Source organism: Hemibagrus wyckioides, linkage group LG06, assembly GCF_019097595.1.
Source record: "Hemibagrus wyckioides isolate EC202008001 linkage group LG06, SWU_Hwy_1.0, whole genome shotgun sequence".
Classification (NCBI taxonomy): domain Eukaryota; kingdom Metazoa; phylum Chordata; class Actinopteri; order Siluriformes; family Bagridae; genus Hemibagrus; species Hemibagrus wyckioides.
In genome coordinates this window covers 22,765,213-22,833,637 of record NC_080715.1, presented here as the reverse complement: position 1 = coordinate 22,833,637, position 68,425 = coordinate 22,765,213, and the positions used below count along the sequence as shown (strand labels likewise).

Here is a 68,425-nt window from a genome sequence, read left to right as displayed (position 1 = left end):
AATACACACCAACATCAGCTGGTCATGACTTCTCTCTTTCTTTCAGAGTAACCTGTGTCATTCCATTTTCTCTCCTAATTTAATTTCTTTACATTTACTATTCCCAAACAAGATCATACACATCTTTTTGAAATTGAAACTGCCAGAATGTCTCAGTATGTTAGATGCTACAACAATGATGCTTCAGTACTGTAATATGTTCAAAAAAGCCTACAAAAATGAGTTTGATTGAAACAGAATGGATTATGAATTTGTATGGTAGTTATAATAATAATAATAATAATAATAATAATAATAATAATAATAATAATTATTATTATTATTATTATTATTAGTAGTAGTAGTAGTAGTAGTAGTAGTAGTAGTAGTAAGTCATTTGTAGGGGTCTCTGTGGCTTAGTGGTTACCTGCAGGGGTTTGATACACGCTTTTGCCCCGTGTGCAGAGTTTGCATTTTTTTTCCCCCCGGGGTATTCAGGGGTTTCCTCCAGGTATTATGGTTTGACTTGTGTTTTAATCTGATTAGCATCGGCTGAATGTGTGTGTGTGTGTGAGATTATGCCTTGCAATAGACTGTCACCATATCCAGACTGTCCCCCACTTTGTTTCCTTGGGTAGGGTACAGAAATGGATGGATAAATGGATGTTAATTATCTTTTTTTTTAAATTGTAGATAATAGTAGTAGTTAGTATTAATTTTTAATTTTTAATTAATTTTATAGTTAATTAGCTCAGCTGATGCTTTGTGTGCTGTTAAAATCAGTAATATCTTATCTATCGCTGCAGCTTGTTCATCAGAGCTGTGGAGCTGCTCCTATTATTTAATCATTTGATTGTGTGACTTTATTTATGATTTCTCCTTCATATCATTTACCTTCGGACAGGTTACTATATGTCTTGTTTAACAGAATCCATGTAAGGCTATTGTGACTGCTCTCTTCATTCAGCTGTTGACTGTAAAAAAAATGTGATTGTTTGATTACTGTTGCTACTGTAGTGTGCATAAGCGAAGCAGTAAATAAATCATAGTTAGTGTGTGCAGCATGTGTATTGTATTTCAAGTGGAAATCCATCCTTAAAAATGAAAGCTGACAGGTTCATTGATGTCTTCTTGACACCACATGTACTATATGTACAAAAAGGAAAGTGGGCACATAGATGTACACACATGGATTAATCACTGATTGGTTTTGATAATAATAGTTGTGATCAATCGGTATGTTTTTGTACATTTTGTGCACAAACAGAAAATTGGCTGAAACGTGTCACTTCATTAAAGGCCAGAGTCAGTAGAACTAATCCCTTTTCTCACCCTCTCTACTTTCACAGTGCACACAGACACATGATACACATCTGCTCTGCTTCATTAAAAAGCGACGTTGAATAAAAACAGTGCCTTTGCTCCACTCTATTCTTTGCACAAAACATATAAAGAAAAAGACATCTGAGTGATCGAGGTCCTAAAAAATGCCATTCCTGTCTCTTTATGTGCAGCTGTAATAAATCAAGAGTCTGATTTTGATCAGTGGTGCTGTCTGAGCTCTGCACTGCATTATGAGCGCATATCATTCACACATTGGAGAAGGATGCAAAGAAACCACTAGTCATTTAAAATCCCTGCTGGAAAAAAAAGAAAAAGAATCAAACAAACATTTGCAAACAGGAGCTGGAAAAAGGCGAGTGGGAAATCCTCACAAAGTCACACCAAAGCCCTAATGTGTGTGTAAAAAATAAATGACTCTTATGGATTTGCCGTATGGTTTGAATGTGACACGGTAAGCTGAAAAGCTGAGATGAATTTGGATCAGCAAGAAAATGGGAAATATAGCACTAAAGCACTTAAATATGCAAACATGCCAAACTCAGCTGGGGCTCTCTGTCTCCTTTTCTCTGTAACACACACAGCTAGGCCTGTGGTTAGCTCTTGACACGGTAGGACACAAAAGATTTCTCTCTTTCAAGCTCCGAGCACAAACAAACGCACACATCTTTTTTCCTGGACCTGCTCTCTGTCAGGTTGTATAAGTGTAACAGAATGCTTGTGGTTCATTTGCTATGGACATTGTAGTCTGTACTGAATGATTTCCTCTACAGTCTCCCAAATTACTCAGGGCAAAAATAGGAACATGGAAGGATATACACACACACACACACGCACACACACACACACACACACATACACACACACACACACACACACACAAACACACACACACAGATGAGCTCATTCTCATGTTCACTTCATCAATTTCACTGAATAAAACATGAATGATCCGAAGCATCCTTTCCCAATTATTCTGTATGTAGTAAGATTTTTTTAATCAATGAGAAATTTAAAAAAAAAAAAAGTTTTTTTATCATATGATCAGAAAACAAAATGATTAGTTCACTTTTTAAGCATCAGCTTCAATCATACAGAAAATAAACTCCTGGCATTTTGGATGAATGAATTTGAATTGGACTCTTGCCATTGTTATAAAGCGAAAAAAAAAAAAACATGAACCATATGTGAGTAGAAATTTCCGTGCTGAAGTCTGATGGACGTGAGAGATTTCCTAATTTGATGGGAAAATAATCTAAACTGCCTACTTAACATGCTGATTATTTTAACCTTTGCTAAGCACAATTTTAGACTGCTCCAAATCACCATTATGACTCAGTGCATTGTACAGGTTGTTCTCCAAGGAAAACACAATCAAACATACAGAAAGCAGACAGAAAAAGAAGCAATTGCGCTCCAACACACACATGTCCAGTTACGCCTGCTGGGATAGAAAGACTGTGTAAGATCAGTGTAACTGAAATGCCAGTTTCACTATCTCTCTGTTTGTGTTTTAACACTATTTTTACATCTAAAAAAATAAAAGCTAAAAACTAGAGTTTTTTTTAATACTACATCAATATATTTTTGTCCTATTCCACAATAATTTTGCCTCTACAATATTTCCTTAGTCTTTAGTCTTTCCATAGTCTTTAGGTCTAGTTTTAGTCTCATCAAATATAATAGTAATCACACACACACAATATATATATATATATATATATATATATATATATATATATATATATATATATATATATATATATATATATATATATATATATATCTCCACACTTAAATGTACTCAACACAGTAAACAAAAAAAAAATAAAAGTAAAAAAAATTTCAGCATGGTCTCACACTAATTTATAGCAATTCTATGACAAAATGTATGAATAATTATTGAAATGATTTAATAGTTATTAATTATTATGAAAGTAGAGCTTAAGTGAATGAAATCAAAGTCACTTGAATAAATAATTTTTCTGAGAACTTCCTTTTTATTCCAGTAATTTTAATGGACAAGTAACATGTGAAACTAAAAGGCAGGCTTGCTTAGACTTTAGGATTAATACAAATTAAATTTTTGTAAGTCTAGATAAAAATATAAAGAGCATTAATTATGTTATTTCTATGAAACTACTATTACATGTAATTTATACTGCATTAAAGTACAAAACCACAAAGTACAATCACTTAAGTACTCTAGATATTACACCATATAATGACCTACATAAGGGCATGTAACACTTAAGACCTAAACCTGCTGTTATTTCCAACCTGCTGCCTTTTTAATTAACAATAATTCAAATATATATTTTTCTATTACATTGTTTTAATGTAATAGAAAAATATATATTTGAATTATTGTTAATTAGAAACAGAAAACTGTAATATAGTAGACTAACACTTTAGAAGAGCTGTCCAGAGTGCTGAACCATCACCAATGACATGAAATGTATTTTAAAATATCATTACTGTGACTAGGTTAAAATATTTGCAGACATAAATACAGCACAGTAACACAAATTCCAGTGTTCCCTATATAGACGCCACAGAACCTGTACTAGAACCTGATCTCATCTCGGATTTAGCACAAATTCACACTGGTGAGGGGGACGTGTCTGGAGTTTGATTTTATACAAGCTGTACCTTTTATATAAGCTGTAAGAAAAGAATACTAGCTCTGCCAATATCCCTAAATTGTTGTGAGACATGAGCCAATGCTGCTAATGCAATTTAATTTTCACTACAGAGGTTCAACTGAATCAACACTAACAGAGTTCACATTTAGTGCTACATGTAATTCTCTATATTATTAGCAATTCCTTTAGAATATAGGCCTAGCATGTGACTAAGCAGCTGAACATTTTGTGTTTTACTCTAGATCAAATAATGGCACTCTGGCAGTACTTGGATTTAGATTCAGGGACACCTTTCAGAGCCATAATGATACAATGTGATTAAGACAAAGCTCTTAATTCAATATGTATATGTGTAGCAAACAATCAGTCTGTATAATAAAGTTGTCTATTTATCTAAAATGCTACTTATTTTACATGTGGTTTAATAAACCGAAACAAATTCCCTTCTCTGAAAAGGTAGCTTCCTCTTCTAAAATCAGGGGAAGTTACAGGGATTTTAACAAAAACACTTATCTTTTCCAGCTTTTCCAACAGCAAATATGCTACAGCATATTAGCCTACAGTCAGCAGCAAGCAAATAAAAACTGGAAGATTTCACCAAATATTTAAGGTCTGGTTTCATTCTCTGGTTTCTTTTGCTTTCTGCTAAATTACAACACTGATGAGCAGTGAGTGGTGGACCAAAACATTACAGTGTGCTGAATCCACCAAATATGTGTACAGTACATCAGTGCTAATACACTAGAATATGGCTATACAACATGGGCATGCACATACATGCATACCAGGCAAACTTATTACAATCTTTGGAAAATTCCTATAAAACTAGAAAGAGGCTTAAATTAAAGTTTAGTATTAAAGTTCATAATAGACACTCAGTAATTAATTAATGCTGTGTGAACTATTCTGACTTCTAGCACCACTAAAAGCTATTTTATTGTAATGCACTTTAGTTTTAAAGTTGTTTAGAGTCAGTATTTTCAAAATGCTTTTCAGTTGAAAATGAAATTCTTTGGCATATATTCAGGCAGTGCTTATTTCTGCTCTGTTCAATTGTATTATTGAAGCTAACGTACTCCACTGCTACATCAAGTCTTTGCAGACTACTAGATAGGGCATTTTTTGGTTTCTCAGCATGTGCTGTAGTCCTGGGCCAGATATTGAGACTTGAAGCAAAGAAACCAGGATTATCCAGTAGACTAGCTTATTTAAATGTCAATGTACATCCGGTTATTTCTATTTTCAGCTCTGTGACAAACCACAAGTGGTTAACAGATGGGCGTGCTGAGCTGATGTTGCTGATAGACAGCAATGTAAGATGTGTGTGTGAGATTAATTAAGGAGAGAACACTTGTGTAGGCTGTGATGAGTGAATCTCTTCATACATCAAAGAACCATCAGTCTGTTTCAGCCCAAGATTTATGATTAGAGATAGTATCCTAACAGGATGTTAGGAGGGTTTGTTAGTGAGCTTTGTATGACAGTCTCAAACCCGTGTGAAAGTGAATGTTAATATTCCAGTGTTGTACCAAGACAAGTTTTTAAAATGTTGGTTGAGCATGTGACTGCTCTTTCAAAGAGCTGATGAAAGTTCTACCTCTATACCAAATAGTAACTATAAAAAAAATTAGTGTTTAATAATATAGTCAGGAAAGTCTAACAGCTCGAAATAGACCTATGACCAAGGTTTTTCACAACCACACATTAACCACACAGTGGTTTGGCATATGGGAATCCCATTAGTGAGAAGAGGCTAGTGTTCTTGATCAAGCACATGTAATACCGAGCAGCAGCCAATGTTATTTTGGCTCACAGTGATGTGAAACGAAAAGCCTAAAGTGAAAAACATTCACCCGTACAAAGTGAACCAAATCTAGTTTCAGTACTGTTATTATTTGTATGTGGGGGGTTTAGGGTTGAGGGAAAGACAGAGGAATTGTGACCAGGTCAGTAGAAATCTATATCACATATCCCAATCCAATACACATGTTGTGGTGTGATGGTGTTGTAGCCTGAGGGCAAAGGCAGCAACGGCAGCTTGAGGGGAAAAAAAGTCTTTCCAACAAAAATAAAAAAAGGCTCAGAATTGAGAGGCAATGTGAACCAAGTAGGTGTGATCAAAGATGAGAAATGCTTTGTGTGTGTGTGTGTGTGTGTGTATGTGTGTGTGTGTGTGTGTGTGTAAAAAGGGTTGGAGAAGCAGACAGAGACAGAGAGAAGGGAAGATATGATCAGCATTAGAACCAGCTGTGGATTAACCCAATTTCCACCTCAGTAGAAGCAGGTCCGTCAACACTTCCATGTGTTCCTCGGAGAAGGCCATCAAAGAGTTTCCGCTGAACCTGAACACAGTGCTCACACCCTTTCTCAAACCAACTGCAAACCAAAATAACACCATTCTGGAATCCTGTGGGTCACTGGGCTGATTAAATGTAAACTGATTACGCCGAATAAATAGGATAAAAAGTATAATGAAATAGAAAAGGGTTAAATCTAATTTAGCTTTGGCATTACCACTGTGCTCAAGGTTTAGTTACAACAATGTTTACATTCAGTGATATCCTCACATGTGAAAAAAGCCAATGATCAAAGTTTTTCATTTTCATACCAACCCACACCAAATCAGAGCCAAGATCCACAAGTGAATGAGTTATGTCTTATGTATCAACCGACAACCAAAGAGATTACTCGAATTTATTTCCTAACCCTGAATAATGGTCTTGCTGATACTCTTAGCCTGTTATTAATATACTGTGTGGTCTTGACATGATCTTCTTAGAGAATTAAAGTATTCTGTATTTTTCTTATTCTGAAACAAAAGTGACTGTTCTGAGGCAACAGACCAGCTCAACATCGACTGGCGCGGTATAGGATTACACAGCATTCTTAAAGAATTGCACATTATTGAAAACATCTGAAACTAAAAAATGTGGCAAAAAATATAGATATACCAAAAAACACTTGGGTGTCATGCCAGGGATTTAAACACAATTGAAACAAAACAGTCCCATTGACCCCTTTTCAGCCATATACAATGTGACGACTGGGCCCACAATGCTGACAGTGGAGCTTAGTTCTGTGTGTGTGTGTGTGTGTGTGTGTGTGTGTGCATGTGTATGTGTGTGTTTGTGTGTGTGGGATGGACTACTGTGTTATAACCCTAACTAAACACGTGTAGCAGGAAAAGGGCAAAGCAAGAGCTTAAATCATAAGGTAGGACCGTCTTACTTTATATATAAGTCTGCCAGTGATATTCATTCTCTCTAACACTGCGAGTTAACAGGGAGTACTTAAACATATGCCGTATTTAATGTTGGAGATTTCAGAAAGATTGTAACACTGTTCGATTTCAGTTAATACTGAGTGATAGTTAAGTTTTTGTTTTGTTTCATTGCACTGTTGTACATGTATTTATTCTTGATTTGGTCTAAATTTGGTAAATACCTTGTTAACATAAAAAAAGTCTTGTTTCTAGAAATGCACTTTAACAATGTGCCTTTAAAAGTGTGTGAATGCAGCTAAATGTGTGTGTGTGTGTGTGTGTGTGTGTGGTGCACTGTAGTTGGATGCCCTCACCATTCACACTCTGTTGACTGCTCATGAAGTCACATTTAGTAAAGTACACCAAAATATTTTTATTCTGTATAACACTCAATCGAATCTGCTGTAACTGCAGGTGTTTTATTGTATATTTATATTATATATTATTTTAAGAAATTGACTTGCATTTAAAATGAACAAACTATTAAAGCTATTTCATATTTGATCATTTTTGTTTCAGTCCCAAACCTTTGGCAGTCTAAGTAGGCCCTTATTTGTGTATGTGTGTGTGTGGGTTAAAATGGTAATTTATGATTCACACTCTTTTGACTAGTAGTTTTGATATGCAGATTGATAATCACAGTGTTACAGTAGAATTCTTGATGCGGATGTGTCAGAAGGTGTTGTTTAATTTGTTATAAGATGGATCACAGGTTTATATTAATGTGTTCTAATGCAGGGATTTGACAGTGGATGCTCCACATAAAGCGATTTAAAGGCCTATGTGATTTTTAATATAGTGAAGCTTTCTGGAAGGAGTTTTGACATTTCTGGAAGAAGTCTCCAGTGTCAATTCTTTTTAGCAGTCTGCAGATAAAAATTAAAATACATATTTTAGTTTGTTCTTTGGTAGAAGAAGAATAAACCACTTTGGGGCATGCTGTTATTGGAAAAAACTTGCAATGAAATCACACCATTTATTTTCCTATAAGAGCGTGCCACATTGTGTGTTTTATTTCTTACAAAAATACATACATACAATAAATATAAGTCCACACATCCATGTTAAAATGGCAGTCATTTGTTGTAACCTTTTTTATTCTCCGTGTGTTTGCCTTTAATTTTGATATGATTTATATATTATAAATCTATCTATTTATATAGATATTCATGCATGTGTGTATGTGTGTGTGTGCGTGTGTTAGAGAGAGAGAGACAGAGATGAGAAAATTGCTTCAAAATCATCACAGTTGTTCATCCCACCAGCACAATTTGTAAGCTGATCTCGTGGCTTGTGGTGACCCAACAATACTCGTATAATTTATGTTGTTTTTTTCCTTTAAACTTGTCTGTATATAAACTCCCTAGTATTGCCATGCAGGGTCTTTAGTGTATTTTAATATTAAACTACCATTCAAAAATCTCCTGGAGGAATTAAAAAAAAAAAAATGCTACTGTCCAGTGTTGCTTTCAGACCTGGACATGAGGAGATCACCCTAAGCATCTTATGAAATAGTTAAATCACTTAAAACACAATATAACATGACCTTGTGTATCTATGGCAACACTACTTAGTAAAGCTGATAGATAAACGAGTACAAAAACATTTTATCTTTTATTCTTAAAGCAAAACTGAGTTATAGAGACAAATGTGAGAAGACAAATCCAAACACATCCAAAAACAATCCTCAAAATGACTGAGAATGGCCAGCACTATATGCCCTTTAATAACTTTTACATTTTCACTTTTAAATCTTTAAGTGAGTGTATACGCTCCGGATACACTTCACAGGCACTGACAGAAATGTCCAATTTATGATAGCTCTTTAGTTAAAAAGGGTAAAAGCTATTTTTAACTTTAAGCTGAAATACAACTCACTGAAACCGTGAAATAAACATTTCTGTTTCTAAACATGTACTTGACGATAATGATGATGATGGTGACATATTTAAAGAACAACTTCATTAACATACATACAGTGTACAGTCTGATTCATACAGTGCTTCCTAAAAGTACTTACACCCCACCCCTTCACAACCTCTTTCTTTTAGCTCATTTCCTATTATTCCCTTCATTTTACAGTAAATATGTTAAATACGGTACATCTGTGCTCACACCTGTGTTCAAATACAGCCCAAAACAGTACTCATGTGATCCAGTACACTAGTGCTAGCATCGTTCTCTAGGGTAGCATTTCAGCAGGAGGAACTGGAAAGCTTTTTACCGTCACATGCAACATGAATGGAGCTAAATAAAAACAAACTGTTGAGAAGAAACTGTTACTGTCAGCTAGACATCTGCATATATGTACCGGCAGGACAATAAGCATCAGCACAGGACAAAAAAACTACAAAAGAAAAGAAGGTTTGTGTTTAGGAATGGCCCAGATTATATCCAACTGAAAATCTGTAGCATGACCTGAAAACCCGTTGCTGTCTACCAATATTCTTCCTCTAATTTAAAGAGTTGGAGAAAAATTTTGTATTGAGGAATAGAAGAAAATGCCAAAACAAAATTTAAATGTGCAAAACTCATAGAAAAAACTCAAGTCTCCAACTTCTGCAAAAGGAGAATTCACATTGAAAATACTTCATTAATTATTAATTTATTTTCAAATAATTCTAAGGACATCTAAATATTTAATTTAAATTAACTTTATTTAATTGTATTTTCAGAATGAACAATTTACTAAATAGACTATTTCTGAAAATTCCAATTCTAGTATACTTAAATGTGATGTAATAGAGTAAAAGAGAAATAATCATGGGCGTAATTACCTTTGGGGGCACTGTATATGATGGATTGTGTGGACTACATACTATGTTACGTGCTACACTAACATACTGACTCAGTTAGTAAAACACAAACATACTGAATAGGCCTATACACCCTATAGGCTACACTTCACAGAATGGAAACAAACTCTGTTAGAAAGAGAAAGAGTATCCAGTCAATAGGCTACACTGTTGCTATTCACCACCCTCAACCCCATCCATTAATGGAAAGGACCATCACCGCCTCACAGTAGTTATGCTGAAAAATGGACTAAGGAGGTAGGCAGGTCTTAAAAATAAAAAAAAATAAATAAAAAATAAAAATTGGCCAATCAGTGTAAGAAATAAAATAAAAAAAAGCTACTGTGTCTGAGATGTTCCGTGTGAATTCAGACATGTTTTCTGTCTTAGCTCTGTTTGTGTGCTAGCTTAGTGGTTAAGGCCCTGACCTATTAATTGGAAGGTTGTGAGTTTGAATCCTGTTGCCACTGCTGGGCCCCTGTGCAAGGCCCTTAACCCTCACTTATATAAAATGTAAGCCGCTCTGGATAAGGGTGCCAAATGTTTATTCTGGGTTTCATCTAGAATGACTTCATTTGTTGTTAAAAAGGAAAAGCCTACACAAAGATCAGAGAGCTGTCTTTGGGAGAAAAAGCAAGTCATTTTAAAGCTGAGAAAAGAGAAAAAAGATAGATATTACACAGGCATTAGGCATAACCAATACAATATTTTAGAATGTCATGAAAAAAGAAAGAAACCACTGGTGTACTAACAACCAAACATCAAACAGGTCATCCAAGGAAAACAACAGATGATGACAGAAATATTGTGAGTGCTGTGATGAAAACCCCAAAAACAAAGTTTATAAAAGACTTCCAGAGATGACATATAGAAGCAGTACCAGAAGGTGCAAACCACTCATCAGCAATAATAATCAGATGTTTAGACTGGAATTTGCAAAGAAGTATAGATATGAGCCAAAAAAGTAATGGATTAATGGTATGGATTACTGGTAGATTAAATTCAACAGACCTTAACTCAGTTGAGCAGCATTTCACCTCATGAAGAGGAGACTGAAGGGAGAAAACCCTTAAAACAAACAACTGAAAGACGCTGCAGCACATCCAGGATCACAAAACAAAGCATCACAAAAGAAGAATGCACTAGTTGGGTGATGTCACCAGCTTGATTCAATTATTGCAAGCAAGGGATAGGCAAGCAAAGTTTTATTCAGTGTTACTGATTTTACTTAATAACTGTTTGTTCTAAATTGTTTTTGTTTGCTTAAGTATTGGGTGGTCTGCCACCAAAGGTGCCAAGTTGTTCACGTCTAGATAATAACAAGCAATGAATGCTGAAATTCTGATATATTGTCTCATATTCATCTTCTGATCTCTAAACCAAATGTCTTATGTTAGGTTGTTAGCACTTTTCACAAATTCTGCTGGCATGTGCCATGTGACATTTTTAGGACTATCACAGATTGTTTGCAAGGAAATCCTTAAGTACCTAACAGATGTTCTTGGATGCAGGTCACTTGAAGGAAATAGCTAGTCTACTTGGGTGCATAAATTTGATCTTAACATTTTCCTACTTCTCCAATGTGTAGCCAATGCAACCAGTAGAAATCATACACACAGGCTATGTATTTTCTGATCATTCTTCCAGTATGGTGTTCTGGACTGAATGGTAAATTATGGTGCTGCTGATAAATAGCTATAGTACTAGGTGGCAAAGAAGCTGTGATTCATAATTTGTACTCGATTCAGCATAGAGGCTTTTTTCCCCCAACAAACACTGTAACATGTTTCTGTGTTTCTGTTCATGGAGCATTGCAGTACATCACATCAAAACCTATACCCCTAGTGCTTGCTTTGACTTTCAATTACATTTCCTTCCAGTCAAGATATTTTTTAACTTTGTCTTTTGATTAAAGTTTGTGGTGTTTGGCTTACAATATTCTAAATAATTTAGTTTGTGGTGTTTGGCTTACAATATTCTATAATCTGGGATCCAGTCAAACACGTGACCTTATACACTCACAGAATACTTTATGAGAAACACTATAATAATACTGGGTAGCTTTCTGTCCCTAGCTGACAGAAGTGGGAGTCTGGTCTTCTGCTGTTTAAGCTCATCCATCTCGACACGTTGTGCATTCTGAGATGCTTTTCTGCTCACCACAACTGTGGTTATCTCAGTTAATGTAGCCTTTTTGTCAACTCAAACCAGTCAGTCTGTTAATCTCTCTCTTCCAAGTGTTTCTGTCTATAGATGAGCTGCTCACTGGATGTTTTTTTCTTTATTACACCATTCTAAATAAACTCTAGAGACTGTTGTGCATAAAATCCCAGGAAATCAACAGTTACAGAAATACTCAAGCCAGCCCATCTGGCAGCAACAAAAAACGGTTTCACGGTCAAAATCACTGAGATCACATTTTTTCTCCATTCTGATGGTTGATGTGAACATTACCCAAAACTGCTGGCCCGTATCTACATGATTTTCTGCACTGCACTGCTGCCACATGATTGGCTTATTAGAGAATTGCATGAATGAGTCCATGTACAGGTGTTCCCAATAAAGTTCAGGGAGGATATACGGTTGAATGGGTAAAAATATGGTTCATATCTTGAGCACTCTAAATATATGCAGACAACATGGAAGGACCTTGCAACTTGGAACACAACAATAAAATATTTTACACATTTTTTATGGTTCTACTAAGCTACTAAAAGTTTTTCATGAGTCAGCATAGGACAAAACAATGCAAATATTAAATCTTTAGCGTAATTTTGTCAATATCTTGAATAGGTTTGGTTGTTCCGAACTCGGATTTCGACAAGTCAATGAAACATTGTAGTGACACAGAAACTGTGACTTTTACTATCTGTTTCCATTAAAATGGGGTCTATAAGCCCACTCATGTTTGCACTTTTTTCCATTTCGAGAACCCTGTATGGAAAAAATTGGCCTTCTGTGACGACTTCTGAGCATTTACATAGATAGAAAACATGTTTGTGTACATGCTTGCCAAATTTAATTTCATGAGGCTGAGATTAATATGTCTGGTGATTAAATTGTAAACAGCTTTTCCCAGATAAGACATTTTTTAAATGTGAAAATAATAATAAACTAATTGATTAATTGGTTGATTGATTACAAATGTCATTAACTAATAATTAATGGATTATTTAATTAGAAATAATTTTAGAATGAAGACACTTTGCAATCACTGGTTTAAGGTCACAACAAAAAAAATTAATGAAGAAAATCTGACACATTTTTGATGCTGAATGACCTTCCTACCAGTTCAGCATCAGATAATGGCCTCAGCATGTCAGTGTCACTGCTGTGATTCTATGTTCTATCATATAACATCTGGTCAGTGATGGTCATACTGTGGTTGCTGTTGACTGAGTGATAGTGTAGAGACTCTTACAGTGTGCATAGCATCTGATGGGATAAACTCGGGGAATATTTAGCAACGAAATGAAGTAAACAGGGAGTGCTGCTTCAACCTAGGTGTGGAGAATATTTTCTTTTTCTTTTGTATTAAATAGCAAACTTTATGCAGTATGTTTTGTGGAAGACTAGATGATATATTAAAGCAATATGGCACAAGCAATAGTGCGGTGATACTGGATGAATTGATATGGTGGAATTCTACACTGGCGGAGTGATACATTGAGTGAAGCGTCAAAGTTTAGTTTATTCTACACTCTCGCTACGCCGCTCGACCAATCAAAATTGGTGGACCGGAACTAACTGTTGTATAATAAAGATTTCTTCCTGTTAGAGTTCATAGTGCAGAGTAATGTTTAGCGTCCGGTCAGTGGTCACTACTGCTGTTGTTCTGCTTGGTGTTTGAGCTGGACTGAGCTTTTTTTTCTCCATAAGTACTTGCCTCTTTCAGAATGCCTGTTTTTCATCAGCGTAGGTGTTCAGAAGTTATACCATTACTTATAGGTAACATTTAATCAGTTTAACGTGTCTCCTTTTACTGAAGTGACCGTTATTGCCTACTTTAATGCGCGTGGAGACTTGTTCAGTAGTCTTTTCTGATTAATAGTCAATTAGCCGTAAAACCTGCGTGTTTTAGTCATGCATAATGCTACAGAGGATAGTTAATTTTTTTCATTCGTAGAAAACAGAAAAAGCCAGTGCTTCGATTAGTCAATATGTAATATGCTCTGTGTGCGCCATCTAGTGGTCAATAGTAGGAACAGCATCTGTGTGACCGTCTAATGAATATGTTCCTCTGTTTACTACAGTCCACAAATCTTATAGGTTCTAGCACTCCTAAATATATTTAAAAGCAATTCCATAGGCATGCTGAAATGTATACCATGTTTTAGTGTTATTTTCAGCCACTTTCTCACTGCTATGTGCAAAGTAATGTATGTAGGTTACAAACAGGTAAAAGGGCACAATGGCTTAGTGGTTAACACGTTTAACTTACACCTCAGAGACTAGTGTTTGAGACAGCTTGAGTCTGATTTATGAAGTGTCCTGTAGTGTGTGTAAGTGTGTTTAATCTGTGATGGTTTGTCACCCTGTCCGGTGTCCCCCCTGCCTTGTGCCCCGAGTTCCCTGGTTCAGGCCCCAGGCTCTGTATAGACCCTGTATAGGAAAAGCAGTTCAGAAAATTAATGGATGGACAAACTGGCAGTATTGTGAAATATTAAACAATTGCTTTATCACTGACCGTTAAAAATTCATTCCACAAACAATCTACATTTAACATTTCCATGTTTGATTTAAGTGAATAAATCTATTTTATTAAATATTGCCACAACCAACCTAGACAATGTGTCAACACTTGTGTGCTCTATTTTCTATCAGAATGAACACTACAGCTAAAGTGTGTCTTACTGATTTTGAGGAGTATGCCAGACAGCATCTCTCCAAATCTACCTGGGATTATTATGCAGCCGGAGCAGATGAGTGCTGCACCAGGGATGACAATCTACAGGCTTACAAAAGGTATTTTATCCCTTTCTCTGGACATTAATCCCTCACAATGATGAACGTGCGTACATAAATGCACATCCTACTATTAATACACTATATTGTCAAATCATTGAATTCAGGGGTTGGGCTTGGCCCCTTAGTTCCAGTGAAAGGAACTCTTAATTCTTCAGCATACCAAAATATTTTGGTCAATTTTATGCTCCCAAATTTGTGGGAACAGTTTGGGGATGACCCCTTCCTGTTCCAACATCACTGGAACAGGAAAGGGTCATCCCCAAACTGTTCCCACAAAGTTGGGAGCATTAAATTGACCAAAATATTTTGGTGTTTGGAGGGGTGTCCCAAAACTTTTGGCAATATAGTGTATGTCTTGATGATTACTAAATTTGTATACAAATGAATAAAATCAGTCTGAATATTTCTGAAGTAATAATATAATATTAATTTTAATATTAATAATATTAAAATTCCTGAATCCTAGTCTAAAATTCCAAGTCTTATTTTCTTGGATTAAATCACCACCAGGATCCGTTTAAGGCCTCGGATCTTGCGAGATGTGTCAATGAGTGACACGCGAACTACCATTTTGGGCACCGAGATCAGCTTTCCTGTAGGTATTGCACCTACTGCTTTCCACTGTCTGGCATGGTATGAGGGAGAGCTAGCCACTGCCAGAGGTAAGTGCTATAATACAGACATTCTTGGATAAATTCACGAACATTGAGTACTATAAAATGTATTGCAATCTTTACAGTGTAGCTTGATACAGTACATACTGATTAATCTGAGTTGATATAACAGGGTTTGGTTTACTTAGTACTTTTTCCTGTTACATAAGAACAGCCAAGACTACACTGGCAGAGTGTGCCTTTTTAGTTGATGCAATATTTTGCTATCCATACTTTGTTTTTTGCTTTCTCAGCCACGGAAGCTGTGAACACCTGTTACATTACCAGCACTTACTCCACATGCTCTGTGGAGGAGATTTGTGCAGCAGCTCCAAATGGCTACCGCTGGTTCCAGCTCTATGTGTACCGTGACCGCAAACTATCAGAGCAGCTCGTGCACAGAGTGGAGGCACTCGGCTACAAGGCCCTGGTTCTCACAGTCGATGTGCCATACACTGGTAAACGTCGTGATGACATCCGCAACCAGTTTAAGCTCCCCCCTCATCTGAAAGTAAAAAACTTTGATGGCATGTTTCAGGTACGGCTGTATATACATCCGAGCTACTTTTCTCATACACGCTATTTTATATTTGAGCTATGTTCAAATTTTTCAAAGTATTTTCATTTTTGTTCATTTATGTTGTTTTGATGTTTTTGTGTGGGTGTTATGTTTATTGTTAAGCCTGAATGCTTCCTCATACAGGATGCTGCAGGTCTTGAAGAGTATGGCGTTCCATCCAACTCATTGGACCCATCCATAAGCTGGAAAGACATACACTGGCTGCAGTCTCTCACCCGCCTGCCCATTATCATTAAAGGTATCCTGACTAAAGAGGATGCCGAGCTGGCTGTGGAGCATGGTGTCCAAGGCATCATTGTTTCCAACCATGGAGGACGACAGCTGGACGGGGGACCAGCCACAGTGAGAAACAGCACTGGTTTTAGTGGTTTCATAGCTTGTATATTTTCTACTTTCCAATATATGTATATATATTTTAAAGACTTTTTTTTATTTCCAGTTCTAACAAGATCACTTTCCCTTTCCTCCATCTGTCCTTGTCCCCTGCTCCTACAAACAGATAGACTGTTTGTCTGAGATAGTGGACACAGTGCAAGGCCGGATCGAGGTGTACATGGATGGAGGGATTCGCACAGGCAGTGATGTCCTGAAGGCCTTGGCTCTAGGAGCTAAGTGTGTGTTTATTGGAAGACCTGCAATCTGGGGCCTTGCTTACAAGGTAACTGTGTGTGTGTGTGTGTGTGTGTGTGTGTGTGTGTGTGTGTGTGTGTGCTTAACGCTATGAATATTATCTGTTTTGGACAGGGAGAAGAGGGTGTGAAGGAAGTTCTGCAAATTCTAAATGAAGAGTTTCGTCTATCCATGGCCTTATCTGGTACTTCTAGTACTCATAGGGTACCCTGTATCTCAGTGCATTCTCAGTTAAAAGATGAATGACTCCTCATATCTCTCTTGTCTTTTCTTCACAGGTTGCAGAAATGTGGCTGAAATCAACAGGAACCTTATTCAGATTTCTAAACTGTAATCAAATAAAAGAAAATAAGGGCAAGATCAAGATAAGCTTCAACACAGTGTTAACACTAAAATAATTGAAAATGATTTAAGAGGCATTTGATGTGTTTGTACATTAATGGAGGCATGTTAGCTAGGCCACAATACACCTACTTGCTCTTTATCCATGACATATGAAAATATATATGGTTTGGTAACAAGAGATCATAAAGATTTGCTAAGTGAAGGGGGGATTTACGGCATGTTTGTGGCACAGACTGATAATACATCTAGTGTATCATGAGCAGACAGACAGGTCTGGTGACGAAAATGGGTTTGGAAAGTCATTACAAAGAAGGATAAAATAATTTGATGCAGTATTCACAATAAGTTGCTATAAATGAATACCTGAAGCATATAACACTAAATGAATAATAAACTTTATTGCAGAGCCTGGCCTGTTTGGTGATTTAATGCCTTATCTTGAGGACATCTTTTTTTAAGAATTAAATATAATTCAAATTCAAATTTTATTCATCACATATGAAATCATACACAGTACAACATGTAGCGAAATGCTTTTTACTACTGTCCTACATTTGAAGAAGGAAAAAGATTAAATTTAAAAAAAAAATCTGTAACACCAGCACAACAGTGGCTGATGCATAGCGCTCTCCTTGACGTCTCCAACATGGTTGGCGGCCATCATTTCTGCTCAACATGAATCAACTTTCATCAGAGAACAGCACTGAGGCCCACTGGTCCCTCGTCCAGCATAAATGCTCCCTGGCCCATGCAAGACGATGATGTGTGGTCAGGTACCCTTGTAGGTCATCTAGCACGCAGACCACGCTGATGTAAATGGTTTCGAATGGTCTGACGTGACACTTGGGTGCCTCTCACCTCCCTTAAATGTGCCTGGAGTTGAGTGGCATTCATCATCCGGTTCCGAAGGGCACTGTTCACAATGAATCAAAGTGGTCATCAAAGTGGGATGTGGCCAAAGGACGTCCACTTCTATGCCTTTCTGTGACTCTTCCAGTCTCTCTGTATCTCTGTCGCAACCTGCTGATGACACTCTGTGACACTCTAAGCTCAGTGGCCACTTCCCTCTGAGAACATCCTGTTTGAAGCCTCGCAATCGCGAGGTCCTGTTGATCAATAGTTAGGTGTTGTCTTGGTCTCATGATGTCAAAATGTGAACAGCATGATGAAGAGGACTGTTTAAATACCAATTCTAATAGAACCAGAAAATTTATTGGTCGATTCATGGATCAAACACCAGTTGTGAATTTTGCCGTTGAGCACCTTGTTAGAGAACAGCAAGTTATGCAAAAAGTACTGAAACACTGAACAGTTGGACATGTGTATTCAAAAGTGTAGAGAAGGTCAAATTAAGTTCACCTGTAAAGGTTATAGTGCATTTTAGGTACATCCTGAAATTTCACCCGAAAGCCCAATATCCTTAACTTTTTTTGAGTAGTAAAATGAGTAATAAATATGTATAAACATCTATAATATATAGAAAAATACAACATATACATATATGTAGATATGAAAAGACAAATATAAATGTTATGACAATAAATAAATACAGTATGTACAGTGTGCATACACAAGATAAATATACATATAAAAGGCAAATGTAAATGTCCAGTTGTACAGGAATATCAGGGAGTAAAGTGACGGTGCAGTGTGCACACAAAGATGCACACAAATATGTACAGTGAGTGTGGTTATTGTGTGTGCAGAGTAGTGCAGAGTATGCAAGTAGTGCAATTATTGCATGTGCGACAATCAGCTGAGGTAGAATGTCATCTCGTGTGGGCGAAGTCCAGAAAGTCCAGGTTCTAGGTGTTCTGGTTGAGGGCCCAAATGGCTTGCGGGAAGAAGCTCCTCCTCATTCTCTCTGTGTTTGCCTTCAAGGAATGGAAATGCTTCCCTGACCGCAACAGAGAGAAGAGTCCATTGTTGGGATGGCTGAGGTCCTTCTTTATCTTCCTGGCCTTGGTCCAGCACCGCTTGCTGTATATAGTCTCCAGGTCAGGAAGCTCGATGCGGATGGTATGCTCGGCTGATCGCACCACCCTCTGGAGAGCTTGCCTGTCCTGCTTGGTGCTGTTTCGAAACCAGGCTGTGATACTTCCTGTCAGGATGCTCTCAGTGGTGCAGGTGTAGAATGACTTTTGCACCTTTGAGGGCAGTTTAAAGTCCTTTAGGCATCTAAGATGATAGAGACGCTGTAGGGCCTTCTTCACCAGGATGTTGACATGACAGGACCAAGTCAGGTCCTGCGTGATGTAAACACCAAGGTACCGGAAACTGTCCACTCTCTCCACTGGGGTCCCATTGATAGTCAGGGGCTGATAATTCCTCTCCTGCTTTGTGCTAAGGTCCACTATCAGCTCCTTAGTCTTGTTGACGTTCAGGAGGCGATTGTTGACCTGGCATCATAACTCCAGGTTTCTAATCTCCTCTAGGTCTCGTCGTTGTTGGAGATCAGGCCCACCACCACAGTATCGTCTGCAAACTTAATGATATACATATTCAGGATAAAAGAGATTATTTAACAAAGCATAACACAAAACCAATACATAGACTCTGTGTACTTTTAACCTGTCAAATCCATGATGGTACTATGAGTATAAGGTAAAGCTCATATAAATGTGGTGCTCGACACCATTCTTCTTACACAGCTATTTAAAGTACGCTGTAAACTTTGGTGTGGTCTCAAACTCTGTTAAAAAAGATTCACTTCAGCACTAAAGGCAACGATCAAAGAATGAGGAAACACTGCTAAACACTGTTAAGAGACATAGGGATTAGACAAGAGTGGTGGTATAAACATACACAAACCCCTAATATATACATGCTCACTCTTCCTGCTACATCTCTGTGTATGGATTTACCTTTTAATGCTTGCATAAAGAATTGCCAAATGTGACCTCTTGATTGAGAAATGTGACATGTAAAAAGAGGAAGAACATATGGGTCTGTGTGAGCAAAAAACAAGCAGACAAAAACTAAGAAAAGAGAAGTGACACAGGAAGTCAAGTGGCTTGTGGTAAACAGCTCATAGCAGTAGCATTGAGATGCTTAGTTCTGTGATGTGCAGAAGACCTTGAACCTTCACAGAATGTATCAGTGTTCGGTAAGTTACTGTGTAGGAAACCCTTTTCTGGCATTCTTTGAGGAAATGCTCCAATATAATGAACTTTTTAAATCATTTTGCTATTCAAACGACACTATTTGCTACATGATGTGCATCAATTATGAGCTGCGCAAAGGACAATGTCCGTTTAAGTGTATTCAATGTGTGTTTATGTAGTCACGTAAATGACACTAATGTGAAAAGTTTGGACATCTACTTGATGCGTGTCTTGTCATGTTACACCTGTTCTGGTGGTTTCATCATGTAGGGTGCACACAAGGTCTTACTAACCTCCTTTCACTTCCTTTTCAGACACTCAGCTCTGTGAACTTGTTTTCAGTGTGATCCCAGAACGACATTTAAACGTCCCTTCGCCTGGCACGGATAGTGTACAAACAACTGAATTGTTTTAACTTCACAAACATGGGGTAAGATTTGTTTCTGTTTCAGTTTGTTTACCATAAAACATAACGTGAGATATTTTGACAGGAAAACTATGAAAGAATTGGAAAAATTAATGGAATATTATTGAACACTGAGTTCAAATACAATGCCTTCATCCTGATCAGCATCTGTGTACAAATGGTAAAGCTGTTGTATAGATTTATATAGACTGTGTAAGATACGACTGCTTAGAGAAAAACAAAGCAAATTAATTTGACACTGTTGAATGTAGCTGTTTGTACACTTTGCTAAAATAACGTTGAGTATGCATAAGCGGAGACAATGCAGAGGTTTAGTGCGGTGCCTAATTGACCCTTGCTAGACTCACTTCTGAGCATGCAGATATATCGATTTGACATTTTGGTTAATGAGTCAGATTAGATATAGACTGGGAAATGTTTTCAAACACTATATGCTATTCTGCATTTACTCATTTTGCATTTTAGCCAATGCACATACAGTTGAGCAGGCAGATTTATTATTTTTACATAAATTTACAGGATTTGTTTTAGGTCTTTTTTGTTAAAAGGAACACAATCTTCGGTTGAACCATTGCCTGCTGTCTTTTCGACCTTCTGAGAACCCAGTTTTACCCTCGAAGCAGCTAAAGTTTCATTTTAATGTCCTAAAATATAACAAGCCCTCTGACGCTGTCTCATATCCAACCCCAAACCACACCACACAGTGGGCATTTGCATTGCCTCCATTTTGCATACAGGATTTGTGGTAAACTGTCTTCTTTTTTGTAATCAAAATATTCTATATATTTGGTCTTATTTAACAAGAAAACCCTCTATTATCTCTCATCTAATAACTCCAGAAGATTACATTTATGGATTGAAATTTTTTTCTCATAGATCATTGTTTTGGTAATCCATGTTGCAAGCAACATCTGCTTTTTGTGATCCTTGGTGAAAATGTACTTCAACAATATATGTTGTTCGAGGTCAAAATAAACATGAGACAAATTGAAAGTGAGGATAAAATTATAAATGTGTACTATATTCTTCTTTTCTTTATAGTAAAATATTTTTTGAGAGATTTCCGTAGAAATATTCGAAATATAACATTAACACAGCTCCTGGTGAGTATTAGGTACATGCATATCATTTGTTTATTATACAATATATTGCCAAAAGTATTCGCTCACCCATCCAAATAATCAGAATCAGGTGTTCCAATCACTTCCATGGCCACAGGTGTATAAAATCAAGCACCTAGGCATGCAGACTGTTTTTACAAACATTTATGAAAGAATGGGTCGCTCTCAGGAGCTCAGTGAATTCCAGCGTGGAACTGTGATAGGATGCTGCCTGTGCAACAAATCCAGTCGTGAAATTTCCTTGCTCCTAAATATTCCACAGTCAACTGTCAGCTGTATTATAAGAACGTGGAAGTGTTTGGGAATGACAGCAACTCAGCCACGAAGTGGTAGGCCACGTAAACTGACGGAGCGGGGTCAGCGGATGCTGAGGCGCATAGTGCGAAGAGGTCGCCAACTTTCTGCAGAGTCAATCGCTACAGACCTCCAAACTTCATGTGGCCTTCAGATTAGCTCAAGAACAGTGCGCAGAGAGCTTCATGGAATGGGTTTCCATGGCCGAGCAGCTGCATCCAAGCCATACATCACCAAGTGCAATGCAAAGCGTCGGATGCAGTGGTGTAAAGCACGCTGCCACTGGACTCTAGAGCAGTGGAGACGCGTTCTCTGGAGTGACGAATCGCACTTCTCCATCTGGCAATCTGATGGACGAGTCTGGGTTTGGCGGTTGCCAGGAGAACGGTACTTGTCTGACTGCATTGTGCCAAGTGTAAAGTTTGGTGGAGGGGGGATTATGGTGTGGGGTTGTTTTTCAGGAGCTGGGCTTGGCCCCTTAGTTCCAGTGAAAGGAACTCTGAATGCTTCAGCATACCAAGACATTTTGGACAATTCCATGCTCCCAACTTTGTGGGAACAGTTTGGAGCTGGCCCCTTCCTCTTCCAACATGACTGTGCACCAGTGCACAAAGCAAGGTCCATAAAGACATGGATGACAGAGTCTGGTGTGGATGAACTTGACTGGCCTGCACAGAGTCCTGACCTCAACCCGATAGAACACCTTTGGGATGAATTAGAGCGGAGACTGAGAGCCAGGCCTTCTCGTCCAACATCAGTGTGTGACCTCACAAATGCGCTTCTGGAAGAATGGTCAAAAATTCCCATAAACACACTCCTAAACCTTGTGGACAGCCTTCCCAGAAGAGTTGAAGCTGTTATAGCTGCAAAGGGTGGACCGACGTCATATTGAACCCTATGGATTAGGAATGGGATGTCACTTAAGTTCATATGTGAGTCAAGGCAGGTGAGCGAATAATTTTGGCAATATAGTGTAGGTCTGAAAATAAAAACACTCTTAAGCACAATCAAACGTATCAACGATGTCAAAGTGCATAGCATTGTGTCTTTGTGTTTTCAATACCACACATAAGTGCTTAGTCAGCACATGAAACCCTTCACAATTACTTATTGTGTCATACCTCTCACGTAAGACTCATGTAAGACTGTTCAGCGACAGAAACTGAGTGCGTAAATAGTTTCCAGTACAGGAATTAAGGAACTCAAAAGGGATTCACCTTCCAATGGCCCAATCTGCTTTCTTTCAGAAACAGCGGAGAAGAGGGAAAACTGCACCGAAAACTGTCTCGCATAGGGAGCAGGAGTCAGAGAGAATCTGCAAGATCTCCACCTCAAGCAGAAAGGCCTCCACCTGCCGCCCCTCCCAGACAACCTGAACCTGCTCCAAGACCTCCAGAGGTGGCTGCAAAACCTTTAGAGCCTGCTCCCAAACAGCAAGTGGTCTCCCCAAAGCCCCCTGATGCCAGCTTAAAGCCTAACATTCGTCCCAAACCTCACATACAGGTGTTCAGTAGCATTGAGCACGGAAATGTCATACTTAAGGTAAAGAATACTATAAAAGCATTAAACAAAGGAGGGTTAGATAGTTGTTGCTGTATTTTATTAGTGTAGAATAGAACAATATGCCCATAAGCTTTTTCTCACCACAAGTACAATGTTTTGTCAGGGTCTGGATCATTTTCGCTGTGACAAAACCTTATGTGATGTCACGCTGGTGCCTGGGGATAGTACTGAAACCTTTCCAGTTCACAGAGTGATCATGGCTTCAGCCAGTGACTACTTCAAGGCTATGTTCACAGGTGAATACTGAACAAAAAAAGATGTTATTAGCTTTTTTATATATGGCTCAGATTTGTAATAATCAACCACAAACACTATCTTGTAGGTGGAATGAAAGAACAGGAGCTGCCTGAAATTAAACTTCATGGAGTGAGCACCACAGGCCTGAAGAAGATTATTGAGTTTATTTATACATCACAGCTAAGTCTGAACTTAGGCACCCTTCAGGACACTCTGGAGGCTGCCAGTTTCCTCCAAGTGATTCCAGTTCTCAACTTCTGCAATCAGTTACTTAGCAGTGAGGTATGTGGCCATTACATAGTTTTCATAATTCTTAAATTGCTGGATCAAAATCACTTGTATATATTGTATTGTTTTTTTTACTTCATATGGCAGGTCACCATCGAAAACTGCACAGAAGTCGAACGCATTGCTAACGATCTGCTTCTGGAAGATGTCCAGACCCACTTACACAACTTTGTCTGTGAGAACTTCTCAGCTCTAGTGCAAAGTGATCGTTTTCTGGAGCTTTCTGAGGCCAGCATAGCACATGCCTTATCAAGTGATTCACTGAAAGGATTCTCAGAGATGGAGCTCTATCGCACTGCCCGTACTTGGCTAGCTCATAAGCCCAGTGAACGCCGGCCTGCAGCCTACTCCTTGATGCGCCACATTCGCTTCCCCCTGATGACCCCTGCTGAACTCCTGCAGATATCACAGGAAGACCAGATTGATGAGGATAATGATGAGGAAAAGGAAGGCAAGGCGCCATTCATGCGTTCTGACACAGCTTGTGTGAACCTACTCTTGGAGGCTAGCAACTACCAGATGCTGCCGTTCCTTCAGCCATTACTCCAGACAGAGAGGACTCGCATTCGTTCAGACACAACATACCTTCTGGCTCTGGGTGGAGTGATGAGGCAACAGCTGGTGGTGAGCAGAGAGCTTAGGCTGTATGATGAGGAAGAAGGAGGCATCTGGAGAGCCCTCCAGCCAATGGAAATGCCTCGCTATCAGCATGGAGTGGCTCTTTTAGGCGGCTTCCTTTACATTGTAGGAGGGCAGAGCACTTATGACACAAAGGGAAAGACAGCAGTGGACAGTGCATACAGGTATGACCCTCGATTCGACCGCTGGCTGCAGGTGGCATCCCTGAATGAGAAGCGGACTTTCTTCCATTTGAGTGCTCTGAAGGGGAAGCTCTACGCTGCTGGGGGGAGAAACGCCACTGGAGAGATTGGTACGTTTCAAATATTTTGATAAAATAGATCCATAGAACTAACTCACTGGCTGTATTGCTAGTGGCTTGTGTAGTGGATTTAAAATGCTTCCAAACATGAATAGACTATGACTCAATATTATGTAATATAGATGAAATACATAAACCGCTCATTAGACCCTTAAATTCCCAAGATCATTTGGCAGGTCTAGACTCATTCTCATAAATATATATACTTTTCTGTTATTTTAAACATAGTTACTGAATAATACATAGTAGTTCATAAATAATACACTACATAGCAAAAAGTTTGTGGTCATATGAACATCACACCCATATATGGTTCTTCCCCAAAACTTTGCCAAGTTGTAAGCAAACTATTGTCTAGAATGTACATGCATGCATATTCCATCTTGACAGTGCCCTTGTGCACAATTCAAAGAACAGAAAAAACAAGGATGTTGTAGAAGAACTTGAGTGGGCTGAGCCCTGACCTCAACCCTACTGAACACCTTGACCAAGGATGAACTGGAGAACAGACTGCACACCAGACCTGTCATGTTATCAGGGTCTGACCTGAATGAACACAAATCCCCACAACGGTGTTCCAAGATCCAATGCAAAGCCTTCCCAGAAGAAGCTGTTATAGCAATGATGAGGCTGTGTCTGCTATAGCAACTCTATATTAATGGCCATGGTTTTGGAGTGGGCACATATGTGTGTGATGGTCTGGTGTCCACATACTTATATATACATATAATTTGAGTAAATCAATGATAAGTTGAGACTTTAGGAACTTAAAAATTCTCACATTTGTTACACACTGTAATGATAAAGACTATATCATTGTCTACTTATACAAATTCAAATTCCTGCTTAAATCTTTCCCACAGGCACAGTGGAGTGTTATAATCTAAGCAAGAATGAGTGGACCTTTGTTGCACCCATGAGTGAGCCTCATTATGGCCATGCTGGTACAGTACATGGAGGGCTAATGTATGTGTCAGGTAAGCAAGAAAATTTTATCAAAGATAAGTAAGTAGTTAACATTGTCTGATTAATTTAGGTCAATGAAGTGTATTTTTCTTGCTTTACTTACCATGACCATGATCTTTAATGTTTAAAATGTTTTACAGAGGATCCCATAGAACTTTCTTTTCACAATCTTTGGGCTCATGAAATCATTTTTCTAGAATGAGAATGTTATAAAACTTTCATTTCACATGAAGATGTTTGTTGCTGGTTTCTTGTTTAAAATACTGACCTTTACTCAAATGTGGGCGAGTTCTCACTAGCCTGTTAGCCTGAGTGGGTGGGGGGTTTTGGTAACTAGATGAGGTCACTTGGCACTCCAAACCACATCCTTCCTGCAAACAACAGTTACAAACTTGCAGAGGCTCAACAAACCAGTGAATAAGTATAACATCAATACACCAGGGCAACGTCGAAATAAAGAAATTAAATATGTCAGTATTTATTTTCCTTCTTTAGGGGGAATAACGAGAGATGCTTTCCAGAAAGAGTTGTCTTGTTATGACCCCAACACAGACACATGGAGTCGTCGTGCTGACATGATGGAGCTCCGTGGACTGCACTGCATGTGCACTGTAGAAGACCGACTCTATGTTATGGGTGGAAACCACTTCCGTGGAACAAATGACTATGATGATGTCCTCAGTTGTGAATATTACACTCCGGCAAATGACCAATGGACTGTGGTGGCTCCGATGCCCAGAGGTCAGAGCGACGTTGGTGTGACCGTGTTTAAAGGCAGAATTTATGTGGTAGGAGGCTATTCTTGGAACAGCCGTTGCATGGTCGACATTGTGCAGTGTTATGATCCTGAAAAGGATGAGTGGGAGAGGGTCTTTAATGTGTTAGAGCCTTTAGGAGGTATACGAGCTTGCACTATGACTGTACATCGTCCAAGTGGGTCTGTAGATGAAGTACAGTTACAGGAATGTCCCCTTCAGACTACTAAGAACTGAGTAACAGACGATTTAACATGTCTGAATCATAGCAAAAAAGAGAGTGTGTGTGTGTGTGTGTGTGTATGTGTATATATATATATATTGTTTTGGGGTTTTTTTTCCATTTTTGAATGAACAGTGTTACAGAGGATTAGACTAGACTACTCTGTATAAACTACAGGAATGTCCCCTTCAAACTACTCAGAACTGAGGAATGGATGATCTTACATGTCTGAATCATACCAACATGAGTGTATATATTATTTTTCTTATTATTGTTATTATAATTATTATTATTATTTTCATCATCATTATTATGGAGGATTGGAGAAAAGCTGTGAATACAGTTTCTGTGCATTATGTATATTATATTGCTCTCTTTACTCTTAATAAAACTAACAAAACAATTTGTGCTTTTAATGCAGTCTCTTTCTGAATTATATTTGAGTACATTTTAATGAAATAAATAACTTCATTCATCCATCTATCCATTTTCTGTATTGCTTATCCTACACAGGGTTGTAAGGGAACCTGGAGTCTATCCTCGTGAACTAGGGGTACAAGGTTAGGGACACTGGACAAGGTGCCACCCCATCACAGGGCCCAAACACACACACATTCACACACCCATTCACACACTACAAACAATTTACATCCTACACCACATGCTTTTGGACTGAGGAGGAAATGGGAGTACCTGGAGAAAACCCCAGAAACAGAGGGAGAATATGCAAACACCTCACAGCAGAGGCAGTAGGTGTGAGACTAAACTAGATATACTGTTCTGATAAAAGCATTGCTCTCACACCAACTGTGTCTCATTCTGTTAACCACAGGTTCCACGGTAGTTTTCAAGGTGTTACTTCACTTTACAACACTTCACGAATCATTTATCAATAAAATCAGAAAATACATATTAGAAAAGATACAACATACAACTTTACATACTGTAACCTACTTTGTCCAGATGCAGAGGAAGAGTATTATGCATTATATTTTATATTTATAGTTAGCTCAGGTTCAATTACCCATGCTATATCTTGGCCAAACCAGAATTCAGTCAGATGTGGCTCACATGTGCATTTTAAGCGAGGTGTTATTGCAAATAATGTTATGGGTGCAATGAGCTGCAGAATTGGCTGAAACCATGATGTTCCATCCATATATTTTCCGTACCACTTATCCTTCACAGGGTTGTGGAGAGCCCAGGTAAGTCTCACCTGCGCACAAGACAGGGGACACCCTGGATAGCATTACACAATCATTCACACACTACGGATAAGTTTGACATGCCAATAAGCCTACAACATACTCTTTTGAATTGGGTGGAGGTACAAATCTCCCCAGCCCCGGCAAAATGTGTCTAATTCTTCTTTTTCATCTTCTTTTGGCTTTTCCCTTCAGGGGTCACCACAGCGAATAATCTCTCGCCACCTATCCCTATCTTCTGCATCCTCAACACTTGCACTCACTAGCTTCACATCCTCATTTATTACATCCGGCCAAATGTGTCTAATTGCTTTCCTCTTACTAAAGCAACAGCAACAGCTGTTTCTGGGAATACTGGGTGTGAGGTGGGAATACACAGAGTGTGAATGAAATGCCAGTCCATTGCAGTGCACCATGCACACACTGTCATGAATACATCAGTTGAGGGAATAACCTTTGGTAAGAATGGTGTTCATCACTCCAGTAGATGTGTGCAATCTATGCCAAGATGCTTTGAAGCTAGTTCTAGTGTCTTCTGGTGGCCCAACACCTCTCTCTCATTGTCATACTGTATTTTAAATAAGGCACAATCATAGATCCTTTAAACTGACTTTGAAAGAAAATTGCAGGCCTCTGACCATTATAACCTTGACAGTTTAGTCCTCGCAGACTGCTTTTCTCCCAGGAATCTAATCTCTAAAGTGGCATTGGGTTTGTCCTTGGCAGAAAGTTTAAAACATGCCTCCCTTCTCATCACTCTGTTTGACTTCAGACATCAGCATTTTCCTTCAAATTCCTGAGTATCTCAGCTGTCCTTTCCTTTTCGCCTCGTCTTTTGAAACAATCTAGGCAGCAGAAGCAGTAACCATGTCCTTTACCGGAGATGTGTGTGTGGTAACAGGAGCGTGTGGCTTTCTTGGGGGAAAGCTAGTTAAGCTACTACTGGAGGAAGAGAATTTTGCTGAGATTCGACTGTTAGACAGATGCATTCAATCTGAGCTCATTGAGTCACTAGAAGGTAAATGACTTTTTAGCCTTTCTCTCTAATTCAGAGACAACCTCATTTTGCATTGTATTTTGTATGCAATTTTGTATTTTTTACACTCTCCACTGTCATGTAGTTCTGACAGCTGCAAAGTATTGTTTAATACAATTACCTTCACAAGATAAATCACATGTACTTGCATTTTTCTTTTTAGCTTGGAACAAACAGCAGAATATTTATCAGTATTTTGTAATATGTAATTGTTGTGGTTATTAGCTTGCCAGGGAGAGACAAAGCTGAGTACGTTCGAAGGCGACATCAGGGACAGTGAGCTACTGAGGAAAGTGTGTAAAGGAGCAACCATCATTTTCCACACTGCCTCTCTCATCGATGTCACTGGAGCTATTAACTACAGCGAACTGTATGGGGTGAATGTGAAAGGTGAGGAGTTATTTGTTGAGCTGCCATGTGTTATCTTTAGCCTATATATATTCATGTTTAATATGAATAGAAATCTAAGGGCATAAGATTATGGTCTTTTTATATCATCAACAAATCTCGCCTCACATCATAAATCCTATTGAATGATGTTTGAATCATACTGAGCTGTTGCTAGAGCTAAAGTTCAGCACAACAGGTAGAAAAAGCTTGTGTAAGGAGTAGATACAAAGCACTAAACACAACAATATATATACTGTATATTAAAATTAGAGATGTAACCAAGCAAATATGAACACATTATTCAGAATGGTACATTTCCTCAAAATCTAAACCACTATGACCCTGACCAGACAGTTATATATGGAATAAATGATTCAATGCTGTATGATCATGCATGTTATGCAATTAATCATTCATTCTTAGTAACTAATGGTTCCAGCCACATTGTTGCAGATTTTGGGGAACTGAAACAATTAAATTAAATTTAAAAAAATAAGTTTGTGTTGATGTCTCTAGTGAGCAATCATAAATTTAAGTAAATTATATGGAATTTGGAATAATTCCAAAAAATATATGTAATATAGAATTAGCATCATAACCATCAGATGAACAGATTTGATTCCAAATATGATCGAGGTCACAGCGAGAAAAAAGTGAAAATCTTTCATCAATAGCTTTCTTCTTGTTAGAAGTATATTTTAAGGGTTTTTCAGACATACAAATTAGCAATAAGAAGGACAAGATTTGTTGGTGGTAGTGGCATCGAGTTCTACCTTTTCTAGTGTGTCGGGATCATAGGGATCATATTTAATTTTAGAAAGAAATATATACAGATAAAATAAAAAACATGGAAGAAAACTTTCAATTGGCTTTATTTCATGTTTTAATCTGAATAGAGATACAGATTGAAGCATATATAGAAACTGATTAGATAGCGTTATTGTATTTCACCCCTAATTACAGAGGTGATAGAGCTTTAAGCGATTGAATAGATGAGTTTCTTTTGTTCTAGGTACCAAATTGCTTCTAGAGGCATGTATGCAGGAGAATGTTGCTTTCTTCATATACACCAGTAGCATTGAGGTTGCTGGTCCAAATCATCGCGGTGACCCTATCATCAATGGTAATGAGGACACAGTGTACAACGCTTACTTAAAGTTTCCCTACAGCCAGACCAAAAAGGAAGCTGAAGAGATTTGCCTTAATGCTCAGGGCGAAATGCTTCAAACTGGAAGCCGGCTGGCTACTTGTGCTCTCAGGCCGATGTATATTTATGGCGAAGGCTGCAGGTTTACTTTAGGCCACATGAGAGACGGAATCCAGAATGGTGACGTGTTATTGAGGACTTCACGACGTGAAGCTAAAGTCAATCCTGTATACGTGGGAAATGCAACTCTTGCACATCTGCAGGCTGCACGAGCCCTGAAGAATCCAGAGAAGAGAGCTGTGGTTGGTGGAAACTTTTACTACATCTCAGATGACACTCCACCTTTCAGCTATTCTGACTTCAACCACGCTGTTCTTCAACCACTTGGTTTTGGTATACAGGATCGACCCTTCCTACCCTTCAACATTCTGTACTTTATTTGCTTCCTCATGGAGGTGGTCCATGTCTTGCTCCGTCCTTTTCTATGCTTTACCCCACCACTGAATAGACAGCTTTTGATTATGCTCAACACACCTTTCACCTTCTCTTATCAAAAGGCCCACCGAGATCTGGGATACACTCCTCGTTATAAGTGGGAAGAGGCACGCAAACGAACTACTGATTGGTTAGCATCAGTCTTGCCCAGAGAAAGACAACGAATCAATATGAAATAAAGCCCACTTTTTTGTTCTGCTTATTTTTGAAAATTATTTGTGTGCTTTAAATAGTTAAATTTCTCAGGCAACAGCACACTGAAATAAAATCTTTTTAGTAGCCACATGCAAAATCTAAAATCTTTCAAATGTGAGGTTTTAAAAAGATAAATTGATGTTGTCATTACTGAGCATGACTAATCACAGAAAATAAATATTCAGGTCATATCAAGAAACCTTAAATTAAGCCACACAAAGCTAAATTAGTTAGTGTCTGAGTGTTTTTGTTTTGTTTTAATTCATTTTTTTTTTGTTTATTTATTTATTTATGTTTACCATGGCTATGTTTAATATTGATCTAGAATGTGGACTGTGTAATATGTGTAAACAATATTTGAATGACTTTTTATTTGAAATATATAATCAATGCAAAATGCAATCAATAAAAGATAAACACTGCGACACTATTTACTGTCTAATCCCTTTATAAGTTTAAGTATATCTACACAAATCAGTCTGTATTAACTGAAAGGATTTACACTGCCTACACCAAGATAAGATATGAATCAAGTGCCTGATGCATTGTCTTACAGCTCTTCAATCTGCCACTAAAATATCTCTCAGATATACAGAGTGACCAGTGCCAAAGGGCAGAGTCCAGCAGCGCAACACAAACAAGCATTTAAGCTCAGTGAGGTCATGATTCACAGCCAGCTGCAGCACAATGAACACAAGAGTTTTGTTTCACTTTACTTGAGTTTGAAGTGTCTTCAACAGCTACAAATTTGGCTGCCTCTGATTCACAAGTGGATGGTGTGAGTTACTCCCACATAAGCCTAACTATTGCTGTAGAATATGAACACAGGACTGAAGGGGGGAGTTTGCCTTTATTTCCTTCATCATACTTAATCGGAGGTTAGTTTGTTTTTGTGGATTTCAAGGCTTGCAGTCCTGGCTGCAGAATAAGAAGAACAGATCAGAGATCAGGTCAGGTTTGGCAGATAAATGCTTATTTGTTATACAGTGAAGAAGAAATCCCATCAGTCATAAAAGCAGTGTAAAATCTCTGAGTGGCACATTCTTCAGGCAGATTTTTATTCTGCGGAAAAATGACCTGGATATCGGTAAACGTCTTCTGTGCTCTTCTATCACTCTTCACTCCATCAGTAGTAGGTAAGTTCCTTGTCTGTATAAGATGCCAAGAGATTCAACTTAAAATCTGAAGGCACTTTGTAACTGCTTGTATTTGACTTTAGTTTATTGTTAATTAGCTGTCCAGGGAATAGCATAAAAAAGGAAAAGAATCAGACTGCCTTCCTGCTGTTTATAAATCCATGTCCTGAACCAATACAGTCAGCTATATGATATTATATGATATTCTTCAGCTATTAGATATCCATTACTAAAGTGGGTTTAAGATGGCATTTTACTTAACAGTTTTCTAAACCCTAACATTCCTGGATTTTTTTTATTGTTTATGTATTTGAAAGTATTTTATTCACTAGTGATTTATTCAGAAAAACAAATAAGCAATATATGTAATTTGAATAATATAATATAATATAATATAATATAATATAATATAATATAATATAATATAATATAATATAATATAATATAATATAATATAATGTAATGTAATGTAATGTAATGTAATGTAATGTAATATAATATGCCTTGATGCCCGATGGTACCTGAGATAGGCACAGGCTCCCCGTGACCCGAGGATAGATCGGATAAGCGGTACAGACAATGAAATGAAATGAAATGAAAAATAATATAATATAATATAATATAATATAATATAATATAATATAATATAATATAATATAATATAATATAATATAATATAATATAATATAATATAATATATAATGTTAAAGTGCATTAGCTGTTTTCACCCAATATCTCCACGTCTCTGTATGCTCACAGTTAGTGATGAAGAAGCCACAACAAACTGTGCAGACTTCAACAACAAAACATGTAAAAAATACAGAGAAATGAAGGGTGTACATGTCCAGTACCTGCTACTGACAAGAAGGAATGCAGACTGCGCTAGTCTCTTCACCCAGGACTGTCTCAACCATACACAGAACCATACTGTACACTTTAACAGTACACTTCCCACTAAAGTCATTATTCATGGATACAGGTAGGAAAATTTAGCATTCTGATAATAGTTCGTGTTAATGTCATATTTCTCCCTTCAGTATTCTGCCATCTCTTTTAGGGTTCTAGGCAGGAAGCCCTCCTGGGTAAGTGACTTAGCCCAGGCTTTGTTAGAGAAGGAGGATGCGAACATCCTGGTGGTAGACTGGCTCTGTGGAGCCTCTTATAACTACAACAAGGTTGTGAATAATTGCAAGGAGGTTGCTGTGCAGATAGCAATTCTTATAAATCAGCTTACGGTAAGTGTGCTATATAGTGCTACATATTATTTCTTCAAGCACTTTGAAGATTGGCTATAAAGTCATCTGTGTGTCATCTGAGATAGATAACAGTGCTCTTTTGTGCTGCTGATGCAGACCAGTGGTGTTAATCTGGAATTATTCCATCTAATTGGCATAAGCGTGGGAGCCCATGTAGCAGGATTCGTCGGAACTCTGTTCAGTGGCAAACTGGGACGAATTACAGGTCATAAACAATTTTCTGCATTACTAGTTCCATCAGTTGAAATAAATATAACTGCATCAAATGAAATAACTGCATCAGACACTTTTTTATTATGGAACTCTTGCCAATATTGCTGATTAACTACACAATAGTTTACAGTGTACAGCCTATGTCCTGTGTATTTATTGTTCTGTGTTTTTATTATACTGCACTCATTTCACACTGTTGTGCATATGGTGCATTGTGTATTTTAATGATCCTGGAGAAATTTTGTTCCAATACCATTTCGTTCCAATGTATACAAGCTTTAGACTGAGGATTGACAATAAAAATTCATCTGATTTAAGTAGTAAAGTTATTTATGTAGTAGTTATTTGTTATTTCTAAAGAAATACCAGGGTGCAGAAATGATCAGATTTTAGATTAGCATTTTAGATTTTCTTCTAATGTTTCCCAGTAAATATTACATCTTTCAGAATACTCAGTTAAACTAAGGCAACCCTCAAGCTTTTGTAATTCTTTCATAACACTGCACATCTATATACTGTATAAACTTTCACTTTCATGGTCAGTTTATTTAGTGTTCCTCTTTTCCAATATGTTTACACAGGTCTGGACCCAGCAGGGCCTATGTTCAAAAATGCTGACCCCTTTGACCGCCTGGATCCCTCAGACGCCATGTTTGTTGAGGCTATACACACTGACTCTGACAGTGAGAATCCAACAAAACCCCACATAACTTTTAGTTAAACTAATAACCAATTCTCTTTTCTACTGAACTACTTACACAGAGAGACTGCAGTATTTCTGCTGTTGCCGCATAAACTGCTGCTTATCATGATACCAATTCTAATCTCCAGTATCATGTTTTAATTATTTCAATGAAATTTGGCAGATTTTGGCATTTCCATTCCTGTTGGACATGTGGATTTTTTCGTGAATGGTGGACTGGACCAAACTGGATGTGTACAGTCAAGTTTTTCATCAAGTATGTGGACAAAGTATGTGGCTATTTTAAGTATGTGGACAAATATCAAGAACTCCCATGACTGATTCATTTACAACAGTGTTTCAGTAAACCTAGATTGGGACTTTAAGGAATCATAACAGTTTATTGAGTAATTAATTTAAACCATGAAGATAACTGCACTTAACTATGAAGGTTTGTTGTCAGTTTTTATTTATTTTCCAGTGTATGGCTATGTAATCTGTGACCATATGAGGGCGCTGCATGTGTACATGAGTGCACTAAATAGCTCCTGTGCACTTACTGGCTTCCCATGCTCCAGTTATGAGGATTTCTTGGCAGGCCAGTGCACCAGCTGTGATGGCCCCTTTAAAAACATCTGCCCACAGATAGGTAAAATAAGACTTCTGATAACTGAATATGTCACAGTACACAACATATTCAGTAATCTCTCTGCAGTCTCTGTCAAAAGCTTTGATATTGATATGGTTTTTATCATATGAAATAACATTTTATATAAGGTTAGTGTATATAGGGAAACATGACATCATAAATATTTAGAAAGGCGTATTTGACTAAACACCAAGTGACATGTATTTCTTTCTTCAAATTTGATGTAAACTTTGCATATGTTTGATGTAAACTTTGCAAGTCAGTGGAGCACTTTCTCGATGTAGAAAGCTCTTTTTGTGTCCACATGGGTTTCCCTTTGGTTCTCCACCTTCATGCTAATGGGTGGATTTACTGTAAAATTACTCCTAGTTGGGAATGAGTGTGAAAGTGTGTGTGCATGGTGCCTTTACTTAACTCGAGTCTGATGGATGTATGAAGTAATTGTTTAGGCTAATGAACATCATCCTAAAACAGAAAAAGGACAATTTTACATTATGTACTTGAATATATTTAAATCATTATTGCTATGATCCGAAATCTCTGGGTCTGGTGAACAGAACTGTAATAGCACATGTGAGAATCAGCTTTAAGTTAAAGCAATAACATATATTAATGAAAAAATGTCATTTGTCAAGATGTGTTATTGCTTTTTCTTTTAAAGACTGGTAAGTAAACTCAGTTTGAGCTCTCATCCTATTCATCTGTTTGTGCCTTAGGCTTGCTGAAGAACAGTGGCATAACAGCATCACCATTACCCGTACATGGGAAAGTCTACCTCCTGACAACATCTGAAGTTCCCTTTTGTGGTGGGTTTGTTTTTTTTAACCTACTCATCAGCATGTTTCAGCTGAGAGGAAGATTAAGCATGCAGATTAGAAAGGCTTTGTTTTAGTCTTCCATGATTAAAATACAGTGTGAAAAATTCTGTTGAGTTCATATGCAATTTGTCTTTCTTCCTAGTCCATCACACAATGATTGAGCTGAAAGTGTCCCCGCTGGCAAAGAGTGCAGTGGTGCAGCTCACACTGGTCTCCATGCAAGACATCAAGACAGAGCAGAAACTCTATCTGTGTGTATAATCTCTTTTCATCTTCTTCACTATTAACAACCAACTACCAGTAAAGCACTTACAGAAACAAGCACATCCATTTCACATGTGATCATACATTTTTCTTGTGACTATGTGAGTAATATCTGGTCAATAAATAAATTTGGCCTTCTGTATACATATTTCAGAAAAACAGACCAAACCAGTTATAAAAAGGTAGTAGGGCTTCCGGAGCATCTGTGCAAGATTGAATCCATCCATCTGAAGAACACTGGAGCATTGTTATACAGACAAGGGAATATCCACTTTAAATACATTTGTGTCTCCAGGATCCCTAAAATGAGGTAAAAACAAAGGTGTATAAAGAATGAAACATTTTGTATTTGGCAGAGTATGGTGTGAACGTGTGTATAAACTGTAACAGTATAAACTGTGTGTTGCTGTTTCCCTACTTAGGAGAACAGACACATTGTGTGTGGAGGACATAACAATTGGCAGGAATGCACCATGGTCACATGACTTTATCCAGGTGTGCTGAACATCAGGAGGGAGAGAGGAATAGCTACACAACTGACAAAATAGGAAGATGCATCTTACAAATGCACCAATGCACAAAGAACTCACATTAGAACTGCATACGTAAAGACAACAGCATTTATTATAGAAGTGTTCCATTTAAGGCAAATCTACTGCATATATAGTGTAAAAAATAACATTTACATATGCTTTATTCAGTAACATTATTCAGATAGGGCAATTCTAAAGCCTTTTAACACAGGTCAGTTACTGGAGTTCAGTCTGATGATTTCTTTTCTCCGAATATCAAATAATGTATTACTGTTACAATGTCAATTCTTCCTGTTGACATGCTACATGTGTTATGAGCTTATCCTAAACATTTAACATGTGTGATATACAGTAGCTTGGTAGTCTGGCTATTATTTCATGTATAAATTATCTGTATCTGTTATCAGACAAATTTATGGACAACACTTAATAATTAAAAATGTTTCATAAAGCTTCATCTACTGCAAGCAAATTGTAGTCTGAAATCAATATCAGCCACGTGCTGAATTTTCACTGAGGTGTTATTAAGTAAGAATTGGCCCCATGAAAATGCATTGATTCCTTATGGTGAACTAAAAAAAAACTCCCATAAAATAGCATATGCTGGTTGAATGTTTTCCCTGTACTCATTTTTTTATCTTGTGCTTAAGAAACACACACTCGCACACGCACAAAGCAAAAACACAATGTGACGTTAGGAAATGAAGTGAAAACTGAAGAGGAAGTTTTACTTACAGTCAGATCTACAAAAATACTGAGACCACAGGCTTAAAAACAACATGAAAGCATAAACATTAACATTAATAGGCAAAGTTATGTTTGGCTTTGTTGATCAAGGCCAGTGGAAGGGATTAGTACTGTATTACTAGCATAGATAAATACTCTCAAACCTCTTTGTCCAATTTACAGTAGGTCTTTGTACTATAGGAACTTAAGCTACAACAGCGGAGGAAATGAGAAGCGTGTAGTGAACTTGCTGAGGCCCTGGTTCCACTCTTGGCTTTGTTTATGGATTAGATTATTTTTAGAGCCTCGGGGTATCCGTGGGAGCCAGTGGAGCACGTCCTCTTTGATATCGAAACCTTCCAGGAGTATCACCCTCTGTCAAATTTATGAAGAAAATCAACAAGTGGTCATTTGCAATCGTATGGCAGTAGTTTACCATGATATAAGTCCTTCTATAGTAACTTATGTTAAGATTGTTTTGAATCTGTCTGAATCACTACCAGTCCCTCTCTAGAGTGTGGTGTAACCTATCTGTCCACATAGCCCGACCCATATCTCTCATTCCTCCACAGGCCTTGTGTACAAGGTCAGCATTTCAATGACAGTAAAGCCCATCTCTTCCCATCAGCTGTCCTGCATGCCATCTAATACTACCCTTTCCACCCCCCCATGAAATGCAATATCACCCACAGCTGGTGCAAGCATGAATTTCAAAAGAAGCAAGAGGTGGATTAATGGAGCATACAGATTTGGATCACTGGATTACTCATGACGTTCCAGCCTTTAAACAAACAGATATGCAGAATGATGGAAAAGAAAACTCATAACTGACTCAGTAATTCCATTTGCATTTTTTACTTTTAAAAATGTGTACTGTATAAATCTGTTATATGTGAGACAAGGAAAGAACCCAAAGCCTTGACTTGACTCCTTTGACTCACACATGTTCATGTAGACACAGAGATACAATCCAAAAAACAGTGATTTACTGCACAACTTGCAAAATTTGCAACACAGAACAAGACTTTTATATATATATATATATATATATATATATATATATATATATATATATATATTTCCATGCATACAATAACACTCACAGAAGAGTTAGATGTTAAATGCACATTCACTGCAAAGCACATTCCTCTCCTGCATTCTCTGACGTTAGTCAAGTGCTTGATGCCAAATGAGTGTGCAGCAGTGCCACTTCAAAACACAGTGCACAACACAGCAGACACACTTCTCCCCACACTACCAGTCCTAACCTATTTGTGTGTACTTACATGTCACTTAAGTTGTGGCCCAGTGTGTTAGCTTCAGCAACCTACTTTCTATTTCAAATAATCCCTTTCACTCCCATAGTCCACTAGAGAGCCTATCATATCAGCAAAGTCCTCGAGGACTAGGCTGGTTGAGTCCTCACCCGAGGGCATCTCAGGATCCGTGGCCCAGGAAGAGTGTCGATGAGAAGGCTGACCTTTGAGAAGCGGCTCCTTCCCTTGTCCTTGTTGAGAGTTTGCTGCACCTACATGCTGGTTGCTAGGTGATGGGTCTATTGGCACAACAATCTGATTCCCTTGGCTTCCCCTTGGTGGGGAACTGCCACTTCCTCCTTCGCTACTTTGTGGCGTTGGGGCAAGAACGTGGTAGAGGCTGGGCAGACGGATGTCAAGGTGTACCCCGCTCTTGGCAAAGAGTTTGTCATTCAGAGAGTAGAGTTTGTCTGCAATGTCATTGCCAAGCATGACTGAGAACAGACGAGCAATGTAGCGATCTTTGGCCAGAAGGACGTAAAGACGTCTGCGGCGCCAGGAGATGTAGTGGCAATCCGTTTCCGCTGTCAGTGTCACCTGAGGAATGGGGGATGATCAAATGTTCAGAAGTTGTCAGTTAAATGTTGAACTGAATTAGGTATTAAAAGATATAGGCTATTGTACAGCAAATAATTCCATATCCGTAGAAACCATATTATAGTTTAGAGACTCTAAAAGCATTTATTATGGCACCTGGAAGTTTCCCTCCTCTGTTGGTCTGAGGGATTCCCATTCCGGAGAATCCAGGAACTGGTGAGGGAATATGTAATGAAGGAACTGACCTTCTAAAGACACCCGAATCCTAAAAAAAAAAAAAAACAATATGTGAGATCTAAAGGCCAAACTAAATAGCACTATTAAAACAGTGTTCAAATCGAATCAAGTCCAAAATCTTCTTTCACTCATTTATAAAGGAATATTAGTAAAACACAGCATGTTTTTAGACATTTTGGGCCAAATGTGTATGCATACAAATCAAAATCATAGTTATTTTGTTCAACACAATGCCTAATCAAATACCATTGATTTACATGCATTTGAGTTCATCCTCTTTTTCAAAAGACATGGTCCTTATTCCCTGAAGCTGCATAAAGTCAAATTTGAGCATGAGCGTTAACTGAACAAGTTAATTGATCGATTTCACCTTAGGCTTAAATCTATCTTTAAAATTAAACTTATGTCTAGGGAGAAATAAATGTTTGAATTGTAGGCAAAGTATATAAGTATATAAAAGTAAGTATACAAATATAACATATGGTACCATTTGCACACAGGGGAAACTTATTTCTCACTTATTATTATTATAATTAGAACTTAGAAAGATTTAATGTCAAGGCATAACATATAAACATATATATATATATATATATATATATATATATATATATATTATAAATATTAATATTTAATATAATTATAATAGTAATATTTTATATAAATTATAAATATAAGAATATATATATAAAGTAAAGTAATAGGTGCTTATATAAACATGTAAACATGTATCAAACAACTGAGCTATAAAATAATAATAATAATAATAATAATAATAATAATAATAATAATAATAATAATAATAATAATGATAATAATAATAATAATAATGATAATAATAATAATAATAATACAAATTACTGGACCCATTAAAAACAGTTTATAAAACTACATAATGGTAGTTAGGTGGTAAGTTATAGCTTGGCTTGATTGATTGATTGATTGATTGATTGATTGATTGATTGATTGATTGAAACAAAAAACGAGTATGCTTGATATCATCATGATATCATTCATTTCAGAAAGAAGAGAAAATAACAAAAGATAAACCTCCTGAATTATCCACAAACATTGTGTTACTTTTTCAGCTATTTTTTGAACATCTTTATTTTGTGCAACCTCTGACACAAACACATTTAATTTAGCTGCAATTAATTGGGTTTTTTTTGTTTGTTTTGTTTTGGTTTTTTTACTCTTTCCATTTACTCTTTTTCTCATACCTTGAAAAACAATAGCTCTGGCTAAATTCCTGTATTTATTAAAACACTCCAACAATTACCACATTTTTTAATATAGATTATATGGGTAAAGTGGTGTGTGTCATACACATGACTTGTAAATGAAGGAGCAGTGGGAGGGAGCTTGTATCCACACACATTGCAAACATTGCAAACTTTTCAAATAAATGCTTCTTTCTATGCAACTATTGCGATTATTCAACATGTCCACTGTAAAATGCTAATTCTGAATGTTACTAAGTACCTACTAACCTTCCAGAGAGCAGAAAGGAGAGTTGGTCAATAGGCGTTTTTCCCTCTACAGCATAAGTCTCTTCAGCCTTGAGAGCTAGCACCTTGTTCTCACAGGCAGCAGTGATCTCTTTGAACACCTGCACAGGTACATCCAGTGGTAGATAAACTGCAGAGTAGAGGGCAGAAAGCTCCTCATTGGAAAGACCATCCCGCATCAGCCGAAATATCAGGTGGCACACCTGGGCTAGACACTGCAGCATCAGCAGGATGTTCCAGAGAAAGACATCGAGGCCACACACTGACAGCCAGCCCCACAATGCCAAGCACAGGAAAGCAGGAGCCAGAAAACTGAAGATATATAGTGCTCCATAGGTTCCACTGCCACCCATGTACCCCAAAAAGAGGATGGTGTTACCCAGATGGTAGATGGCACCCTCTGTGCTGTTGGTCCATTCTTCACATAGTGAATGACCAGAGATTATTGTATCGAGGCTAAAGTTAGTGCTGCTCATGTTCTATTCTCCACGTGAAAGATTTTTCTTCAGGAGTCCAGGAGGAGTCTTTACAGGACCGTTCTTTTCTGATTTGACATAAATTTTCCTTTTTTTAGTAAAGCCAAATAGTTCACAACGAATACCAAACATGAAGTTATAAAAGGTTCCCCGTTGCCTTCTTAGCCACTTCCTTATTCCATTTGCCCCAGATAAAAAACCTATGGAATGTAGCTGCTTTCATTCTGTGAGCCTCTTCATCTCTCTTGCACCCCCTCCACATTTAATTTCCACTATATCACCTGCTATGTTTCGTCTTGCCGTGTCTCTACTCTCTCCTACAGCGGAGTGAGCACTGCTGGAAACACAAAGCAGGAAAGGAATGGGCTGGGGTGGGAAGTGAGACACCCCTAGAAGGATAACCATGTTTGGAATTGAAATCCAAGGAGGAAAGAGTCAAAGACAGAAAGCAGACCAGCTACTTAACATAACACACCATGGCAGGGAGAGTGAGATGACGACCGATAATAAGTGAGAAAAGATTTCACAGTGTTGCATGAGAGTTGCACAGGCATGCCATTTTTCCATACCATAAAATGACAATTTTCTCTTGAGTGTAATTGGTGAAAACATCTTAGAAGAGACACGTTCTGGGATTTGGCACACTGCAGATTGTCGGTAGAAGCACAAAAGTAATGTTACATTGTTTACTGTCCTCTCTTTGACAATCTGTCCTCATAGTTCTACATATCTTGTTCCAAGAGCCACTATAAGAGGGCTGTACCATTTTGCCTCCCAGTAGGGGTGCAGAGGCCAGGAATAGTTTACTACTATTTCATGTTAATTCAACACCCAGAATTCTCCATAGTGGTGTATAGTGCATTCTGGTGGACACACACACACACACACACACACATTAAACTCAGTGTTTCATTTTAGCTTTCTTGTCATTATGTCTTGTTTTTTATTTTTATAATTAATTTGTTTGTACAGCACTTTGTTTGTTTGGCCAGTGTACACTATATTTAAGTTAGATCTAGACATTTACATACATACTTGTATAATAAATAATTTGAATTTTTCAGCAATAGGGATTCATAATTATTACACTTTCTTTTTTACGCTTTTCTATCTTGTCTCCTCGAATACCGTCTGCTTCTAACAGAGCTGCGTTGTGACTGGAGTCCCTCCTGTGGCAGAAGCTGATAAACAGCGAATGTTGCACTTCACAGTAGAAGACTTTCTCATCCATACAAGGCACTGAGCCAGAAAGAATGTGGACACATACATGGCTCATATACTGCAGCCAAGTACTGTGATATACAAGGAGAACGTTCTTGCAGCTGCTCAGCTAAATGATTGATTGAGTGTCACTTGTGAACTTTTATCATTTATTCTTAAAACATGTTTGTGAACCTTATCACGTTTTTAAAGTGTGTAAGGCCAACTAAGTTTTCCTTATCATGTGTCTAGAATAAAGAAAAATAAAATAATAAATATAGGGAGTAGTAATGATTGTAATCATCATCATTATGAAAAATGAAATTTAAGGATATAATTTAAGAAATTTTGATAGAATAATAAAATAATGATTAAAGCAATAAATCAGTTTTCATCATCATCATTATTATTATTATTACTACTACTACTACTACTACTACTACTACTACTAATAATAATAATAATAATAAAAAGACACATTGAAGTAGTTTGGATAAAGAAAACGCATGACAGATCCTTTTAACTTGGAAGCTGCTGGGGATTCGACAACATCAGGAATAAAGCTTGCCAAAGTAAAACCGTTGAATAAATCGATCCTACAGAACGAGTAAGCTGTAGACACTTCTTATTAGTGAGGGTGGTGTTTCTTTGCAAAGTACTGTTTAATATCTTCCATTAAAATTGCATAGGAACAGTACTATTATTTAATCACATAAAGTCTAATAAAATGTCAGGTTTCTGTTTTCTAAATTAATATTGCCTTCACTATCAAAGGTGTTCCCTTTTTTAATGAAAAGAGTCTTTTTCAGTCTTGCTCAGGCCATCAGGGTATGTTCCAGGAGACTTGTATGTAACAATTTAGTGAATTAACGAAATCTGATGATAATAACAACTGATAAATCTAGTCAGCAAACCCGTTGTGTTCAATCAGTTAACTCAGATTGATTTATTGCAAAATATGACTGTTTGATATTGACATGTAAATAAACGTTACTAATAATATAAGACGAGTAGCTCTTCACCACCTTCATTTGGTCAAAGTAGCTCTCCTAGGAAAAAATTTTGGAGACCCCCAATTTAAGGAATTAGTTAATGTTATATCTGTGTATAGACACATGCATAAGAAGGATGTTTAGTTTCAAATCTTAAACATTTCAGATTATACTTGAAATAAAAATAGGTCCAGATAAGAATTATATTCATAAATTCTTTATCAATTCTGGCCCAGAGCTTTAGATAGCCTCTCTTTCAAAGCTGGCAAAAGATTCATATCATCTCCTGCCATCTCTTCATGGCTGTACTGAGTGTTTATGGAAGAATCTATAATCAAAGAAGGAACTTCCATAGGATTGCATAGGATCTTTATTCCAAAGTAATTTTGCAACAAGCTAACACATCACATTCAGAGGAACAACTGGGAAAAAAACACAAAAAATCTCTTCTCACAGCAATATAAATAGTAGTCCACACATTCCACCACAGTCCACACGGCATCCTGTGGAAGAAAAAAAAAGCCAAGATGCTTATTAATAGGATTTGGTTTTTTAAATCATTATTATGTCATCAGATATAATTAAAATGTTTCTGAGCTTCATTTCTCATTACTGTTTCTGGATAACACGCCATATAAGCTTATACAAAGCTTAGACACTGACTCTAAAGTGCACACTGACAGCATTAACCAGCAGAGAATGACTGTTTATCATATAACCGGAGATCATTCAGAACACATTAAAAAAAAGATTGAAGATGTTTATCCACTAATAAACATTATCAATCATAACACACTTACTAGGATTACATAAATGTGAGGTTTCATCAGTCTATCGCATTTATTTTCAGTAAATATGTGTACAAAACCACTTAATAATACACTCTCACCTCACAATCCAGTCCTTTGCTGTTATATCTTAAAGCCGAGCGCCCTCATACACTCCTTGTGAGCCTCGATAAGATCTGTGCATCTTTCTTCACCCTTCTCGATTATACTGGGGAAAGAAAACCAACACACATCAACCTGAACTTTTATATTCACTTGTAAGCTTTCAAGCATCAAAATTAGTCACACAAATTTATCAAAGCTTGGCTAAAAATGTCTAGTTCCTGTGTGAATGGACTCAGTAAGACTACTTCCTCTCAATCACTAACAGAGGATTAATACATACACAGGTTACTACATTTTCCGTTCATTTAAACAATCAATATTATAACGTGGCTTTACTGAGCAACAGGAGCATGTGAAAACATAACAAAACACCAGGTACTCAAAATGTACTCAATAAGGTACATACTTTATAACACACACCTGATATGAGCAATGATGTATCAACATGTTTGACAGGTCAACTATTTCTTTTTAAAAAGCCTGAATTAGTAGTGACAACAAGCACACCATGGCAAGCTCACACACGCCACGACACACGCCATGGCTCACACACGTCACTTACTGAATATCATTAAGCTAAAACAACTTGGACAGTGGGTAATCAAATTTCATAAAAGGATCAATAAGGTAAAAAAAAATGTCATTTACTAGACTACCACAATCACCACCACTAAACTTAAGACAACTCTTTCATTCCCTGATACACTATATTGCCAAAGGTTTTAGGACACCCCTGGAAATTATTGAATTCAGGTGTTGTTTTTCAGGGGTTGGACTCGGCCCCTTAGTTCCAGTGAAAGGAACTCTTAATGCTTCAGCATACCAAGACATTTTGCACAATTTCATGCTCCCAACTTTGTGGGAACAGTTTGAAGATGGCCCCTTCCTGTTCCAACATGACTGCACACCAGTGTACAACATCAGTCAGTCACTGATGTTGGATGAGAAGGCCTGGCTCACAGTCTCCACTCTAATTCATCCCAAAGGTGTTCTATCAGGTTGAGGTCAGGACTCTGTCAAGTTCCTCCACACCAAACTCACTCATCCATGTCTTTATGGACCTTGCTTTGTACACTGGTGTACAGTCATGTTGGAACAGGAAGGGGTCATCCCCAAACTGTTCCCACAAAGCTGGTAGCATAAAATTGTCCAAAATGTCTTTGTATGCTGAAGCATTAAGAGCCAAGCCCAACCCCTGAATTCAATGATTTGGAGGGGTTTCCCATAATTGTTGACAATATAGTATAAGGATCCACTGTGCTCTTTTTTTGTGGTTGAATCTGAATGGATGAAAAGTTTGAGCTGGAACAGTTTGCAAGTGCATGCTATTAGTATAAGCACAACAAGGCTGTAGAAGATGAGTTTTTCTGTTTGGTGCAATTACTTTTACTGTCACTGTACTTTTATTGTACTCTGTAGCCCCATTTAACCACCTGTTAACAACTGCCTCTTTCAAGGAAGATAAAGGGTTTTTTTTGTTTTTTTTAAATCACAAGTGGGGTATTACTAATGTATTTTATGTTGTAGAATAAAACATGAAAATATATTGAACTTGCGTTAACAACAGACCTTATTTCAGGCATTTAACCAAAAACCCACTGACTTCAGGATGATGAAACCGGAAATGCTTTATGACTCATTCCAACTCAACATGCCTGAATACAGGATTATTTTCTCCCTTGACTCAGTGACCGGGCTTTAATGGAGTAAATGTTGGTGTTGATCTCTTTACCAGGCATCCCTTGCTTTTTTAGTTTCAGGGCAGGCACAGCATGGCTTCAGTGGCTTCTTCTCCTCAGCAGCTTTGGGCTCCACACTTGCAGCAGCTAAGCTTGACATTGTCCTTGAAGATGAGCTGCAACAGCACAAGAAAACTATTACTGATGTTAAGTAGCTGAAAGGATTGTAAATTTACTGTAAAATCAGCCAACCCACATATTTACTCAATTAACTCCCTCATTAAATGGTAGACACTTCAGTATGGTCACTACTGACTAATATATTACCAACTGCGCATGCGCATGAATTACACTTAAGGTCAACTGCGTAACACAGAACTCAGTAACGCTAACAGTACTTAACATTAATACCATAACGCCTTTCTATACCTCACACAGTAAGCAAGCAACTTTAATGATCAGTCCACATGTGAAGTTTAAAATAACTATTTTAGCTAACCTCTAATACCACACTGTAGCTAATGATAGCTAGCGAGCTAGCAACTGGTTTATAATATAAGTTACACAGGCTACTGCTTCCGTTTCTGAGATCCTGCAAGAGAACCGCTTAATAAAATCAAATTAGCAGTTATTAAGAATGATCAGGACCAAGAATTAAAACCACTGCTAACTTACATAACCAGTAGTTATATTTATGTGCCCTTCCTCATACAACGTGCTGGTGACTAGTAGGAGGGACACAGTTTACGTCCTAAACCGCATACTAGCGCACTACAGAGCATGTGACAGTAGTGCGAAAGTACACGCTGTAGCATACTGTTTAGTACGCTAGTATGGTCGCCGGCGTAACATGCTGCTCTGTAAAACATCCGAGATCAAGGGTGATATAAACTCCGTCAACAAAATAAAAGTCTTGTGACTTAAAACATGTCTTTTAACATGTACAGTTCTTTTTAAATTCTTCTTACAGTAAAAAAAAAATCAATTTTTAAACTGAAAACTAATTTTCTCGAAGATTATTTTCTAAAATAAATGTCAATAAATGTCAAATTAAAAGTCATAGACAGGACGCTTGGCGCTACCGCAGGTCATTCATACCAGCGGCTTTACAACACCGCATTACAGTGCTGTTCCAATGTGCAATATTTTACCATTTTATAATTTTATATTTTATAATTTTTTTTATGTTTATAATTTTATATAATCGTACTTTCTTTTACTATTTGTATTGTTATTTAGTTTATTATTATTTGTATTGTGCAATATTTTTATTTATTTATTTTCTTTTATAATTTTTACATAATTTCTTTTTAATTCTCTTTCTTTCTATCTTTAGGTTAAAAACCTGCATGTTAACTGTCTGTTGAATTGTTGTGACAATTGAATTTCCCCACTGTGGGATCAATAAAGTTTTATCTTATCTTCTTATCTTATATATAGTACAAACAAGCTTGCCTAAATATGGGGATACATAATTTCATACAAAATTATACTGATTTAAAGATCGTTATAGTTTTGTTTAAAAAAAAGTAAATGTATGGCTATGAAATGTGATTTATTATACACTATATGGCCAAAAATGTCTGGATAAGTCTCTGCACATTATAGCCTTAAATTCCTGTTCCTGGCTGACAGGGAAAAAATAATTCTAAATGATTATCCCTTATCATTTGTGATACTGTAAGAGTTAAATGACAGAGAGTCTATGTTTTGTTAATAATATTTTGTGTTTATGAGTGGACTTATTTTCTACTTGGAAGAGTCTATGGGACTTGAAAAAGCAGTGACTTTCTGGGGGTGTAATTAAGGAGAGAGAAGAGAAAAAAAAAAAGTAAAAAAAAGGCTGTAAATGAAGAGCTCGTCATGGTCTCCGTGATTTATTATTGTTATTAAGTCCCCTTAACACCCACAACGCCGCAACTATTACAATACCTTTATTACCGACATAGCAATTTGCACTTCCGCCAACAGCCGGAAGTAGCGCCAAATTTGAAAAGTGTATGGCGGTCGTTTCTGTGCGTTTATTTACTATCTCTCTTGTGTTTTTTAATTATTGAAAATGTATGTAAATTTGCGCTACATTACATTTTAACATATACACTATAGTAAAATAATGTGATATGTGTAACTTAATTGAACGGTAATTTGTGTTGCGTTATATATTAAAAAGCACGCTGAGTAGTTTTGTTTTGCTAGGAGAGGGTCTGGTGCTAATGAGCCGCTAATGTAGCTGGACCAGCGGCTGATGGCGATGTTTGTATTGGAGATTTACATTTGTTTTGTATTTCTTCTCGTACTAGCTTCTCTGAGAGCCAACCAGAATAATTCCCATGGACACGTCGACACGCTTTTTCGCCAAGTTGCGGAGTCTGACTGTGTTGTTAGACACAGAGAGAGCCAATCTAGAACATACTGCGAGTCAAAACCTGGACCAGGACGATGGTACCTCATATTAATTCTCATTTAAGTGCTTTATATAGACGTACAGAAACTGCCCTATAGAGTTTTGTGTTTTTTAGATTGCAACGCATGATTCAATTATTCATACACTATATTGGCAAAAGTTTTGGGACACCCCTCCAAATCATTGAATTCAGTGGTTGGGCTCGGCCCCTTAGTTCCAGTGAAAGGAACTCTTAATGCTTCAGCATACCAAGACATTTTGGACAATTTCATATTTCATAGCTGCAAACGGTGGGCCAACTCCATTTTAAATTCATGGCAAATCTACTGGCAGAATCCCAGTTTTGGCCTGGCTCGCAGTCTCTGCTCAAGTTCATCCCAAAGGTGTTCTATCCGGTTCAGGTCAGGACTCTGTTCAGGCCAGTCAAGTTCCTCCACACTAATCTCACTCATCCATGTCTTTATGGACCTTGCTTTGTACACTGGTGTGCAGTCATGTTGGAACAGGAAGGGGTCATCCCCAAACTGTTCCCAGAAAGTTGGGAGCATGAAATTGTCCAAAATGTCTTGGTAAGCATTAAGAGTTTCTTTTATTGGAACTAAGGGGCCGAGCCCAACCTCTGAATTAAATGATTTGGAGGGGTGTCCCAAAACTTTTGGCAATATAGTGTATAATCTTAGGTGCTAGAGCAGGGAAAATGCTTGAATGTGCATGACAACCATACTCCAGGTTTGGGAATCTGTCATGTAAACTAATTGTGGTTTATTATTAAGTTTTGATGTGCTTTATTATGAGAGTGGGCTCTGTGGTTTTGTGGTTAGTTTCCTTATACCTGCAGGGTTTGGGGTTACAATCCAGGGTTGGAGTTTGCATGTGCTTCTGGGGTTTTCTCCAAGGATTCCAGCTTCATGCATCTATAAATTGTCTGTAGTGTGTGTGATTGTGAGTCCCCTGGGATAGTCTTCAGGTTCCCCATGACCTTGTGAAGGATAAGTGCTACAGAAAATAGACGGATGTATTTAGAGCTTTATGTGTCTTAATGGGATGTTTTTGATTTGCTGGCTTGTTTAGATGAAACAGAAAGTGGTGCAGTCCTAGCACTACATACGCTCCATTCTGAAGTTAGAGCACTTAAGGTAAGTAGCTGTCTACAGCCAGTTATATTTTAACCTGCTCAGCTATCTTCCTCCGTCATTGACTGACATGATTTGATCATAATTTGCAGAAAAAGGTCCAAAGTCAAGTGGCATCTCAGGAGGATGGGAGCACTGAGCTGAGGAGTTTCATTAAAGCCTGCATGGTGCTGAAACAGCGGACTACAGAGGACATTGAAAGAATTCAGAGACACTATGAAAAATACGGCTACAAACCACAGAAAATCTCCCTGAAGCCAGGTGTGCATCTGATACTTAGTAGTATTTTTAGTATAATGGCTATGATTAATGGCCCCTTTAACTGAAACATTTTTTATTATTATTATTCATTATGATTGTTTTTCTCAAATAGTCCTGCTATATATGTGCACTCTCTAGATAATGTCTAATCTGTTGCTCTGCAAAATTTAGCAGTAGTAACTATAGAAAAGGAACACATTGAGCATATATCATATATGTGTGGTATGTATCAGGTACAGCAGTACATAATTAGTGTTCATTAACCTCTAGCTGTTTATTTGTGATCAGTTTCTGACCTAAGACTACTTTTGGCTGGATGTTTTGTTTTGTGAACGTTTTTTCCTCATCCCAACATGCACTTTTAAATCCAGCAACCAAGTGTATAATTCTTGCACGTGTGTATTTGCTCTTGTTTCCTAGAAGTGAATTGCAAAGGTGAAGCCGATGTGAGGTCTGTGCATGATGAGCCTGAGGGAGATGTCTCTGAGGAGACAGCAGGAGATGAAGAAGAGCTGGTTGAAGCTCCAGAGTGTAAAACACCTGAGAAGATGCCACCTCCAGCTGTTGACCCAATGCGCACACCACAGCTCTCGGATTTCGGCTTGACTGCACTTCACCTGCAGATGCTCTGCAATCCAGACAGGTCTCAAGACGTCGCTCCTGTTCCAGCCATGGCTCTCACGCCACCATCGCTTCTCAAGACAATGTGTGAATTCCAGCCAAAGACACCCAAGTGCTCTCTGAGTATGGACGAGGAGGCTCTGACACCTCGACTGGAAGACTTTGGCATCACAGAAAGCACAATGTGTTTTAATAACGATTTCACGATGGATCTGTTCCGTAAGAAACCACCCAAAGACAGGCAGAATAACAGGTAGACCATGTCAATCCCACACCTCCTAAAGAAATTTGTGCATGTAGAATTATAAGTGAATTATGTGTGATTAAAATTTAATATGACTAACATATAGTTATACACTTGTGTGTGTGTGTGTGTGTGTTGTATCTTTACAAGCTCAACACAACAGCCTGCTCAGAGAGAACCACACAACCTGCCTGCAGCTCCATCTTGTGTCTCTCTTGGGAGGCTTTCTGGTGGTAAATATTTCATTGTTTTCATCTTGATTTTTAATTCAATTAATATTTTCACACAAATAATATTTTCACACATCATACTTAAAAAAAACTATTATAAAAAAAAAAAAATCTTACCTGCATTTTGTTAGAATGATGTAGCTTCACTTAACAGCTCTTATCTTTGAGCTACTTTGTGCTATTTCTCTGCTAGAGGCCAGGTTTGGGCTATTTGTAAAGAAATTTGCCTATTTATTTATTTAATTTTTAGATAAAACAGTTTTTATCTGTGTGAAAGACCATGACTAGACTGCTTAGATTTATTTACTGTGATTTTTATGCAGAATCAACCCCTAATGACCCTTAATTATTCCTGTTTTTGGTTGGACAGACAGCATGAAGTCCCCAGAGATGCCTGTGCTTTCCACTCTGGAGATTAAGATGAATACACCACTGGGTCAATCTTGTTCTCTGCCAAACGGAGGGAGCGATCCTGAATCCCTCTCTCGGCCAAGTACTGCCACCGCTACACCTGAACTCCCCACATTTGAGACACCTTACCTCAGCAAGCTCATCAGTGCTAGAAAGGTGTGTGCCATGGATTTAAAGATTTGATGCCTGATCAGTGCTGACTATGGGATATGAAGCATGTTTAAACATAGATGAATGTGTGGGCATTTCTCACAAATAAGATCCACTGATCACTATTCCTCCTCAGGAAACCAAACAGAATGATGGTTCACTGAAGAGCACATCCCACCCTGCCAAAGACCCATCTGTCAGAGTTCCATCATCTGAAAGTCCACAAATGCCAGTCAGCTTTTCTCAGATGGAGGAGCTCACACCCGAAATGCCAAGACTGCAGTCGTTTTTTAGCAGCACTTTACCTTGTGTAAGTAGATGCCCATCTGTTAAGATTTTGTGCTTAGCACCACTGAAGCCTAAAATAAACCTCTGTTTTGTGGAATAAAGACAGGGACAGGTAAGCAGTCAGGAGTGACTGAGCCTCCAGTTCCTGCGCTTCAAGCTGATGAACACACTCAGGAATGGTGTCTGACCACGCCACGCAGCCGCATGGAGTTTGATGTTGAGCCACGGACACCTGAGATGCCGGATATGAGCTCCGTCACACAGGATATCTTTAAAGTGAGCTAATCTTGGATTAAAATAAACAGCCACATTTGTCCTAATAGTAGTGTCAATACAAGTGAGTATTTCAGATACAAAATCATATGATGAGTCTGGCTGAACTGTGATTAAGCCACAGTTTGAAATATTTTCCACACAACTTACTAAGGATAAAGGTTTAATAGCAAATATATAATGAATATGAATATGATCATGGATAAGTTTGTGCAGTTTAAAGCTATTTGAAACATTGTTGTCTGAATTTGAGTGGATCTTGCCTGCATGTGAACTAATGTGAACTTACTTTCTTTACTCTTGTAGCTTATGGCTCAGGCTAATAATAAACAACCCACCACTACATCAGTACACACAAGCTCAAAGGCTAGTTTGAACACGCTGGCTCCTGGGAAGGAGAACAGGTAGGACTGTTTTTTGTATAAGTATCATTCACATACAAGAATCTTTTTTTCATGGCAGCTTTGTAGTTCTGAGTTTTGAACTGCATACAGAGTGGAGTTTCGGTGGATTTAAATGTAGTCACACGCCCAGGAGAAGATAACGGGTATAAAGCAAGAGCAGCGCAGTACACAGGCTCAAGTAAATATGTAACTCTTAAGAAACATGTCCTATGGGAAATGACTTTTACTCAAGGGTCCTGCAGTGGATTTTATGATCACTAGCTCATCTCTTTAATTCAGTCCCTCCAGGAGGTTTTGCAAGCAGAATTGCTTGATTTTGCTATGCCACCCCCCCACCAACCACACACACACAAAAACTTAAGTAGTTCAATTGATACTGTATAACCCACTCATCTCTTCTTCTGCTTCTCCTGTCATGATAGAACTCAGTGTGTTGCTCAAGTATCTGAAAAAGAGTTTCATGGACTGGCCTCTTACATGAAGCAAATTCCCCTCACCAGTCTCAACTTAGCTCTCAACAAAATCAACCAAGTGCTTGAGGACCGGCGTACCGGTCAGTGGAGCCTCAGTCACATTTTACTCCTGCCAGAAAATTTTCGTTTAAATCGATCAAATATTTTTTAAATTGTGTCTTCTCTGCTAGGCGGTGAGTCGAACTCTGAAGAATTTCATATGGAGGAGTTGAGGAAGATCTTGGATGTGGGGCCTCAAGCTCCCATGTACATCTTGTGCCTTGTGGAGCTGAAAAGGTTGGAGAATGTGCAGGGATTTGGAAGAAATGCAAGTTTTAAAGTCCTAACCAAGGCATAAAAAGACTTCATTTCATTTCTTTAAGATTGTTGGTTTCTGTACATACATAAAGATTTTTTTTTTTTTTTTTTTTTACTGATTTAGTTGCACTGACAACATGCTTCATCACATGAAAAGAATATGAAATCTTCAGACACCCTGTCCAAGTGTTTTTTCTGCTTCAGTCCATTTTTATCTAGCAAATGCATATTGTGCTGCTAATAAAATATTTGTATGTGTACACATTTAATTTGTATTTAAGAATCACCTATATTTACACGAACGCTAGGTTTCTGTTAATGTGCTTGTGATGTTATTTCTACAGCCACAGCTATTTCACAAACTGAAACCATCAGTTTTACTGTACAAAGACAGCTAAAAGAATCTGTTTTGCTCCCTGACTTTTGAATTAAAATCTTTTTAGTCTCTCTTCTGTATGTATGAACAGTGAATGATTTTTCTAAAGAAAAAGTTAAAGAAAGAATTTTTAGAAATGAATACAAATAATCAAACAGAACATTTATACAGTTTATTTTTACAATCATTTACAAATTACACCACCACTGTAGATCCCAAGTGATTCCCACTGCTACAGATTTGTTTGAGACTCATATTCATTCCTGTTAAGTGATTGGCCATCTTTTTTTTTTAAGGAGAAGCGGTGTATCCAGGGTTGACAAATGAAGTCTAATAGTAACCTTCCTTTGGTTCAGACTTTTAACCAACACAGTATGTCCTACAAGATAGGTGTGAGTAGGCAGAAGGAGAGAAGCAGAGACATGACCCTGTATACATCAATTTTTGTGTATAATTGCCAACAATCATGTTTAAGTCTCCTGTATAAGAAATGCTTTATTCCATAGGGTTGTAAATAATAATCTTAAAAGGAGATAATTGTCATTGTGGTTACTCTTGCCAATGCCAAGTGCTGGTTTCAATTAGGCCAGAATCAGAAATCTTGGGCTGTGTACGATGCAACAGAAACGTATTGTTTTCTGGTGAGTACACCTTCACACATCTGAAGCAGTTACGGTGTGAAGAAGCCCCCAAAGCAACTTACTACCCGGGACTGTTGCATGGTCAGAGTGAAGCATGTGGGTGGATCATTGATGAGCTGCTGCAATATCATGCCATTCCTTAAGCCCACTACTAGCCCTACTGCTAGATGGGCATGTCTCTGTCAAGGACTCCAAAACCATTTTGGAGGACCATGTACACCCATCGGTTCAAATATTGTCACCAGTCTTGCTGTGTATTTAAGATCTTGATCTGTACTTCCCAAATTTGGACCATGTTTACACCAACATTGCTGAGGCATACAGGGCCATTTCCCTCCCCCACTTGGGTCAGTCTGACCACCTCTCTTTGTTCATGCTACCCAAATACACACCACTCATCAAACGTGTGAAGCCATCAGTGAAGACGGTGAAGGTATGGCCAGAGAGGGGCATTTTCTCACTACAGCAACAGCTACAAGACACTGACTGGAGCATATTTGCCTCACAGGCCATCTCAGGTGCACAGACAGACATCAACATCTATACATCATCTGTACTGGACCATATCAACGTGTATTGACACCGTCACCACTGTCAAACATGTGAAACACTTTCCTAATCAGAAGCCATGGATGAACTCTGAGGTCCGCCTCTTGCTGAAAACAAGAGATGCTGCTTTTAAATCCGGCAATGCAGAGCCAGGGCCAACCTGAAAAGGGGAATTAGGAAAGCCAAGTATGCACATAAACTGTACATTGAAGAGCACTTCCACTGCAACTCCAACCCCAGACGCATGTGGAAAGGCATCCAGACCATCACTGACCACAAACCAACAATACAGTCTCTACCTACCAGCAATGCCTTCCTCCCAGACGAGCTCAACCACTTCTTTGCTCACTTTGACCAAGGCGTCATACACCACACCAGGAATGATGACTCCTCTACGGTTGCTCATCCAATACCACTCTCCACAACAGAGGTACACTCAGCACTGAGCAGAGTAGATCCACGTAAGTCACCTGGTCCTGAAGGCCTACCCGGATGTGTGCTCAGGACTTGTGCTGACCAACTGGCGCAAGACTTCACTGACATTTTCAACCTGCCACTGGCCCAGGCCACTGTTCCCACATGTCTGAAGACTACAACCATCATACCAGTGCCCAAGCATTCTTCTGTGAAGTGCCTGAACAAGCTGGTAGTAAGTCACCTCATAGCATGTCTCCCACCTACACTGGACCCACACCAGTTTGCCTACTGCCCAAATAGGTCAACAGAGGATGCCATTTCCACTGCTCTTCATCTAGCTCTAACCCACCTGGACAATAACAATACATACATTCGGAAGTTGTTCATTGACTTCAGCTCTGCTTTTAATACAGTCGTCCCTAGTAAACTGATCGCTAAGCTCAGTGACCTGGGTATCTTTGCAAAATTTATAATTACACCTGACATTTTATCTGCTGTAAATACAACTTTATGCACATTCTGACACAGCCTTATTTATTGATGTACATATATACATTTACATATTTGTCTGCAATTGTTCATTTGCACAGTTTCTACTATTTGCACTTCTGGTAGATGCTGAACAGCATTTCATTGCTATGTACTTGTACTTTGCAATGACAATAAAGTTGTATCTATCTATCTATCTATTGATGCATTAATAAGTTACTCAGGATACAGAGTGGCTTGATGAACATAACAGTGAAACTGAACATCTCCCATGGCCTGCACAGTCACCAGGTCTGAATATTATTGAGCCAGTTTGGGGTCATTTGGAGGAACGTTCCAGCAAGTGAATTGTATGAAGCAGTTTTAGGAAGTTTCACTAGTGACCCAGCGACTGTTCTGCAAGAGGAATGGCTCAATATCCTTCTGGCCACTGTGCAGGACTTGTAACAACCTGCCAGATTATAGAATAATGTTAGCTGGAAAAACAGCCTTGGAGAAATGATTTACTTCTACCAGAATGCTAGTGTTGTCTGCAGAGCGAGGTAATCATAAGTATACCACAAGATTGTATAGTTCAAGGCTGACATTGAAACTATCAGTGAAAACCTGCTGTGTTCATTTATGGCTAAAACCAATCACGAGGCTTTGTCACAATCAGCTGCCTAATTCAGTAGTCAGCGCACTGATCAGGGAGTCAGACATTTTAAAGGCGCTCTCTGAATCACAAAATCCCTCCAGGATATTGGAATATTAATTCCTTTAAAAAAAAAATCACATGGCACCAAAATAAAGTGAGCATTGATGCTCACCATGTTCCCTTATTGGGACTCATGTAACATTTTCTGATGCCTCTTAGTTGGGGAAAAAAAAGGTGGATGAACCAAACGAATGGTTTTTTTTTTTTTTATACACAATATAATCTATTGGGAATTTCAACAAGCAAACAATGTTTTGTAGGAAAAAAAAGATTTATTCAGCAAAACAATGTACACTGTGTTAAATGAAGGAACATTTTAAAAATTCAGAATAAATCAGATTCCAACAAATAGGAAGCTTAAAATGTCAAAGAAAATATGCAACAAAAAAAGTTATAAGCTGAATTGTCTGCAGAAGTTCAGTACGGTCTCATACGCCCTTGTAATGGAGGAGCACGGTTCGGAGGCGTGATGGCTATGTCCAGGTAATCCCCGATCTGAAAGCGCTGAGATTGCAAAGTCATGGAGTCATCTGCCCCCTTTCGACCCGACACGGTGTTCCCAATCTCCTTAACCCTACAGCAAAAAACATAGTAATCAGAGATAATCAAGGAAAAGTGATCACACACATGCACAGGTCAGTTATACCAATTAAAGATAATCTCATTTACCTGTAAACCTGCCGTTTTGGGTCCGGGTACACGATGGCAAAAGCAAAATGTGTGCCTTTCTTTCGAGCCTCAGGATAAACCTCTTTCACCAGGCTGGTAAGTTCTTTAAGGGTAGCGTCCATCCTGTCACACAACACGTATTCCCAGTTCATACAAGATATCATGAAATACAAAATATTGAAGTGCTACATTATGGTTTCAGCTTAATCTCTTGACATTCTCAGAGAAATTCTCTGTGCATGCATACGAATTATGACATTAAGTGTTAGGATAGACTAGATAGACTTTTAAACTAACTGTGTCAACAAGAATCAACTCAACCCAACTTTTGGCATACTGGGAAGCAGCATAAGGGTTATAAGCCAATTAATTTTACTGATAGATTGTAGAGTGTTAAAGATCAAGTCTAAATATCGAGAAATTGGGTTATTGTGTCCACCACCACCTACTACAGTTCAGGATTTCAAGACAATGAATGCCCATTTGGAGAAGTTACTTTGACAAGAAAGTGCGTTAGTTTGTGGAGACAGAAGAGTTGCTCTACCATGTGTAAATCTGAAGCTCGCTCGATGGCACATTTCCTCGGGCAAACTCGTCCATTCGATGATGTCTCCCATTATTAGTCGTGAAAACTCTGAGCAGCAGCGGGCATGTCTGAACAACAGAACACAACACAATTAACACCAGCGATATCAAGCTCTGATCTAAGTCTAGATCTGCAATTATCACGAACGAGAAAGAAAGTTAAAAACTCAATATACCTATATTTACTCTACTACAAGTCAAGTTTCGATTAGAAAAGCAATATGCATTCACTAAGGCGGCGGTGATGAGGTATGTGCTCGGTTGCGTGTTAGCACATTTCGCTAATAGCCTGCAAACAAGCACTCGGCGATAGCATGTCTAGCTAACAAGTTAATTCAAAATCCAAAGTATCTGCCAGTGTACCTTTTCTCTATCAACCGGCTTCTCTGGTTCTTTCTTGATTTCTTCTTGCGTAACCCTGGATTCCACAGCCATATCGTCCCAATGTCCACTAAAAAAATACCGAAAACTAGACTAAATGGCGTCCAAGCGCTATCCTTACCGCTGGGCACTAGGCGCTTTGCGATGACATCATAGATAGCACGTTTCCTTGACCAATCACCGTTCAGTAAATGACACGAGCAGATGACGGCAGCCCCAGACGTCTGCAGTAACTGCGCTTGTCTATGGCTGTGTTTGAAATCGCTGCCTAGTGGACATGTAGTGAACTACTCAGACAGCAGAATCCCTCATATTCCTAATGTATGTAGTGCACTATGTAGGGAATTAATAGGAATTAGACATTCCGCCTAGAGTGGTACCCTACCACCTCACCCCCACCGACATTTTGGGAGTCAGAATATAAATATTCTCACTGTATGCCTTCATGATTTCGTCTTTTTGGTGTGCTTAATATGGTTCACACGTGCGTGGTGGCAGGGTGTCGGAACAGGAGGACTCCCGGTACCGCGTTATCCTTCTACAGGTTTCCGCGTGATCCGGAGAGGAAGCAGCGCTGGATTGCTGCTGTGAATCGTAAGGGCTGGGTGCCAAACGAGGGCAGCAGACTCTGCAGTAACCACTTCATTTCAGGTAGTCTATTGAAAGAAAGTTATCTAACATATGCTCAATCCACAGGTGATGCTCAATCCACAGGTGATGCTCAATCCACATACATCATTTCATAACTGGTCATGTGTAAGTGAACGCACGTGACAGCACGTGACGTGATGTATTTATATATTTGTTTACGTTTTTTTTTTGAGCTTGCTGATAATTTCCTTGTTTCATCACAGGTAAACAAGTGAAGAATCCCAGATCTCCTGACTACATCCCTTCGGTTTTCACCTCTGCTACACTATCCTCAGACATTAAAGAAGCACACGCCTTTGAGCCATATGACAAACAAGAAGCACAAGTTGAGGCTGCAAATGCCTTACTTTTCCTACAAGGTCAGGGACGTTTTAATGAAGGCCATATTCATAGCCAATGCCAAGGTGAGCCAGAAAGCACATCCTCTTGTGTGAACAGTGATGATGAAAGAAAAGATATTGAAGTGATGGAAGAAAGTGAAAATGAGAGCAAAGAAGAAGATCTACCCAGAAACCGCTTCACAAAGTCTATCATTTATGAGGCCAAAGTAAATGCCCTGAAGAAAGAGAATATGAAACTGAAGGAGTCCTTAGAGAAGATGTCTCTCACTGAAGCCTCATTTCGGAATGATCCAGAAAAGGTTCAGTTCTACACAGGATTACCAAACTATTTTGTCTTCGAGACGGTAATGTGGCTTCTTGTGCCGCATATGAAAGGGGACAAAAATGCAAAGCTTACAAAGTTCCAACAGTTACTTTTGACTTTAATGAGACTTAGACTTGATCTTAGGAATCAGGACTTGGCTTACCGTTTTGGAGTTAAAGTTTCCACAGTAACCAGGACTGTCCATCGAATCATCAACATAATGTTTACCATGCTGGTTCCCACTGCTGTGTTCTGGCCGTCTAGAGTGGAGCTCCGGAAAAACTTGCCAGAAGCTGTGAAGTGTACGTATCCAGACTGCGCTGTGATCATAGACTGTTTTACAGTATCCCTTGAAAAAGCAGTCAGTATAGATACACATCGTCAAGCTGCCAGAGCAACAAGAGAGATGACCAATCAATCATCACAGTCTGTGTTTGTCAGTGAACTCAAATACGTTATTGGTGTTGCCCCCCAGGGGGCGGTCATGTTCGTCTCCAGAGGAGCACCTGGCAACATTAGTGATAAGACTCTAGTCGAGAGTTGTGGCCTCCTTCATAAGCTCCTGCCTGGAGATGTGGTTCTGGCAGAACGGGATTTTGGCATTAAGGACTTGGTAGGTGCTCACAGAGCTGAGCTCATGCTCACTAGTAGCGAACTAAATGAGCTTAACCAGAGTAACCAGGACACAAGAGAAGATGCTTCACTGGCTACTACAGAGAGACTTCACGTGAATAAGCACGTGGAGCGGGTGATACAAATGGTCAAAAAGAGATATTCTATGCTGACTGGACCAGTGGAGAGCGCTTTTACAGTCATTGATCGTAGCACCAATGTGACCACTTTCGACAAGATGGTACAGGTTGCATGTGCCTTAAATAACCTGTGTATTTCTGCTGTTCCACTTGACTGACTTGCATCCTAGAATATGGAAAGCATCAGGAGGATACATAACGTTACTCAAGGGATCACATAGAATCACATATTGTAACCATTTCAGTTGTTTCTGTTCATACTGAGCCTCTTGTTTTATTCTGTGACATGATGTGGGAGGGTGAAGGCTGCACATTGCATGAAAAGTCTAACTTGTCATCTATCTAAACCACTATCTAACTATGAACGTTTAGCACCTGGCACATGGATCATAGTGAAAATATGTATTCTCTAACTAGAACATGTCCTGTAGTTTCTGGCAAAAAAAAGTGCACCTAATCCATGCATTAAATCCTGCCATTGAATTTGTTTGCAATCATTTGTTATTTATTTGTGAAATATATACAACTCATGCCATGATTCTTACAAAGCACTGTTTCAGGCTTTTTAATGCCATTAGGTGTAATCCAGAGCCTTCTTCAGGCAAGTGGGATTTATCAGTATCTATGACATTAAACATTCTATCTATATGTTTAAGTTTATTAAATAGTTTTTATAGCCAGGAAAGAAAGCTCTTCTCATGTACCCTAGTCTAGCCTAGTCATAGTCTCCTTAGCCTAGTGGTTCTCAAAGTGGGGTTTAGTTTGCTTACAGTGGCAGAAATCACAGCCCAATATTATCAGTGCTATTACATTTATCATTGATTAAATTTGTAGAATAGTTTAGGAAATGTATTGAATGGGTTTAATCCAAACCTTAACAACTGAAAGGCAATGATTTTGTCTTGGACTTCATGTGGTCTCTCACTGGAAAGTTGAGAAATAAAAAAACCTCTATGGCTCCAAAAAATAGCCTAGATATGGTACATGTCGGATTACATTCATAAAATGAAATAAATCTGCTGTGTTGAGGTAAGTGGAGTTTATTTTACAGCTAAAACAGTCTCTAAGTGCAAACCTTGTGAGAACCCCTGCTTTATAATGGCTAGTGAGTACAGTGAAAAGCAGCTATTGTTGTGGGAGAGATATGATATGTTGAAAAAGGGTTTTGCAAGCTGCGGGAGTCTAATATCAAAATTTAATGATCGTGTAAATCTGGCATTGTGCTTCAGCACCAAATTCCTGTGAGATAAAATGTAATACTGTATATTAACTTATGAACTGTATTTTTATACCATATATAGACAATAATACACTATTTCAGAGTATGTACGCTGGTTATAGTAAATAAGCCGTACGCATTAACATACAGTATATTGCCAAAAGTTTTGGGACACCCCTCTAATTCATTGAATTCAGGGGTTGGGCTCGGCCTCTTAGTTCCAGTGAAAGGAACTCTTAATGCTTCAGCATACTAAGATATTTTGGACAATTTCATGCCCCCAACTTTGTGGAAACAGGTTGGGGATGACCCCTTCTTGTTCCAACATGACTGCACACCAGTGCACAAAGCAAGGTCCATAAAGACATGGACCTCAACCTGATAGAACAGAATTAAAGTGGAGACTACGAGCCAGGCTTTCTCATCCAACATCAGTGCCTGACCTCAGAAATGCGCTTCTAGAGGAATGGTGAAAAATTCCCATATACACACTTCTAAACCTTGTGAAAATCCTTCCCAGAAGAGTTGAAGCTGTTATAGCTGACATCCCAGTTTTGGCCTGGCTCACAGTCTCTGAAAACCCCTGAAAAACAACACCTGGATTCAATTATTTGGAGGAGTGTCACAAAACTTTTGGCAATATAGTCTATGATCAGTTTCATAAACAGCCATGGTATTAACTGCTGATTATTAGCATTGTTCTGACATAGCTAATCTACATCACTGCATTTTTCTTTGCATGACTGCTAGACAAAATATGTGGTGCAGAGATTTTATCCTGATGTGCAGATTTTGGACTCAAGTATTGCTTTCAATTAATGTATGTGTTTGCACAAATTATACAGTTGGGTCCAAAAGTTTGAGACCGCAGTGAAAACCTGGGATTTGTTTTCATTTAAAACTATATAAACAGAAATAAACCCAAGATTTTAGAATATTTAAAAAAAAAAGAAAAAAAGGAAAATGTTCAATAGTTTGGTTATCCAGTATTTTCCAGTAGGTTGCACAATTTATAGTCCACTATTTAAAATGAATCAAATTTGTCATATTGATCACATTAAAATCTTTGTGCAATAGGTCAGATTTTGATTATTATCGCTTTTACTGAATTACAAGTTGTGGATTTAGTGCAACGTGGATCAACAGGTTGTACAAAAACTCATGAAGCTCGAGAGTGTGCTGTCGCATGCAGATAACATTATTTGTAATGAGAATGGTTGTATTTAATTAGAAAGCAATACAGAATAGAAGCATTTTAACTAATGGACTCAGATAAGAAAGGCACTGGAAGTATTTGTTTGTTTCCTTCTCTCGCTTTAGGTTTATCAACAGATTTGTGTACAGAGACACTGCTCTACCTGACTGTACCATTCTGCAAATGAAGTATACACTGTAATTGTAACTAGAAGCAAAATAATTCAGTTACAATTGTTTTTACCAGTACTAGGACTAGTTTAGACCCTTGTTTAACATCCGAGATACTGTATGAATGTGTAAATTGAGAGAAACATTTTTCTGGGAACATCTGTAGTTCTTTGAATTAATCATCACACAATCAATAGCCAGTTGTCCCAAGCGTGGTTGAAAAATATTTTCAGTGTAGAGACTTGTGAGGTAGCCCAGAATAAAATTAGTCTGAAGTCACTACAACTGAATTTAGACTGAACAACAGTCTAAAATAATAAAGCATTGATTTTTCTTCCTAATAACATACTTTTATGTTCCTGCATTAAGAATACATAGACTACATGGAAATTGTTTTAGTTATTTACAACATCTTGTCAAGATACACTATATTGGCAAAAGTTTTGGGACACCCCTCCAAGTCACAAATCATTGAATTCAGGTGTTGTTTTTCAGGGATTGGGCTTGGCCCCTTAGTTCCAGTGAAAGGAACTTTTAATGCTTCAGCATTTTTAATGCTTCAATTTCATGTTCCCAGCTTTATGGGAACAGTTTGGGGATGACCCCTTCCTGTTCCAACATGACTGCGCACCAGTGCACGAAGCAAGGTCCATAAAGACATGGATAAGTGAGTTTGGTGTGGAGGAACTTGACTGGCCTGCACCTCAACCTGATAGAACATCTTTGGGATGAATTAGAGTGGAGACTGTGAACCAGGCCAAAACTGAGACATCTGCCTTTACATGAATTTAATATGCAGTTGTCCCGCCCTTTGCATCTATAACAGCTTCAACTCTTCTGGGAAGACTTTCCACAAGGATTAGGAGTGTGTTTATGGGAATTTTATGACCATTCCTTTACAAGCGCATTTGCGAGGTCAGACAATGATGTTGGAGGAGAAGGCCTGGCTCGCAGTCTCCGCTCTAATTCATCCCAAAGATATTCTGTTGGGTTCAGGTCAGGACTCTGTGCAGGCCAGTCAAGTTCCTTCACACCAAACTCGCTCATCCATGTCTTTATGGACCTTGCTTTGTACACTGGTGTGCAGTCATGTTGGAACAGGAAGGGGTCATCCCCAAACTGTTCCCAGAATGTTGGGAGCATGAAATTGTCAAAAATGTCTTGGTATGCTGAAGCATTAAGAGTTCCTTTCACTGGAACTAAGGGGCTAAGCCCAACCCCTGAAAAACAACACCTGAATTTTGGTGTCCCAAAACCTTTGGCAATATAGTGTACCTGCAGAAGGGATAGCAAGTTTTCAGAACAAAATATGGAGTGAAACAAAAAATGTCCACATTAGACCACGTGAAAGGGTTTTCCCAGGCTGCCACATATTTAGTGTAATTTAACTCGAGAATGGATGTTTAAATCACTAGGATAAACGAGAGAAAACGTGGTAATTGATGTAATAAAATGCCCATTGAAATCATTTGATCTCTTCATGGCATAGCGGTGTGTAATAAGAATGGTGTTGTAAATGGAGGAAGCCCCGCCCTGGAGTATGTGCAGTGCTGACGTTCATTGGTGCGTCACGTGACTCCTGTGGAATGTTAACAATGCAGTAAGTGTCCAACTTTGTACTGCATTTCTACTTGTGCCGTGAGTAACGAGAAAATGGAGGACAGGCTCGCGAAATGTAAAGTGTGTTTTTCTTAAACGGGACGAGGCAAGCTGTTGCTAAATGAAGTAAGCGGGTGTTGAAGCGCACATCTTGATAAGTGTGGGATTTAACGTTTCTATTACATGGTAAGTGGCTGTAAGCTTGCTCCTTTTTTTTCGGGGGTCCGGAAAGGAAAAAGCTGTGTGAATGTGATTGTGTTTGTGAATGTAAAGTGCTGCTTTTATCTCATTGTGGATCGGATATAAGGACCGGGAAAGTTTCGGTTCAGTTTGAAGCGCGAGACGGTCCGCTGGAATGCCGAGGTGGTCTCGCGCGGCGCTGCGTTCCTCTCGCTCCATTCCTCCTCCAAACACTACCAAACTTCAGGAAAGGCTGCAGGAAAAGGCCTCGAGACTCCCTCTGTACTCCGACACCGTGAGACTACTGTCAATATCAGAACAATACTAATGCACTACACCGGTCACAGGTTGCAGTGCAGATGTACCCAAGAATTAAAAGAATTCATTACTATCCCTTTTTTAACGCATTACTCAGTAAATACAATTTGGCAGCAGTAGAGAAAGTTATGTGACTCTATTTCTGTTTTATTCTCATTTGTAAAATGATGTGACATGATTTATCAAATCAGAATTGGGATTAAATGGCTGTTATTATTATTATTATTATTATTATTAATAATAATAATAAACAGAAAACGTGATATACTACTACTACTACTAATAATAATAACAATAACACAAATTATTATTGTTATTATTATTAAACAATAAAACGTGATATAATAATAATAATAATAATAATAATTATTATTATTATTATTATTATTAATGTGCATTCACAATATTTACTTATACCTGTACTAGTGTAATGTTCAACAGGTAAATATTGAACATGGACATACCCTGTAATATGGAATTGTTTTTTATAGATAGATAGATAGACAGACTTTGTTGATCCAACAAGGGAAATTCTTATGTTACAGCAGCTTAGTCAGTTACAACATGCACAATATAAATATAAAATGATTATATATAAGAAAAACCTTAGATATAGAATACAATAAGTTAAAGGTATTACAACAAAGATATACAACAACTGTAAATACTTTGATGCCCTTGTGAAGTGTTCACCTGAAGTGGTCAGTAACAGTCACATGTCACAGCAGGTTGTCTCCTCTGGCCCTGGCTCAGGGTTCATCCTGCTGTACACTTCATACAGTTTGCCTGAAGGAGCTTGTGACTTTAGTGTATTCTCCCCTACCTCTTCTTCATGTTGTTTGTGTATGCTGTGTTGAGTGTTTTGGTCCACTTGGTTTGGTTTTGCTTCTTGAATAAGTTCAGGATAGCTGCAAGCTGCTTCCTGAATTTTAAGGCATTGTAATTAGTTGCTAGTGTTTAAGTAAATGATACCTGCTAGATAGGGAGATGCTAAATGTACAGTGGATCCGTTTTATTTGACTGAAGAAACAGGAACTTATTTATCTCATGCCCTGCATTGCACACACTCCATCCTCTAGGAACAGTGTATGCCAAATAATTTTTCCTTACTGTTTATTAAAAGAAAAAATTGGAGTAATAGATTTGAAATAAATATATTAGTGTATAATTGAGTCGTTTGCTAAATTAACTGTTCACCTTTGCTTTGCATCCATGGATATTCATCTCAGTCTGAAGTGAATTCTACAAAAAAATGTGAAATAACATAGTTATATGTTATATAATATCATAATAACATAGTTAATTAGGCATTTGCAAGCTTCTGGTTTAACTGAGGATCTTTGAAACAAAAGCTTGTGGAAGCTAGCTGTGTTATGAGGAGCTTGGAAAAACACAAATCAAAAAATAAATGTAATTAAAAAAAATGATCTTTGAGACTCAGTATACTATATGCAATATAATTTTCCTAGAATACCTTTAATACTGTTTCTTGACAGCACTTTGAAATGATAATTGAGGGTTTAACAAGTATATACAGGTTGCATAATGATTTAAAGGGTCTGGCTTCAGCTTAATGCAAGACATCAAATAAATTTGATTAAAAACTATCAGATGTGTGTGTGTGTGTGTGGTGTGTGAGCTAAAGCCCCCTGCCATGGAACTGTGGGACTGAAGATACTAAGAGATTTTAGAGATTTTACTAGTAAAAATTAGTAAAGTTTTATTTGTCCAGCATTTGATAATTACATGTCGCATTGCTTTTGTAGTGGAAATTTTAACAAGTAACATGGATGAACAGGTAACCCTTTAGGAACTTTGGTGTGTGTGCGTGTGGAAAGGAAGATGTTAACCACTGTAGGTATCTTTTAGCCCTGTGGTACCTTATATGTATTATATACTCAGCTTTGCTTAAGGTTTGTGCCTGAAAAACATTGTTTGCTTATGAAATTGACTGTAATGTATCCTTAAAGCTTGTTTTGCAAGCAATCCATTCGATGTCAAATTTAATTGTAGCTTTACAAGGAGACTCGCTGGTGCTGTAAAGGATTCAGTACAGAGACAGACTTCATGCTTTCAGTCTATGACAAACAGCACCAGAGAGGAAAAACACAGCGGCCAGATTATTTTCTTCTTACAGATGTTTATTTTCTTCTGTGAAAATTCAACGTGTATTGATATTATTCATACAGGTGTATGTTTACAGGACACTGGAAGCTTCACAGAATGAGAGTTTAGGATAAAAATTCAAGAGAGCAAAGAAAATCAGTATTATATTTTCATCAGTATGATATGAGGAGGTACTGGAAAAATCAGGAGTTTTTCTTTCTTTCTTTTTAAAAAAAAAGAATGGAATAAAAAGAATGGCTATATAGGATGAGCTGTTTCTTTGTTTTCTGTTTTCTTCTGCCACTGCAATGATTTTTGTACTGTCAGACATGCTCATGGCATGAAGAAACACATTGGAATGAAGCCTGTATCTTGAACCTGTCCCAAATCCTGTTTGTGAAGATCAACTTGGTCAGCATTGTTGTTCTGTACCGCATTGCTTGTGATTTCCAGATGTGATTAGATGATGAATAATGATAATAGATTCTCTGTTTCTAACACAGAGCCCTGCTTGCGTCAGTAAGACATGTGCTTCTTCTCCTCTTCCTGTCCTCTGCCTCATGAGTGTATCAGCACAGTGCTGGAATGTAGACAATGTTGTTTGAAATAAACCAGTATCAAGGTGCTAATTTCCGATCAGACTTGGGTATTTCGCGGCGAGTAGACACGCAGGAGTCAAACTGTAGACTGAACCACAGCTTAAGACTTATCTTAATTATTCATTACTAACCTCATCCCACTGTCTCCACAGGCGGACATGCAGACCAGGCTGGAGTGGAAGCAACACACATGTATAACCCCTTTTGTGTTAGGGGTGATGGGGGATTGTGCCCCCTAAATGGACCATGTGCTCCAGTAAGACCTCGAAGATCTACTAAGTTTACACAAGAGTCCATCT

At 38.1% G+C, this 68,425-nt stretch overlaps 10 protein-coding genes across 17 annotated transcripts in view; 7 read left to right on the top strand and 3 right to left on the bottom strand.

The window, feature by feature from the left end:
- Nucleotides 1–13,801: 13,801 nt before the first annotated feature.
- Nucleotides 13,802–17,604, top strand: hao2 (hydroxyacid oxidase 2 (long chain)). 3 transcript variants are annotated; one of them, XM_058391237.1, is made up of 8 exons: nucleotides 13,802–13,937; nucleotides 14,847–14,987; nucleotides 15,501–15,652; nucleotides 15,898–16,181; nucleotides 16,326–16,565; nucleotides 16,723–16,881; nucleotides 16,968–17,037; nucleotides 17,132–17,604. In XM_058391237.1, the coding sequence occupies exons 2-8, from the start codon at nucleotides 14,848–14,850 to the stop codon at nucleotides 17,185–17,187; spliced, it is 1,101 nt and encodes a 366-aa protein (XP_058247220.1). In that variant the 5' UTR covers nucleotides 13,802–13,937; nucleotide 14,847; the 3' UTR covers nucleotides 17,188–17,604. The 3 variants fall into 3 exon arrangements, with proteins under 3 accessions (XP_058247220.1, XP_058247219.1, XP_058247221.1); XM_058391236.1 differs by having other exon boundaries at nucleotides 13,814–13,970; XM_058391238.1 differs by having other exon boundaries at nucleotides 13,815–13,970; nucleotides 16,347–16,565.
- Nucleotides 17,605–20,178: 2,574 nt separating this feature from the next.
- si:rp71-68n21.9 (kelch-like protein 9) lies at nucleotides 20,179–27,530 on the top strand. The gene is made up of 8 exons (XM_058393657.1): nucleotides 20,179–20,304; nucleotides 20,617–20,732; nucleotides 23,392–23,686; nucleotides 23,811–23,943; nucleotides 24,030–24,226; nucleotides 24,320–25,163; nucleotides 26,036–26,149; nucleotides 26,634–27,530. Exons 2-8 carry the CDS (start codon nucleotides 20,728–20,730, stop codon nucleotides 27,128–27,130), a joined length of 2,085 nt encoding a protein of 694 aa, XP_058249640.1. The 5' UTR covers nucleotides 20,179–20,304; nucleotides 20,617–20,727; the 3' UTR covers nucleotides 27,131–27,530.
- A 1,543-nt stretch (nucleotides 27,531–29,073) lies between these two features.
- Nucleotides 29,074–32,006, top strand: hsd3b1 (hydroxy-delta-5-steroid dehydrogenase, 3 beta- and steroid delta-isomerase 1). The gene is made up of 3 exons (XM_058392904.1): nucleotides 29,074–29,339; nucleotides 29,583–29,747; nucleotides 30,760–32,006. The coding sequence occupies exons 1-3, from the start codon at nucleotides 29,189–29,191 to the stop codon at nucleotides 31,566–31,568; spliced, it is 1,125 nt and encodes a 374-aa protein (XP_058248887.1). The 5' UTR covers nucleotides 29,074–29,188; the 3' UTR covers nucleotides 31,569–32,006.
- A 235-nt stretch (nucleotides 32,007–32,241) lies between these two features.
- pla1a (phospholipase A1 member A) lies at nucleotides 32,242–37,767 on the top strand. 3 transcript variants are annotated; one of them, XM_058392902.1, is made up of 12 exons: nucleotides 32,242–32,462; nucleotides 32,572–32,720; nucleotides 33,480–33,699; nucleotides 33,778–33,955; nucleotides 34,073–34,181; nucleotides 34,771–34,872; nucleotides 35,056–35,148; nucleotides 35,335–35,520; nucleotides 36,237–36,326; nucleotides 36,481–36,589; nucleotides 36,757–36,912; nucleotides 37,025–37,767. In XM_058392902.1, the coding sequence occupies exons 2-12, from the start codon at nucleotides 32,657–32,659 to the stop codon at nucleotides 37,104–37,106; spliced, it is 1,389 nt and encodes a 462-aa protein (XP_058248885.1). In that variant the 5' UTR covers nucleotides 32,242–32,462; nucleotides 32,572–32,656; the 3' UTR covers nucleotides 37,107–37,767. The 3 variants fall into 3 exon arrangements, with proteins under 3 accessions (XP_058248885.1, XP_058248884.1, XP_058248886.1); XM_058392901.1 differs by having other exon boundaries at nucleotides 32,243–32,720; XM_058392903.1 differs by having other exon boundaries at nucleotides 32,243–32,720; nucleotides 35,353–35,520; nucleotides 37,025–37,766.
- Nucleotides 37,403–42,267, bottom strand: popdc2 (popeye domain containing 2). Of its 3 annotated transcripts, none has more exons than XM_058392906.1 (4): nucleotides 41,442–42,267; nucleotides 39,871–39,979; nucleotides 39,148–39,714; nucleotides 37,403–38,236 (listed from the first exon to the last, which is right to left on the bottom strand). In XM_058392906.1, exons 1-3 carry the CDS (start codon nucleotides 41,933–41,935, stop codon nucleotides 39,196–39,198), a joined length of 1,122 nt encoding a protein of 373 aa, XP_058248889.1. In that variant the 5' UTR covers nucleotides 41,936–42,267; the 3' UTR covers nucleotides 37,403–38,236; nucleotides 39,148–39,195. The 3 variants fall into 3 exon arrangements, with proteins under 3 accessions (XP_058248889.1, XP_058248890.1, XP_058248888.1); XM_058392907.1 differs by having other exon boundaries at nucleotides 39,288–39,714; XM_058392905.1 differs by having other exon boundaries at nucleotides 37,403–39,714.
- A 2,212-nt stretch (nucleotides 42,268–44,479) lies between these two features.
- On the bottom strand, nucleotides 44,480–47,531 carry LOC131354843 (cytochrome c oxidase copper chaperone). The gene is made up of 4 exons (XM_058392908.1): nucleotides 47,375–47,531; nucleotides 46,753–46,875; nucleotides 45,017–45,123; nucleotides 44,480–44,630 (listed from the first exon to the last, which is right to left on the bottom strand). Exons 2-3 carry the CDS (start codon nucleotides 46,857–46,859, stop codon nucleotides 45,039–45,041), a joined length of 192 nt encoding a protein of 63 aa, XP_058248891.1. The 5' UTR covers nucleotides 46,860–46,875; nucleotides 47,375–47,531; the 3' UTR covers nucleotides 44,480–44,630; nucleotides 45,017–45,038.
- Nucleotides 47,532–48,666: 1,135 nt separating this feature from the next.
- ska3 (spindle and kinetochore associated complex subunit 3) lies at nucleotides 48,667–54,363 on the top strand. Of its 2 annotated transcripts, none has more exons than XM_058393590.1 (12): nucleotides 48,667–48,714; nucleotides 49,000–49,141; nucleotides 50,175–50,239; nucleotides 50,329–50,497; nucleotides 50,918–51,371; nucleotides 51,513–51,595; nucleotides 51,963–52,159; nucleotides 52,290–52,463; nucleotides 52,544–52,717; nucleotides 53,021–53,118; nucleotides 53,541–53,671; nucleotides 53,762–54,363. In XM_058393590.1, exons 2-12 carry the CDS (start codon nucleotides 49,030–49,032, stop codon nucleotides 53,926–53,928), a joined length of 1,824 nt encoding a protein of 607 aa, XP_058249573.1. In that variant the 5' UTR covers nucleotides 48,667–48,714; nucleotides 49,000–49,029; the 3' UTR covers nucleotides 53,929–54,363. The 2 variants fall into 2 exon arrangements, with proteins under 2 accessions (XP_058249573.1, XP_058249572.1); XM_058393589.1 differs by having other exon boundaries at nucleotides 48,669–48,760.
- Nucleotides 54,364–57,332: 2,969 nt separating this feature from the next.
- sap18 (Sin3A-associated protein) lies at nucleotides 57,333–58,844 on the bottom strand. The gene is made up of 4 exons (XM_058393593.1): nucleotides 58,675–58,844; nucleotides 58,271–58,380; nucleotides 57,727–57,849; nucleotides 57,333–57,631 (listed from the first exon to the last, which is right to left on the bottom strand). Exons 1-4 carry the CDS (start codon nucleotides 58,744–58,746, stop codon nucleotides 57,475–57,477), a joined length of 462 nt encoding a protein of 153 aa, XP_058249576.1. The 5' UTR covers nucleotides 58,747–58,844; the 3' UTR covers nucleotides 57,333–57,474.
- A 147-nt stretch (nucleotides 58,845–58,991) lies between these two features.
- LOC131355259 (uncharacterized) lies at nucleotides 58,992–61,234 on the top strand. The gene is made up of 2 exons (XM_058393592.1): nucleotides 58,992–59,343; nucleotides 59,547–61,234. The coding sequence occupies exons 1-2, from the start codon at nucleotides 59,166–59,168 to the stop codon at nucleotides 60,896–60,898; spliced, it is 1,530 nt and encodes a 509-aa protein (XP_058249575.1). The 5' UTR covers nucleotides 58,992–59,165; the 3' UTR covers nucleotides 60,899–61,234.
- Nucleotides 61,235–64,911: 3,677 nt separating this feature from the next.
- Nucleotides 64,912–68,425, top strand: part of lats2 (large tumor suppressor kinase 2) — an 18,015-nt gene continuing 14,501 nt past the window's right edge. Inside the window, exons 1-2 of the mRNA XM_058391711.1 lie at nucleotides 64,912–65,109; nucleotides 68,279–68,425. The exon at nucleotides 68,279–68,425 is cut by the window's right edge and continues 638 nt beyond it. The gene's annotated coding sequence lies outside the window, so the exon portion shown is untranslated. The remainder of the gene's footprint in view (nucleotides 65,110–68,278) is intronic.

Bases quoted from the DNA above. Each gene is read 5' to 3' on its own strand.
- popdc2 (XM_058392905.1), bottom strand. From the start codon at position 41,935: ATGAGCAGCACTAACTTTAGCCTCGATACAATAATCTCTGGTCATTCA. The intron at 39,980-41,441 runs GTTAGTAGGTAC...TTTTTTTTTTAG, and splicing joins TCCTTTCTGCTCTCTGGAAG to GATTCGGGTGTCTTTAGAAG. The intron at 39,715-39,870 runs GTGCCATAATAA...CCCATTCCTCAG, and splicing joins CAGAGGAGGGAAACTTCCAG to GTGACACTGACAGCGGAAAC.
- hao2 (XM_058391237.1), top strand. From the start codon at position 14,848: ATGAACACTACAGCTAAAGTGTGTCTTACTGATTTTGAGGAGTATGCC. The intron at 14,988-15,500 runs GTATTTTATCCC...AATCACCACCAG, and splicing joins AATCTACAGGCTTACAAAAG to GATCCGTTTAAGGCCTCGGA. The intron at 17,038-17,131 runs GTACTTCTAGTA...TTTTCTTCACAG, and splicing joins TCTATCCATGGCCTTATCTG to GTTGCAGAAATGTGGCTGAA.
- si:rp71-68n21.9 (XM_058393657.1), top strand. The intron at 24,227-24,319 runs GTATGTGGCCAT...TTCATATGGCAG, and splicing joins ATCAGTTACTTAGCAGTGAG to GTCACCATCGAAAACTGCAC. The intron at 25,164-26,035 runs GTACGTTTCAAA...TCTTTCCCACAG, and splicing joins AAACGCCACTGGAGAGATTG to GCACAGTGGAGTGTTATAAT.
- sap18 (XM_058393593.1), bottom strand. From the start codon at position 58,746: ATGGCTGTGGAATCCAGGGTTACGCAAGAAGAAATCAAGAAAGAACCA. The intron at 58,381-58,674 runs GTACACTGGCAG...TCTGTTGTTCAG, and splicing joins AGCCGGTTGATAGAGAAAAG to ACATGCCCGCTGCTGCTCAG. The intron at 57,632-57,726 runs GTAAATGAGATT...TTTTTGCTGTAG, and splicing joins CCAAAACGGCAGGTTTACAG to GGTTAAGGAGATTGGGAACA.
- LOC131354843 (XM_058392908.1), bottom strand. From the start codon at position 46,859: ATGTCAAGCTTAGCTGCTGCAAGTGTGGAGCCCAAAGCTGCTGAGGAG. The intron at 45,124-46,752 runs GTAAAGAGATCA...TTCTTTCCCCAG, and splicing joins AAAAAAGCAAGGGATGCCTG to TATAATCGAGAAGGGTGAAG.
- hsd3b1 (XM_058392904.1), top strand. From the start codon at position 29,189: ATGTCCTTTACCGGAGATGTGTGTGTGGTAACAGGAGCGTGTGGCTTT. The intron at 29,340-29,582 runs GTAAATGACTTT...TGTGGTTATTAG, and splicing joins GCTCATTGAGTCACTAGAAG to CTTGCCAGGGAGAGACAAAG. The intron at 29,748-30,759 runs GTGAGGAGTTAT...CTTTTGTTCTAG, and splicing joins GTATGGGGTGAATGTGAAAG to GTACCAAATTGCTTCTAGAG.
- pla1a (XM_058392902.1), top strand. From the start codon at position 32,657: ATGACCTGGATATCGGTAAACGTCTTCTGTGCTCTTCTATCACTCTTC. The intron at 34,182-34,770 runs GTCATAAACAAT...ATGTTTACACAG, and splicing joins CAAACTGGGACGAATTACAG to GTCTGGACCCAGCAGGGCCT. The intron at 35,521-36,236 runs GTAAAATAAGAC...TTTGTGCCTTAG, and splicing joins AAACATCTGCCCACAGATAG to GCTTGCTGAAGAACAGTGGC.
- ska3 (XM_058393590.1), top strand. From the start codon at position 49,030: ATGGACACGTCGACACGCTTTTTCGCCAAGTTGCGGAGTCTGACTGTG. The intron at 51,372-51,512 runs GTAGACCATGTC...TATCTTTACAAG, and splicing joins AAAGACAGGCAGAATAACAG to CTCAACACAACAGCCTGCTC. The intron at 52,464-52,543 runs GTAAGTAGATGC...TGTGGAATAAAG, and splicing joins TTAGCAGCACTTTACCTTGT to ACAGGGACAGGTAAGCAGTC.
- LOC131355259 (XM_058393592.1), top strand. From the start codon at position 59,166: ATGGTTCACACGTGCGTGGTGGCAGGGTGTCGGAACAGGAGGACTCCC. The intron at 59,344-59,546 runs GTAGTCTATTGA...GTTTCATCACAG, and splicing joins CAGTAACCACTTCATTTCAG to GTAAACAAGTGAAGAATCCC.